The 63,303-nt window shown below is 43.6% G+C and overlaps 1 long non-coding RNA gene across 1 annotated transcript; it reads left to right on the forward strand.

The window, feature by feature from the left end:
* Window positions 1-51,916: 51,916 nt before the first annotated feature.
* Window positions 51,917-59,951, forward strand: LOC117723994 (uncharacterized). The gene is made up of 3 exons (XR_004608749.2): window positions 51,917-52,212; window positions 59,123-59,221; window positions 59,474-59,951. It is a non-coding gene; the product is annotated as an uncharacterized LOC117723994 (long non-coding RNA).
* The last annotated feature ends 3,352 nt before the right edge of the window (window positions 59,952-63,303 follow it).

Here is a 63,303-nt window from a genome sequence, read left to right on the forward strand (position 1 = left end):
AGCTTTGTTTGTGTTGCAGTTCGTCCTGGTCCTCTGTCTTCTGCGTTCCTTGAAAATTAGACCCAGACACTTGGCCAAACTCAGGGTAGATCTCTTCTGTAAGATTGCATGTGGTTGTGTTATCTCTCTTTTAAAAGATCCCCATTGTCTAGCCCAGTGGTTCTCAACCTTCCTAGTGCTGAGACTCTTCAGTACAGTACCTCATGTTGTGGTGACCCCCCAACCATAAAACTACTTTCATTCCTACTTCATAGCTGTAATTTTGCTACTGTTATGAATCGTAATGTAAATATCTGTGTTTTCTGATGGTCTTAGGCAGGGACAAAGGGTCGCGACCCACAGGTTGAGAACCACCAGTCTAGCTGCGTTAATTTGTAGCCAGAAAGGAATGATGTAGTAACGGAATGCTTCTGCCATTTCATTGATTAGTCAGGATGATTTTCTTTCTTTTTTTTTTGTTTTTGTTTTTGTTTTTTTCTGAGACAGGGTTTCTCTGTGTAGCCCTGGCTGTCCTGGAACTCACTCTGTAGACCAGGCTGGCCTCGAACTCAGAAATCCGCCTGCCTCTGCCTCCCAAGTGCTGGGATTAAAGGCGTGCGCCACCAACCGCCCAGCCAGGATGATTTTCAACAGATGCTTCTTTTCATTTGTGGTTGATGAGGCAGTAATATGCAAGAAGGACAAGATGAATGCTTGGCTTTTCCTTAACTTAAAAGTTTTTCCAATGAATTAGCTCCTGGTCATCTTAAAGTAGACAGTTTATTTTTAATATTATAAATAGACAACTGTATAAACATTCAATAGGTCTCAGCCCATTGAAATACTTACCCTCATTGAAGTTCAAACTGCTCTACTCTCAAAGCCTTGTTCGGTTGTTCCCTGGGTCCTTCTAGACACAACGCCGGGGTCCTTTATTAGTGTTCCTCTTGTCTAATATGACAACACACTCCTTTTAAATGGCTTTTGTCCCAGACCTAGACTCAACCATCCCTTCTTCCTAGAAACTCTGCTTTATTTCTGCAGTAAATGATGTTTGAAGACTATGCTTTGCGGAACTGGTCATTGTTTCTGGGCTTTATAGGGAAGCATAAAATATAACAGTATTAAAAATAAATTGTATAGCCGGGCAGTGGTGGCGCACGCCTTTAATCCCAGCACTTGGGAGGCAGAGGCAGGCAGATTTCTGAGTTCGAGGCCAGCCTGGTCTACAGAGTGAGCTCCAGGACAGCAGCCAGGGCTACACAGAGAAACCCTGTCTCGAAAAAAACAAACAAACAAACAAACAAACAAACAAAAAACAAAACCACCTGTATAATAAATAATAAAGTAAAATATATGCTTAAAGGTAAAATACCTCTTGGATTTATGCTCCTATGTTTCATTCAACTTCCTGGCTGTAGGATCTTTATGCAGCCCTTTTATATCTACTCTTGTACTCAGGGACTCATGGGATGAGGGAGTGAGAATATCCTGCAGTAGTTCACTTATTTTATCTGAGCTATGCATGTCATAGACTCAGAGCAACAATTCTAATTTAACCACCAAAAAATTACTACTAGAAGCTGTTGAAAGCATTTTTGCATATTCTCTATTTGCACTTCACTGCCAAAAGGATTTACTTATTTTTATGTGTCTTGGTGTTTGTCTGCATGTGTGTAAGTACACCGTGTGTGTGTGTGTGTGTGTGTGTGTGTGTGTGTAGTGCCTGAGCATGCCACAAGAGGGTTTTGGATTCCCTAGAACTGAAGTCATGAATAGTTCTGATTGCCACATGGATGCTGGGAACCAAACCCAAGTCCTCTCCGTGAGCAGCAGTACTCTTAATGGCAGCGACATCTCTCTAGCCTCCCACACCTCCATTTTTATCCTATAATGTAGCATAGTTTGTAGTTATTACTTTTTAATTTTCATTCTTAGCTCTACATGTAATTCTGTATCTGGTGTGCACAATCAACCTCCTGCAGTTCTGTTTTTGCTAGGTTAACCGTTAAAGAAAAATTCCATTTCTCTATTTGTCTGGGTGTTTATAGGTACACTCTTGCAACAGTGTACATGTGGAGGTCAAAGAGAATCTGTATAAGCTATCTCATGGGCCCTGGGTTATTTTTGTTGTCTTTTTCTATAGTAGATTCCTAAAGAAATACTCATAGGAATGACATTCTCAGAGCTCTCACATATCGCTAATAGTTTACACACACTTTGTAACTGAAGATATGTTTCACTAGCTGCAAATCTTGAACATGTTCTTTGTGTAACATCTTAAATATGTGTTACTTATGTAAATCTTAAATGCCATCCGGTTTCCCTTTGCCATAAAACATTGCTGTCAAAATGTCTGATTGTGATCTAATTTTCTGTCCCTTTTGGGCTAGAGGCCCAGAGAAATTTTTTTTTCTTTCCAATTAGACTGTTAAAAGCTGGGCGTGGCTGTGCATACATATAATACCAGTACTTGGGAATCTGAGGCAAAAGGATTATGAACTGTAGCTTCAGTTACATTGTGAGACCCTGTCTCAAAAGTGAAACTTAAAAAAAAAAAAGGTTTAAGGTAAGGCTTCAAGAGTTTTACTTCAGGAAATTCTCTTAAATTATAGTTTTCAGTGTTTGTTTTGTTGCCCCCTTTGTTTTACTCCAAGGAATGTGTTGTCCAGATTTTGCAACATCTTAATTGTTTTATTAGTTTTTCATATTTCATATTTTATAATGTTTTTCTCCTCCTCCAACTCCTTCCAGATTCTCCCCACTTCTCCTTCCTGTCAAACTCCTCTCTCTCTCTCTCTCTCTCTCTCTCTCTCTTTCTCTCTCTCTCTCTCTCTCTCAAAAACAAAGAAGGAAAAGCCCTCAAACAAAGAATAAAACATGAAGTTCATTTGTGTTGGCCTGGGGCCCACCATGAGTATGGTTGATACATCCTGTGATTCTCCACTGGAGAAAACTGCTTTTTCCTCCCTCAGCAGGTAGCAATTGCATACATAGCTTCTGGGTGACCGGTGGGACTCTGTACCCACTTCCCGTTCTCTGTGCTGGGATCTTGTCTGCTTTGAACCTATGTAGCTCTAGTGTATGTCATCAGTCTGTGAGTTCATATACACATCAGCCTGGTTGGAGTCATTCGTCCCTTGGGCTCTTACAATCTTTCTCTGTCCTCTTCCACACAGATCCACGAGAGGAGGAGAGGTTTGATGAAGACGCCCCGTTAGGACTGAGTGCTCTAAAGCCTCTCACTCTTGGCACGTTGTCCAGCTTCTCTGCTCGTTTTTAGTATTTATCACTCTCAACCTTTTTAAAGCTTAAAAAAATTATATGTGTTTTCTTTCCTTTCCTTTAAAAAAAAAAAGATTTATTTATTTATTTTATTTTATGTATTCACCATTGCTCTCTTTAGACACACCAGAAGAGGGCATCAGACCCCATTGCAGAATGGTTGTGAACCACCATGTGGTTGCTGGGAATTGAACTCAGGACCTCTGGAAGGGCAGTCAGTGCTCTTAACCACTGAGCCATCTCTCCAGACTCTTTCTTTCTTTCTTTCTTTCTTTCTTTCTTTCTTTCTTTCTTTCAAACCAGTGTTGGGCTGGAGAGATGGCTCAGTGGCAAAGTGGCTGCTCTTTTAGTGACCCAAGTTCAATTCCCAGCACCCACAAAAGCCTCACAACTGTCTATAACTCCAGTTCCAAGGGATCTGACGTGCGTGAGTGCACACATGCGTGAACACACACACACACACACACACACACACACACATGCAGGAAAAACATCAATACACATAAAAGAAAATTAAACATTAAAATTTTTTTTTTGCTTGCTTGCTTGTTTTGATATAAATCTCACACTGGTCTCGAACCACATAGGGAAAGTTTGCCTGGAACTCATAAACTTCCTGCCTTAGCCTCGAAAGTTCTAAGTCTGGGCCACAGTGCTCAGCTTCTGGTTTCACTGATAAAAAAAAAAAAAAAAAATTAATAACTTTCTCTTCTCACTTTCTCCTTCTGCTAGTTTATTCTTAGGTTCTTTCTCATTTACTCTTCATTTCTAAAATGACTTTTGATTTTACTTTATTTTCCTTCCTGGGTATCATTATCTAATTTTTCTAATTTTTACTTATGATATTCTCTTATACAGTCTTTTCTTGGTATCTTCTAGATCATTCTGATGTAGTCAGCTATGGCTTGGGCATCTTTCTGGACAGACTGCCATTCACTGTGGGGATGTTCTTCTGCTCCTGTCCAGTTGTTGAGACAGCAGGGAGTTTGACTTCAGGCTTCTCCCATTGCTTACTTTGATGTGAAATCCATTTCCTCTACTCTGAGAAGGCCCACTCCATGTAGCTTCTGACTTTCTGGGTTGCTTTCTGTCCTCGCAGTGCTAATAATATGATATGATACATTTTGAATTTCCTGCTTTTGCCTCCCTCTCTGAGTTCCTGCAGACCCTCTCTGTTGTCTGTATCTTTCTTGTGTTCCGTTCACTTTCAACCATCTTTCTACAGTGTCCAGTGTTGGCCTTTGAGTGCCCTGTGTGGACCATGCTCGTCTGGTCACAGACTCTAAGTCTGTGACTGACCCTGTACACCAGGCACCATCCACTACTGCTATAGATAAAATCCTATGGGCCTCAGTGTCATCACACTCTGCTTACAGTGAATATCCCTGGGCAATTTTGAGATCTGTCACCTATTGTCTTACCTAGGGGACAACTATGGCTTCCCTCAACCTCGCCCTACTCACAGGTACCAAGACTAGACACATCTATGGTCCCTGGTGGTTGCCCACACCACTTGTTTTCTGAAGCGTGTATCACCAGGTTTTGTTGCAAATATAGTTTGTGGCTGTAGGGTTGGGCTTCTGTTTTCTGTTTCCTGGAGGGGATTTGCCTTTGATCAATACTGCCATGCTACTGTGGCATTCTCAAGTAGTCATTTTAGACAGAGCAGCCAAATCTTTCTTTGCATTCACTGCCTGATATTTTGATTGAAATGAAAAACTGTATGGGTCAACACGATCATATTTCAGTTTTACGATAGTGAAACAAACGTTTTTCGTTTCCTGATAGTTCACATTTACATGTCTTTTTCTTGGGCCTCTATTAAAAATGGCACCACAGGGCGAAGTATATTGTCTTTATGGCCTCTAACTCAAGGCTTCTTGGGTAATTAGATCACATAAATGTGTGTGTCAGAGAGCTGATTGAGGCCTTTATAAATCATGGTGCTAAATGCATATGGTTCAGACTCACGAACGCATTAGTGTCGTAGCAAGTTCAGTTTGTAACTTTGTGTTTAAGTATTAATGAGTAGACACATTTACCCACTGGTTACAGAAAAATAGCTTCTCCTGTTTATGATTAAACAGACTAGGGGTTCTGAGAAATAGTATTGAAACCTCTGCTAGGCAGTCTCAACTTCCAACCAGCAGAATCAATGATTGCACTAAAACAATACTCACCCAGACAAGTGTTAAAACTAATTCCAGATCCTCTCGCTAGGAAAGTGGAACTTTACAAAACCCAATCAAACATCTAATATTTCTATGATTAAAAAGAGCATTTACAACTTGACTTTTTTGTTTGAAGTTCCTATATGACATACTTTCTTATTCTACACCAAAGCGTCAAATGACTTCTTAAAAACTGCAGTGCTATCGTCAATAAATAGCAAGATAGACATACAGATACATGATAGGACAAGCTCAGCAAATTGTTAGTGGAAGAATCAGGATAAGGGGTATAGAGGTTTTTCTGTATGTGCTGCTTAACTTTGATGTATGCTTGAACATGCTTGCGATGCAATATCGGAAGAAACACTATTGTAAACTTTAAACATCCGTAAAAGAGACATGGAAGTCATTTCATTCTAGAAGTTTCTTGTTTAAAATCAAAAGGACTTTGTAAGATACGGAAGAATTACATCTTTAAAGTTTCTTTGTGTGAGTCTACGTACATTTTAATCATTCTCACAAAACGAGAGTTCCTCAAAAACAGGTTGTATCTGTTCATTCTTTACGGATGTCCTCCATCCAAAATAGCTCCAGGAAGGAGGTTTCCTTGATACAAGCTTAAAATAAAAACCCAATTTAAAAGACTCTGGCTGACTGAGCCCCGTGCCAGAAGACATTGGAGTAGACGTGCTTCCTCCCCACATGCGCTTGCGCTCCACACAGCTTTGGTTTTCCGCTTGCATGGGAGAGAAGGCTTTGGTTTCTGCAAAGGCTACAAGATTTCGGAGGAGATGACATCATCTTAATTGTCCCTAAAATGGGCGTGGATCTTTTGGGCGTGGGTTAGAGAAAAGGCCAACAGCTAGTGCCGTGCGCCAGGGCTGTTCCGTGGCTTAAGTGACGAGGTGCCCAGGAAGTGAAGAAAAAGACTATGCTTCCAGCTCTTCAGAGATGTCTGGTCATGGTGGCTACTTGGGGGAACTTCCCAGATCAGCTCGTTTGAAAGACCATCGTTGTTTTCAGAGGGAGGGCTTTCTGCAGATATCATAAAGAGGTTCAGTCAACAATACTTATGAGTGATCACCAGGACGGATACCCAGGTAAAGGAGTATACAGAGGAACACTGTGCTGCCATCATGCCATGACTGACTTGTAGTTTGAAAGAAAATGGCTTCCATAAAACCACAGGTAGGGGCATTGCTTCCTTCAAAAGCATCTTTGAGAAAAGCAACACAATACCTCTGTGCTTGGAGGAATGAGGAGAAAGGAGGCGGCGTAAGGCATACAGAGTCATTCAGGCTTGGTAGTGTGGCTACCATCATTTACCAAACAAGGTGAAGGTCCTTTGCAGGTCTCGCTCAAGACTCCTTGCAATTTCATGTTCAGTGTGTACCTCATCAACAGGGTTTTACTTTGCTTCAGCCCAGCCCGTTCATCATCTCATACCCTGAACGGGATAGAGGGTCCAGCACCTCTTTGTTAGATAAACGGGAGGGGCTTCAGATTGAATAGAGGGATGTAGTTGGGCTTAGTACTTACTACAAGAGGGTACTTCTGATAAAGTGGTTGAAGAGTATGTTCTGTGAGTCAGAAATCTAGACATGGCTGAGCCAGGGCCCTGGTTCAGGATCTCATGGGCAACAGAAAAAGTGATGGCCAGGGAAGACTCTCTCATCTGGAGCTGTGGTCTTCTAGGCTCATGGAGACTGTGGCAAACACCTGTGCCTACAATGGTAGGTGTGCTCCTCAGCCCCCAGAAGGGACCTTCTTCATAAACAGTGCATATGTTTTCCAAGAGAGACAGGAGGTGTCCTTCTTGCTTCCATCTCATCTCTTCTCAATAAGACCTGTGTGCGGTGCTGAAAGACCTCTGCATAGGTCAAGCCCGATTGCACATGCCTATCTTTTGATTAGATCAAAGCCAGCTGATTAGGGGCTTTTTATATCTGCTAAATCCCTTCACCTTGACATTATTCTATTGGGTAGCAGCAAAGCACAGGCTCCGTTCACTGTTGAAAGGTGAAGATTTCCCAGAGGCTTAGACACAGGGGGATCGCAGGAGTCTGCACACAAGTCAGTCAGCTCAGGTGTTGTCAGGTGTGAGCGTCAGTGGGAGATGAGAAGTCAAAATCTGACTTCCGGGTTTGACAGCTGGTGATGTGAGAGAGCAGACCTCCCATAAAGGAGAAAACAAAGGACAAAAGATGGTGTTTAGGGGGAAATGATTAATATATATATTTAGTTCTGGGGAGAAAACTCTGGGCTTTTCATATGCTAAGCAGGTACTCTACCATTAAGTTGCACATCCAGCTCTTGGGTTTTTGTTTTGTTTTGTTGCTTTTTGAAATAGTCTTTTTGTTCTGCTAGTCCAGGCTCACTATGATCTGGTCTTCCTCTTTCTTTCTCCTGAGTTCTGGGATCACGAACGCATGCCACCATGCTGGGGAAGATGTTTACTTCTTAGGCAAGAGGGAAGCCTAGAGAAGTTGAGACTGGATGAGGAGAAAACGATGGGGCTGGCCTTGGGAAGGCAGCTCTATAGCCTGGTGATTCACACAAGCAAATGAGGCAGTGACAGCGGATGCTGGGGACAGCTCACTAATTCGATTGTGTGGTGACCTCAGAGAAAGACCTTTGGTGCACTGGTGACATCAGACTAGGGGTTTCAAGGAGTCAACAGGGCAAGGTGCACACAGGCCTCTGGGGGCCTCAGTCAAGGGGCAGAGCAGCCAAGCACACCCCTACTTCCTCAAGACAAGGAGCTTCCCCAGGCTTCTGTCAAACCAGTTCTACAGAACAGCCTTTGGTGATTTGCAGTTCCATAGGTGGGATTGGGATGGAGGTTTTCACTGGGCTGCCTCATCCAGAAAGGCTCAAATGAAACTTTTCCTACAAAAAAAAAAAAAAAAAAAAAAAAAAAAAAAAAAAAAAAAAAAAAAAAAAAAAAAAAAAAACCAAACATATCAGCTCCTAACTCGGGAGGAATCCAGGGTAGAGAGCCCTTCTGCTCTCTGAATAATTAAACATGGCCTCTTTGGTCTAGCTGTGAGATGTATTTTTTAATGATCACTGCAAATCTTTGCTCAGTTTCTCTCTGGCCAGGCCTCATTTCTTTCAAGCGGGGAGCCCAGCTGCCCTGGCTGTTTTTGCAAAGATCAAGGAGAATTTGGAGGAAATGAAACAGAAGGCAGGGTGAAGCAATGGTTGGACCCAAGACAGACAGACATTCTGAGGCTCTTGAAATAACCAGCATTGTAAGGGGGTCACATTAATCAAGTGTGCTATTGCCATAAAAAAAAAAAAGCTAAACTTAATTCTAATATAATAAATCCGTAAAATGAAGAGTGTTCTCTTTACGTTACCTTCTCATCCTTCACAGAAAAAAAAAAATCGTGCTTGTTTTATTGTGGGAACTATGTGGCTAACCCAGAGTCGTTAGGTTCTGTCAGCATGGCAAGAGTCAGCCCTGCCTCCCACCCTCATTATTAGCTGCAAATATCACCTCTGTCAAAAAAGCAAATAGCATATGTAATTTCATCGTTCTATTTTATTTACCTCCATGTAAAAAGTTCCTGGATGTGAATGTTCTGTGTAGAAAACCGAGATTCAGACCTCTGGCTGTAAGAGTTGAATCATCCCTGCAAACGTCCATGGTTTCATCTACCATCTGAAATGGATTTTTCCACCAGTCTAAACCAACAGGGTAAGCGCTTACACACACCTTTGTAAAATAAATTTCACGCCTCACCGGGCATTGCTGTTTGTAACTCTTCTTCGTTATACGCACTTGAAATTGTTGGCTGCTCAGGACAAGAAGGAAGAGATGGAAACTCCTCGTAGCAGAATCTCCAGTTTGCCTGGACCAATAGTTGGAGAGATGAACGGTTTGCTTTGTAGAAAGTTAGAGAAAGGTTCTGTTCCAGTTCCCTGGGGAGGTCTTCTGGTTGTATGACCTAGACACCTAAAGCCACTTCATCTTCAAAGTGTACCACTTTGTAAACACTCACGCCAAGTCTCAAATGACCCCTTTGGATGTTTGTATCATATTCCATACACACACACACACACACACACACACACACACACACACACAGAGTTTCCCCGCCTGAAGGCCGCCACACTACGTGTGCATGCTGCTTCCTCTGACACTGCTTCAATAGACAAAGCTGGGTTTGACTGCTTCAGAGAGAGGAATGTTTCTCAGCCCAACTGACGTGATTGCTGGGCACACACTGCTAACTTCATTTCCCTACAGAAATGTATATTCCCTGGTATAAAATGCACTCGGAATAGAAACGAGGCAGTCCCCAGGAGTGTGGTTATCCAAAGGTAGTCTCAACCCAATCTGATTAGCAGCAAGTGGCTCATGCCTCAAAATGCTCCAGGGTGTGATTATTTTATGATAACCATGCCCTGTATCATGTCTTATTGATTAACTAATAAAGCATCAGCATTGACATTTAGAAGAAAAGCTGAGGAACTAGGTAGGGGTGATAACTGGGTCTCAGAAAAGAGTGATTTTTCAAAAGACCCAAAAGATCCCGTTTGTACCATGTCTTCATAACCATGTCCTAAGCCCGAGAGCCACCCTGTAGCTACTTTTGTATTTCTTTGGTGGTAAGCTAATTGCTTTATTAAATCTGATACAATCAGTTCCATTTGGATGCACCCTAAGTTGTTACCTGTGTTGTGGATCTCGCCTGAGAGCAAGGTGACATTCCTTTTCATCGGCCAGGTGACTCAGCCACATGGGTCCAGAGAACTAAATATAGAATCCAAAGAACACAGGACCACCTTGCCTATGGAGGCTATGGTCGTGTCATCCAGCATTTTGGTGAGAAGAGTAAAGAAACTAGTAGCAGGCAGGTGCTTTGCAGCTGCAACTACCAGGAGGACATCCCTGGAGACTTCTACAGTATCCTCATTTCCAAAGGCTGGGACCAAACATCTATAGAGGAAGGTGTGGGAGAGGGAACTGAAGCAATTAACTTGGGTGATTCCGTTTTACAACCCACTTTGTCATAATTAGTTTGTTTTCATTGTAAATATGAGCTTGCGGCCTGAGTTACCGGCCTGAGTTGCCCGTCATTTCTTCAGCGGCCCACTTCCTCCTACTAGGCAGGCACAGCCAACATATTCACTTTGAAAAATGTCCCACAGGGTGTTACACTTTTGTTCCCTGTGACAAAATACCTGATAAACAACTAAGGTGGGGAAAGATTTATCTTGCTTATGGTTTCAAAAGCATCTATCCATTATGGCGAAGAAGGCGTGGCAAAGTAGACCAGCTCACTTTGTGATGGACAGGAAGCCAGAAAACACAGAAAGGGTATTAGGCAAAATATAGCCCCCAGGACACACCTTCCAGGACACACCCTCAGGGGCCTATTTTCTCCAACTGGACCCTACTCCCTACTTCAGACCATCTCCCAAAATGCCACCATAATATCAATCCATCAAGGAATAAATCCATTGATTAGATCAGAGGCATTAGGATTCCATCACTTTTCCAAAGTCTGTCAGCTTGTAACCAAGCCCCTAATACCTGATGCTGGGGGCTCAGGGGGCCAGCATCTCATATTCAAACCATAACAATAAGTAGTCATGCCATATCTAAGTCGACTCTCAGAGAAGCAACATCTGTCCACTCCTATTACAGCTATTCAAGAGTCTTCAGATGCTGGGGTAGGGTCCTCTTCCACCCCTCCACCCATCCCTTACACTGCACAGTGTTGATGTGTCTGAACAGAATGGTATGTTAAGAAGATATGCACAGGGTTAGCTTAATTTATACATGTCTGCACTAAGGCTCCCACCATTCACAGAGCAAGTGGTATTTTTAACTTCAAAATCCAACCCTGCTAGGATGGAATTTCTGTTAATTTCCCAAATAACATTTCAGCAAAGCCTCCATCTTTAAGATCTAAGTTTAGCGTTTGCCACAGAACCCATCTGAACTGTTTTCAAAAGGACTTTAAAACTGATCTTACTGGTCTCAGGCATAGCCTTCCTGTTAACCCACAGCGGCTTCCCTCTCTTAAAAACAAGTGTTTCGCTTTTCTCCTGAGAAGTTCTGGGGTTTTGTTTTTGGTTTTGATCTTTTTCAGATGTGTTTATGTTGTTTAGAAGTCTCTGCTGGGTAGATACAATCCTTTTCAGTTATCTCTGGTCAGCTCTCTGGGCAGACCCTGCTTTCAGAGGTTCTTTCTGTTAAAGGAGTTAGGAAACCCCAAAGACGAAGGCTAGCATCTGCCCCAAGAAGAGTTATCCAAGAACAATGTAACAATGTTTCCTGATTTTTCCTTGGGAAGAGAAGAGCCGACTGTGACTTTCTTAGATTGCCTGCTTTTCAACTTGGATGAGTGATGATTGGCATTCTTGTGTCTTTTTGTCCATTCAAACCTCTCTCTCTCTCTCTCTCTCTCTCTCTCTCTCTCTCTCTCTCTCTCTCTCTCTCCCTCCCTCCCTCCCTCCCTCCCTCCCTCCCTCCTTCCCTCCCTCATGAAAGAAATAACCAACGTCTATAAAAACATTAAAAATAAATGTCCTTAAATGCTGCTTCTGCCCATAAGGTACTGGTGCCTCTCGGTGGCTCTGAGGCCTGCAGCCTCAAACCCTCCTCCCTCCACACCGAGGGGAGCCCAGAAGCTTCTGAAGCATGTGCAGCACTGGCCTTCTCTCCCTGCACAGCCCAGGCAGTATGATCGTTTTCTCACAGGTCTCCATTCTGCCTCTTCCAAGGCTTACAGCATGAGCGTCTTTGCCACTAAAACACCCTCCCCTTTCCTTTTGCCTTGTGTTCCTGATTAAGCAATTGCAAATTTGTCCACAACAAGCCTTGTTCAAGGGATCTGAAATCTGTTTCAGTAATTCCAAATGATTCCCAGCCTCAGTTTCACTCCAGAGGCAGAGTTGGGACCAGTAAAGCTTAAGTATATGAGAGTCGAATGTGGTGAAAAGTCGGGGAGGCCAAGACAAGGGGCCAAATTGAAGTCCAGTCTTCATCAAGTTCGGATCAACTGCTTTGTGCGATCACAGCCTTGCCCTCCCATGAATGACACAGGACCTGGAAGTATTGCCATTGGCTCTTACAATGGTTGGCTTTTAGTTTTGGAGATGCCTATCAGCACCTCCTTTCCTAGGCTGGCCAGTGAATTCGTGTTATCTAGTGCTGCACTGAGACTGTAGGCCTGTACCATCACAACTGGCTTCTGCTAGTTATGTTTCTTTGTTTGTTTGTTTGTTTGCTGTTTGTTTGTTTGTTTCGAAACAAGGCCTTACTACTTAGCTCTGGCTGTCTGGAATGCATTATGCAGACCATAGCGCCCTCAAATTCTGCCTGCTTCTGCCTCTCTGCCTGCTTCTGCCTCTCTGCCTCTCTGCCTCTCTGCCTCTCTGCCTCTCTGCCTCTCTGCCTCTCTGCCTCTCTGCCTCTCTGCCTCTCTGCCTCTCTGCCTCTCTGCCTCTCTGCCTCTCTGCCTCTCTGCCTCTCTGCCTCTCTGCCTCTCTGCCTCTCTGCCTCTCTGCCTCTCTGCCTCTCTGCCTCTCTGCCTCTCTGCCTCTCTGCCTCTCTCTCTCTGCCTCTCGCCTCTCTCTCTGCCTCTCTGCCTCTCTCTCTCTCTGCCTCTCTGCCTCTCTGCCTCTCTGCCTCTCTGCCTCTCTGCCTCTCTGCCTCTCTGCCTCTCTGCCTCTCTGCCTCTCTGCCTCTCTGCCTCTCTGCCTCTCTGCCTCTCTCTGCCTCTGCCTCTCTGCCTCTCTGCCTCTCTGCCTCTCTGCCTCTCTGCCTCTCTGCCTCTCTGCCTCTCTGCCTCTCTGCCTCTCTGCCTCTCTGCCTCTCTGCCTCTCTGCCTCTCTGCCTCTCTGCCTCTCTGCCTCTCTGCCTCTCTGCCTCTCTGCCTCTCTGCCTCTCTGCCTCTCTGCCTCTCTGCCTCTCTGCCTCTCTGCCTCTCTGCCTCTCTGCCTCTCTGCCTCTCTGCCTCTCTGCCTCTCTGCCTCTCTGCCTCTCTGCCTCTCTGCCTCTCAGCCTCTCTGCCTCTCAGCCTCTCAGCCTCTCTGCCTCTCTGCCTCTATTGCTGGAATTAAAGGTATGGGCACTATGCCAGGCTTAAAATAAAAGTCTTTCTACCTTCTCATTTCTGTGACTCAGTTTGATGTTTTGGGGTGTCGTTCCCACTTACATCAACCATGAGCTCAGTTATGCTTCAGTAACAAACAACCTCACACAACAGGGCATTAAAATATCGGAGAGTTATTCTTACTCACATTAGAAAAGCCATCGTGAATCCCACACCCTTTACCCCAAGAACAAGGCTATGAAGGCCATACTCCAAAGCAGAGGGAAGAGAGACAAGAAGAGTCGAGGGGGGTGGGGCAGAGCCACATACCCCATCCCAGACTGATACCACGTTTCTGCACCCACCCAATCGATGCCCATGATCTCTCCGACTAGAAATACACAAAAGGGACAGACAACATATCAGCAGCCATGTTTCTGGAGAAACTGCAAACAGTTTGCTAGAATGAATGGCTACCAAATGCCCTGGAGCAAAACAACAGACACAACTTTTTTTTTTTTTTTTTCATTTTATAAGGAAGCTAATTAGTATTTAGAACAAACTTGATAGCTTAAAATAACCTGCACTTTTTGTTTGTTTGTTTGGGGTTTTTTTGTTTGTTTTCTTTTTTGTGTGTGTGTTTTTTGTTGTTGTTGTTGTTGTTTCTCTGTGTAGCCCTGGTTATCCTGGAACTCATTCTGTGGACCAGCTGGCCTTGAACTCACAGAACTCATCCTGCCTCTGCCTCGGGAGTGCTGAACCAGGCTACAACATGCTCTTCTTATCCCAGCCCCCTTGCATTAGAAAAAGGGATAAGGATTTTCTGAATCTTCTGTTCAGCATCTCAGTAAGCTGAAGCCAGAGGTCAGGCAGGGCTCTAACACCACCTCAAGCTGAGATTTCTCTTCAAATCTCAGTGGTATTATAAGGAGTCAGCTTGAAGCAGTTGCTGGAGTCAAGTCCCTGGATTCCTAGCGGCTATTGGTTAGCAACTACTCTCAGTTCCCCCAGGCTGCTGGCAGGGTCTTGCCATTTGTCCTCCCGTAAGAGGGTTGAAGCATTGCTGTTTCTGCATTGTCAGCAGGGCAAGCCTCTCTCCCCTTGAATTGCTCTGGTTTCTTCTAAGTGTTCCCCTGGTTAGATCTGGCCTGCTTAAGATAATCTGTCTTTTGATAAACTAGAGGTCGACTAATTAGAGATCTTAATTACATCTGTAAATCTCTTCTGCTGTATAACACCACAATTATAGGACTGGTACCCTTTTATATTAATAAGTCCACAGCACATTAAGGGAAGGGGACCACATAGAGTGCATGTACACTGGGGTTGGGCTCCTAGAGGTCATCTTGGAATTTTTTCAACACATAACGTGCAATTAGAAACCGGTCATGGGAAATGACTGATTTAGTGGTATTTGGGACCATGTTAATAGCTGACTTCACAAAATGTATTGGATTTTTTTTTTTTTTTTTAATGAATCAACATTTAAAAGATGGAAACAGAATGAGAGAGAGGAGAAAGCTGTCGTGAAGTGGCCTGATTGGTAGATGCCTGTAGAAAGCTTCATGATGCAGGTGTGAAATGGTGCAAAGTCCCAGGTTCAAACCTTCCAGTTCCTTGTTTGTCACAGACTTTCCTATCACAGCAACCGATCGCCCAGGGATGCTGGTCCTCATAGCAGCTTCCGCTTGATTTTTTCATAAGACTTAGTTCTAAAGACAAGACGACCACATTGTCCCTTTCTGCTGAGGGCATCCTGCCACTCTGCTTCTTGTTCAACCGCCTAAAATGGCTCTTTTTTCTGTAATACGTGCAGGATGGCCCAGAAGTAATTTTCCTTTTATTTTTGCCCACAAAGTGGAAAATTAAGGATAAAATACAGCTTTATTTTTGCTTTTCCCAGAAGAAGTGACAAGGAAGGTATTTTTTTTCCTGCCTGTTTTTCCACTTGCAGTGAAATATTATGTTGGCTGTAGCTGTTGTTCTCTTCATCCTGTTTTGGCAAAAGTTTTCTTGTTTATGACCAGGGCCCATCCCAGCGTCTTATGGGACAGAAAGGATTCCTGTTTCCTGTGCCTGTCACAACCGTTAGATATCCTTTCACATGTGTGCTTCTATCTTGGATGGGAGACCCTAGTCCCAACCTGTCTGCTCAGAAAACTCTACTTCAGACCACAGAAACAACAGGTGCTCTCAGGGAGACTGGTGCATATATGGTTCTTGTTTCTTTTTGGTCTTCAATGTGAATATATCAGTGAAACTGTTCAGCCGGGGGGATGCTGTGCATGTCAGGAGGGTTCGTTTGTTTGTTTGTTTGGTTGGTTTTGTTTTGTTTTGTTTTTTTAAACTTCATTTCATTATTTTTTTTATCTTCCACTGACTTTTAAAAATTAATTCCAAGGTGATGGAAATTTTCAAGAAATGTAATAACAATGAACCCCCAAGATTAGCTGCTAGGTCTAATTTTATAGACCTTTCCTTCTGTTTACATTTAACTTCGGTTTTGTGACAAACTAGTTTGTAACTGAATGAATTTTTGTTTCTGTTTGTCCAGCTAAGCTTTTTTTTAATCCCAAAATATACTTTCAGTATATTTCAGTATATTTTCAGATTCAAAATGTTGTCCCCAGCATTGGGACATGAGCAAACCTGGGCTTCTGCTCTTGGGAAGAACAGTGGATAAAAAGAATATAAAATTACAATAAGATAGACCAGGGTTAGAACCCATTTTCTTCTATATGCTGCGTATGAACCACAGTATGTGCCACAATTCTGTCTCTGTTTCCATCTGTAAAATGGGCATAATAAACACCATCCCATTTGGACTATGAATACCAAAAGACCCCAGTCACGTGAAAATATTTAGAATATCATGACCAAGATACTATGACCTAAGAAAGGAATAATTTGAGTTTTTTGTTTGTTTTTGTAATTTGTTTTTGTTTGTTTGTTTGTTTTGGGTTTGTTCATTTGTTTGTTTGTTTTGCTTATTTTCAAGATTAGGATTCCCTGTGTAGCCCTGGCTGTCCTAGAACTCACAACAGAGACCAGGCTGGCCTTGAACTCAGAGATCTGCCTCTGCCTCCGGCATGCTGGGATTGAAGGTGTATATCACTATCACCTGGTGAAATGAATCATTTGGTGTTTTAAAATTTCATAAATTTAATCTTGACATTAACCAATTGGGGGGCGGGGCGGGGGAAAGCCATATGTCAATTTATATAGAAAAGGCATTTGAAAAACTTTAGTGTTTCAATCATGAGGAAAACTCTGAGCTGATTCCTATGAATTTCCTTTAATAGAATGCCTACCAAAACTAGAGTTACCATTTAATTTTTTGTGTGTTTTACTTTCTTTTGTTTTGAGAAACAACACAAATATATACACCTGGCTGTCCTGGAACCTGCTACATAGACCAGGCTGGCCTGGATCTTGCTACATAGACCAGGCTGGCCTGGAACTTGCTACATAGACCAGGCTCACCTGCAACAAACAGAGACCCTCTTTCCCTCTGCCTCTGTGACCCCTGCCCCTCTTCCCTCCCTATCCCTTAACCTCCTCCCCTCCCCCACCTCCCACACTCTTGCCCCTCTTCCTCTCTGCCCCCTGTCTGTCTGCCTCTGCCTGTTGGGATTAAAGGTGCATGCATTTTCCAGGCACTTGGGAGGCAGAGGCAGGCGGATTTCTGAGTTCAAGGCCAGCCTGGTCTACAAAGTGAGTTCCAGGACAGCCAGGACTACACAGAGAAACCCAAACAAAACAACAACAACAACAACAACAAAAAACCCAACCAACCAACCAAACAAAAATCAGTTCTTGACTGAGACTAGGGATGATGCAGTGACTAAGAATGTCTGCTATGCAAGCCTGAAGACCTGTGTTCGAGTCCTAGCACATACACAGAAAACAGGCCTAACCGTGGAGGTGCGTGTAACCCCAGGGCTGTGGCAGGTACAGACAGAAAGACTGCAGGGACCTGCTGTTTGTCTGCTAAGCTGAAAAAAGTGAACCTTGGGCTCAGGGAGAGGCTTTATCTTGAGGGAATAAGACATAAAGCATGGGTTTTCAACCTTCCTAATGCTGCGACCCTTTAATACAGTTGTGAATCATAGTGTAAATGTCTAAGATCCAGGATATCTGATATGCCACCTCTGTGAGGGTCAGGACCCACAGGTTGAGACCCACGTGACCTACTGACACAGAATGGTGGAAGAAGACACGCAAAGTCCTCCTCTACACACATGTGCATGTGTGCACATACCCACACTTGTACATATAGCACACATACAATTTTTTAATTGTTGCGTTAGTTTTATGAGTATGGGTGCTTGCTCTGCATGTATGCCTGTTTACCATGGATATGCCAAGGAGGCCAGAGGAGGGTGTCAGATCCCCTGGGACTGAAATTGCAGATGATTTCGAGCCACTGCGCCTGTGCTGGAACTAGATAGAATTCATGTCCTCTAGAATTGCCAGTGCTCTTAGCAATCAAGTCATCCCTATAGCGCCCCCCCCCCCCATTTTAAACTACTTTTAAAAGAATAATATTCGACATTTTCAGCATTATTCTAGAATGACAAGCTAATGTAACAGGACAATGAAAAGAAAAGAACAAAAAAGAAAACAGTGAAGAAAAACATCAGCATTTGGGACAATAAAATAGGTGATCAGGCTAGCTTAATATACAATACATTTATTTTTAATTTCTTTTTTACATGTGTTAATGTTTTGCCTGCATGAATGCATGTGTACCATGTGTGTGCTCTGAACCCACAGAGCTCAGAAGAGGGTATTGGAACCCCTGGAACTGGAATCGTGGTAGTTGTGAACCACCTTGCGGATGCTGGGAATTGAACCTGAGCTCTCTGCAGGAAGATGTTCCCTTAACCAGTGAGCCAACTTTCAAGCCCTTTGATTCATGATACATTTATAAAAATAAATTTTATTGAGTGTTCTGACAAAAAAAATAGCTGGAAGCACATTTTGAACACTTTTCATTTATGAAGAACCTAGGAATTATTTTTAAAAGAAATTTACAAGGCCAGTATGGAAAAATTTATAAAATGTGTTTGAAGTCCTGGCCCAGGCTGTAGGATTATATGCACATCATCAAATCTCTTGCATTTTTCTTGCTTTGCCCCATTGTCTTAACTAACTCCATGTCACGATAATATCCAATATTTATTCCAACCTATACCTGCATCTGTACAAATAAATGTGGCTGGAAAAAAAAATACCATGAAAATGCTGACTGGTTTCATTTTAAACTCAAGACTGCTGATCTCAGTGGAGCCCTACAGATGCTCCGCAAATATATCGATTTCTCTTGCCTGTTCTTGCTAGCTTTCTTTTAAACTCATTTCTTCTGCATAAACATACAAACAGAAAATCACCACTACCATGTAATATGACCCAGCAATTCCACTTCCGGCTACGTACCTAGAGATATTGAAAACAAGGATGTGAATAGATATTTATTTACATGTACTTATGACGGCATTATTCACAATCACATTGGCCCTGGGTAGCATGAGAAAGCAGGCTGAGCAAGCTATGGAGAGCAAGCCAGCAAGGTACAAACGTTCACGTGACTACCCATCATACAAAGAATGGGTGAGCAACCTGTGATGTATGTGTGCACACATATGTTTACATCCACAATGGAATGTGCTTCTGCTTATAAAATGTAAAATTCTTTATATATATATATATATATATATATATATATATATATATATATAAATATATATCTTAAAATTATGTGTGCCCATGCATATCTATGTGAGGATGTGTGCATGTGAGTTCAGTTGCCTATAGAGGCCAGAAGAGAATGTCAGTTGAAACTGGAGTGATGGACAGTTTTAAGGCATTGGTGATGGGTGTTGAAAAATGAGCTTAGGTCCTCTGCAAGACACACTCTGAACCATGGAGTCATCTCTCCAGATATGAAACATTCATATGCATGCTACAGCATGAGTACATGTGGATGATGGTGTGCTAACTGAAATAAGCCAGTCACAAGGACATATACTGTAATTCAATTCATATGAAATACCTAGAATGGTCAGATCCATAGAAGATTCTGAAGGTGGTGGCTAAGTTAGGGAAAGCAGGATGGAGAGTTACTGTCCAGGAGCCACAGGATTTCAGTTTGGGACATGTGCTAGCTGGGTGTGTTTGTTTTTGTCAACTTGACACAAGCTAGAGTCATCTAGGAAGAGGGAGTCGCAATTGGGAAAATATCCCCATCAAATGGACCTGTAGACAAGCCTGTGGGGCTTTTTCTTGATTAACAATTTATGTAGGAGGGCCCAGGCCACTATAAGTAGTACTGCCCATGGGCAGATGGCCCTGGGTAGCATGAGAAAGCAGGTTGAGCAAGCTATGGAGAGCAAGCCAGCAAACAGCCTTTCTCCGTGGTCTCTGCTTCTGTCCTTGCTCCAGATTCCTGCCATGACTTCTCTCAAGGATGGACTGATGATCTGAAGATATAAAACAAAAGAAACCCTTTCTCCTCAACTTGTTTTGGCGAGTGTTTTATCACAGCAACACAAACGTAGCCAGGAGAGGAGGAAGAAAAGTTCCAGAGATGTAGGATGATGTGGATGCACGCAGTGCCTTGGAATCGTACGGTTAGCTATCAAAATGTTCACTTTTATGTGTCACTAATTATTAACAATTTATTGCATGAGTACATGCAGGCATGGGCAACCCTTGGGAGTCAGTTCTCTCCTGTCACCTGGTGGGATGCAGAGATCAGACTCAGGACACTAAACCTTTGCACAAAGGCCTCTAGCCACTGAGCCATCTTGCCAGCGTTTTATCTGCTTGTTTCTACAGTTTTTGTGGGTTGAGTTCCAACCAGAGGCCTCACACACACTAGGCTTTTGGCTTATAGTTTCTAAGAATAAATGAATTTGTGAAGACTTCCTCGAGAGAAACATTAAGTAAGGATCCTTAGATAAAGAAACTTCATGAATATATCTGCCACCCAATTTATTTTATTTTTTGTATTTATTTATGTATTGGCACAAGCCTGACACAACATGTATGTGGAGGTCAGGGAACAACTTTCACGAGCTGTTATCTTTCTCTTTCTATCATGTGAGTCCTAGGGATCAAACTCAGATCATCTGGTTTGGCAGCAAGCTACATTACCCAATAAACCATCTCCCCAGCCTGAATCACTAAATACACCCACACACACACACACACACACACATTTTTATATATAGTTAAAATTATCGGGCTGGCACAGTGGCTCGGTGGTTAAGAGCTCTTCTGGAGGCTATGAGTTCAAATCCCAGCAACCATATGGTAGCTCACAACCATTCCTAATGAGAGCTGATGCCCTTTTATGGGTGTCTGAAGAAAGCTACAGTGTACTTACATATGATAAATGAATGAAAGGCCTTTGGGCCGGAGCGAGTGGGCGGGGCCAGGCCGGAGCAAGAGGGAGAAGGGAATGGGGTTGGGGTGGAGGGGTGCGGGAGAGAAAGAGCTTTAAAAAAACAAAACTATCATGTCATCTATTACAAATCATAGTACATTACATGTCCCCAATGCCTAAGACACCAGATAAAGAAACAACCAGAAACATTGTTGTTATGTGTTGAGAAAGTAAGTAGCTCACTTGGGAGCTTCCAATTCTTTTAGTTAAGCTGAACCAGGAATAAGTACATTGTTGTTAATATATCATTAAAATTATTTTGATAATTGCTTAAAAATTAGTATTTGTTAAGATACCTTTTGGGGGCTGGGGAGGTCTCTCTATGTAGCCCTGGCTGTCCTAGGACTCACTCAATAGATGAGGCTGGCCTTGAACTCAAAGATCCACCTGCCTCTGCCTCCTGAGTGATGAGATTAAAGGCGTGCGCCACCACCTCGCAGAAAGACCGCTTTTTATAATCTTGTGGTTGTTAATAAACAACTCTGAAGAGTTTAAAAACAAAACTATTGACTTTAGCAAAATTTCTCTATCTGGTTATGTAAGTGAAAGACATCTTTTACAGTGAATGGTTTTAACTTATGCTGAACTGTTTCAGGCATCAGTCTTAAAATATATAAGGATTAGCACTTCTTAAAGCTATTTTAGGAGGCATACAACCAAAGAAGTCGGGGGATGGCTGAGCTAGTCAAGTGGCTCGTGTTTTTCCTTCACTTTCCCAAACACCAACCTTTCCAGATTCTGTTAGCTCATGGCCTTGCTTTCTGACAATGAGAAAATCCAAGAAATGAAGAAAGAACCCTTCCAAACCACCCACCTCTCCTGCACACCCACCAGCATCTGTGCCTTCCCTCTGCCAGGCTGGGCCAGGCTGCTGCACTCATGCCTCCTTCTTAAGTTACCAGATCCCTCGGCTTTTGCTTGTCCTACAAGTGAACAGCCCAGAAATTCACTTCTCCCCGGAGTTATTCATCGTCTCCCTTTTTTGCTGGGTTATTCCTATCAGCATACAAATGTGCTGTTACTTCCTTCATCTTATACAACAGCAAAAGCAACCTGTCTTGACCTAACGTTCCTTCTGGAACGTCCCTACTTCCCTCCGTCCTTCTAAATGTCCATAACTTATAGAGGACTTCAGCTTACCTCTTCTCAACCTTTAATTCCTCTCTCAACTCTGCTTCAGTGCTAGGCCCTGCCCCCTACCATTGCTCTCAGTAATGTCAACAGTGGGCTGGACTTGCTGTGTCCACTGGTCAGTGTTTGTGTCTCAGCCTACTGAACCCACTGAACTCATCCACAGCAGGTGGAACAGATAACCAAGTGATGGCCGTTTTTAGGATTGGTTTTTCCCTTGGCTCCTCAGACTCCATGGTATGTTGATGTTCCTTTCTGGTTGCTTCTCTATCTCCTTTGCTGACTCTGGGAACTTGAGGAACGATCCAGAGTTCAGTCTTAGACCTCACCAAGATCTCTGTCTACATGCATTCCCTACTCATCCCCTGAAGTCCTGGTTCGAGACGCCATTTGATGTGCTGGCTCCCATGATCTCTCTTGTCCTTCAGACTATTCTGAAGCTAGGTGTCTACCCAGAAGGTTAATGTATACGTACTCTACCTCAGGCCTTATGGGTTCTGGGTGGTTGTGGCCAAAGTTAAGTGGTGACAGGATAATGGGCGAAAACAGAGAGTAACAGGATGACACTGGGCTGTTATTACCTCAGCTCTTTAGGAGGAAGCTTTAGTTAGTGGCAATTCCTCTTGAGTCTTCCACGTTCACCCAGCTCTCCACTTTCACTTTACTGCAGCATTTCTCCTGTGATAATCTGGTCCTTACAGTGCAAGTGTATTCTCTCTCTCTCTCTCTCTCTCTCTCTCTCTCTCTCTCTCTCTCCTTCATTTTGTTTGTTTGGTTTTTTTTTTTTTTTTTTTTTTTTTTTTTTTTGACAGAAACTTGTACCTTGCTATGTATTCCAGGTGAGCCTAGAACTCAGAACTCACAATGGCAGCTCGAATTCATAACTGCACCACCACACCCCGCTTAACAACATAGTGTGCTACCATCTCATGCGTTCACACTTCTAAAGATGGCCCCATTATAAACAGTCTCTAAGTGGTCCTAGTTAAGTGTTTGGTGGCCTTCTGTTGAGATCCTGAAAGATCCAGTGCAGATGATTTCTGAATACCCGGCTCTGCTGTCTTCCTTCTAAATTCCAGCCTTCGGTATCTAGCAGGCTATAGAACAACACCTGGACTGGGCAGACTTTCCCTCATGCTGAGTTTGTGAGCAGATCCTGTTGGTGCTTCTTTCCACAGGCTACTTCCCATGATTCTACTGCCATTGCTGTTATAAGCCTCTCGGTCTCATCTGGATTAGAGAGCACCACCAATTCTTTGCATACCCTCTACATGGGTTCTTCACATAACAGGTAAGGCAGCATGTCTGTATCGCCAGGACCCTGTACTCCTCAGAAGGGCTTTCCTCTGAGCTATGTGAAAGGGTCCCATCTCCTTCATGCCAGTATCTGCAGTTTTTGGCTTTGTTGTCTCCACTCCAACCCGCTAGTCTCTTTACAGTTATTCCAACAAGCAGTAACTATGACTAACTCCCCACAGCCTTGGTGTCTCTACGACCAGCACGCTCTTCCACAAACAGGGTATACATGATTTCATCTCTGCCTTTACACACACACCACACACGTTCTATTTATCTTATATATAATATACATCCTATTTATTGAATTTATTGTACATTTATTGTAGGATTTTTTGTATTTACTTCTTATAGGATTTATATCATATATACATATGATTTTAATAAATACATATGATTTCATAGTTGCATATTATCTATCATACAATAAATAAATATGTAAACATGTATATATGTATGTATATATGATGTATATCATGTTTATCGTATTGATTGTTTTCTCCTCATCATGTTACCATGATGTATGTTCTGTGAGCACTAAGGGAGGGCAGTGGGTGGACTTAGTGTGGTGAATTTTGAATGAATAGTAAGAAAACCTAAGTAAATGTAGTCTTTTAACGGATAGAAAAACTCAATATTATAAAGGATACTAATTCTCTTCAAATTCATTGTTTCACTACAATGTCAATGAAAATCCCAGAAAGATTTTCCCAAGAATTTGGCAAACTAAATTTTGACATATGTTGATGAGCTCAAACACAGAGTAGCCATGCCCTTGTAAAGAGGAACAAGGTATTACACTTTTTCATAAAGTTATTGTAATTAAGATAAGGTGATATTGTTTCAGGATTAAACAAACTGACAGGAGAACAAAATAGAAAACCTAGAAATTGACCTATAAATGTGAAAACTTCCCTGACCCTTAACAGCTTGGGCACTCAGGAGAGCCACCCTCCCTTCAGCTGGGCATATGGGAAAGCTGGCCCTGGTGTGTCTGTGAGGAAGCTGTCTCTTCCCCTCAACAGTGTGATGCAGGAGAGCTGGCCTGCCCCTCCATGGGCAATACAGGAGAGGTAGCCCTGGTAATGTGGGTGCCAGATAGCTGGCCCCAGTGGCACTGTCACAGGAGAGCTGGCTTGCTGACTAACTCACCCACCACCCAGGCTCAGATCTAGGGCTCTAAGTTGGCCCACCTGACTTCTACCCCATCTATGAACTGCTAGAGCACCTAAAGCAGCCAGTCCTGCAGAACCAAAGCTGCAGGATCTCCATGACTCAGGGAAACAGAAAGAGAGGAGTCCTAGTAAGGATCCAGTATTGACAGTGTATCAGAAGCCAGAGGCCTCAAACCAGACCAATGCCTCACTGCGCTGAACATTTATAACTAAAGCTATGGCCCGGCGGTGGTGGCACATGCCTTTAATCCCAGCACTTGGGAGGCAGAGGCAGGTGGATTTCTGAGTTCCAGGCCAGCCTGGTCTACAGAGTGAGTTCCAGGATAGCCAGGGCTACACAGAGAAACCCAGTCTCGAACTCCCCCAACCAAAAAAACAAAACAAACAAACAAACAAAAAAAAAACAAGTAAAGCTATTTGACCAAAAGGGTGTACTGTCTGACACACAGCATCTTTCATTGTAATGGTTTTTTGGGGGGAGGTGGGTTACAAGGATAAAGGGCAGATATGGAAGGACTGGGAAATGAATGAGATTGGGGTGCTTGATGTAAACTTCACAAAGAATTAATAAAAAATTTAAATATTGAAATTTAATAAAAGAGACCAGTATCTTTGCAGTCACTTAAGTCAGTCAGTCATGTTGAGAACATTGGCTTTTTATGAGGAAACCAAGTTAGAGCTGTAGCTCACACCATGTACACAACTAATTCCAGGGTAATCACGATGCATGGAGCAGGAAGTACAGACTGCAGCTTTCTGACTTTGAGATAAGGACTTACTATACAGCAAATCAGAAACTGCTGACCCTAGAAAAATACTGATAATGGAGCTGGAGAGATGGCTCAGCAGTAAGTCTTCTTACAGAGGACTGGGATTCAGTTCTGAGCTCTCACATTGGTGCCTTACAACTGCCAGTACTAACTCCAGTTCCAGGGCATCTTCTGCCCTCTTCTGGCCTATGATGGCACTGCATGCACATGGTACATAAACACATATGCAAGCAAACATTCAAACACATAAAATAAAAGTAAGTACTGGTAAGGATGGTGGAAATATCTCGGTCAATGAAGCGCTTGCCTAACAAGCTTAAAGTTCTAAGTTCAATCCCCAGAACTCACATTAAAAATAAAAGACAGGTGTGGTGATAGGTGCTTGTAATCCTATCAAAAGTGGAACAAGGGGAGGGAGAAACTTTGCATCTCTGGGAATCAGTGACTAGCCAGCCCGGGCTACTTGGCAAGTCTCAGAGCACCGAGAGCCCTTGTCTGACAAAACAAGGTGGTCAGCATTCCATGGAATGGCATCCAAAATTGACCTCTGCCTTCCATATGCACACTCACATATGTGCACACATATCCTCATGCACACACACACACACACACACACACACACACACACACACACATTTTAAAAAAATTACTGACAGTCTACATGAAAAAAATTCATTGGTGTGTTTAGATAAACTACTTAAATAGTGACAATGTCACAAGTGGAAGATGTTTGAAACAAACATAATTGACAAGTGACTGTCAAAAAACAATAAATAACAAACCACCAAAAGTCAGTAAGAGAGGTGTGATTATCTTCAAATGAGAATGGCTTGAACGGACATAGAAATACAGCTGACTAATAACTATTTTAATATGCTTAACTTTGTTAATAATTGGGAGATTTCCAATTTAAATTTGTGATCTAAGTCACTGGACTATTTTAAATTTAGAAATATCATGAAATGGGGCTGGAGAGATGGCTCAGCTGTTAAGAGCGCTGGCTGCTCTTCCAGAGGTCCTGAATTCAATTCCCAGCAACCACATGGTGACTCAAACCATCTGTAATGGGATCCAGTATCTTCTTCTGGTATGTCTGAGGACAGCAACAGTGTACTCTTATATACATAAAATAAATAAATAAATAAATAAATAAATAAATAAATCTTTGAAAAAAAGAAATATTATGAAACTACTTACTATATGGGGTTATTAAGTAAGAGCTGGTACTTGGAATTGCATTGGGACCACAGTATGATGGTATCCACTATAATCGAACATTCACATAATTATGTGATACATTCACTGTTGTTGACATAATGAATGCACATAGGATATTCCTATAGTATATTTTGTAACCATGGAAAGGAAGAAACTACCATGCACAGTGAGGTGGGACAAGAGGGTCTTGGAGTAAGCACATAACAGTTGACTTTTGAAGGAACATTCTTAAAAATCTAAATAAATGTAGACTCACTGTTTTAGACAGAAAACCTCAGTATTATACAGAGCAAGTCTCCTCAAATTGATTCATAGTTCCCCCGGATACTTCAATGAAAATTCCAAACTGCTCTCTGTTCACTGCTATTGAACTAAGTGCACAGCATGCCACTTGGTCCCAGCTGGAGACGGCCAGTCAGTTACAGTGTGACTTCTACTCTCTTCAAACTCAGCCGCTGTCTATTCTGCTTCTGGCTCCATCAGTGAAATAGTGTCTGAACATCACCTCCAAAACAAGCTCTGTGTGCGTGTGTGCATTCGCAGGAGAATTCTGGAACATAATATCCTGTTGGGAAGAAGATTTAGAGAATAGTTGCTGGGGTGCAGCCACTGAACAGCCCCTCTGCTCCCTCTGGCTGCCTCTCCTAGCGTATTGTAATGTCCTTGAGAGAGACAGAGTTATAATCATCTCTGCATCTCCCAGCAAGATACCTGGCACATTTCAAGCACCCACAAAGGATTAATGTACAAAAGACCTAACTGGTCAGACCATCCCAAGCAGAAATCAGATCAAGAGCCTCTCTTCAAGTCCAACATGCTCACAAAAAAAGCCTGGGTGGACAGATAAGTGGGGCGGTAAGTTAGGAAGCCAAGGTGACTTACTGGACAGACACACTGAGCTTCACTGGGGAGTGAGCTGAGGTGGCAGGGTGCAGGTGACTCCTTGGCTTTTGATGAGAGGGTCCTTCAATCCTCAGAAGCACCACCGTGATGCTGTAGTATTTACCCAATCTTAAACGGCCCAGAGCAGACATCTGGACTCTGGTATTCAGGGTGTGCCTCGTGGCTTGCCATCCAACTGGAACAGGGCTTCTGGCAACAGCACCTGTCAGTAGCATTACCCAACTTGCTCCTCGATCCAGACAGCTACTTACTGGACTAACTGGGGTGACATCACAATGCTCTTGCACCAGGCCTATGGGGGTCACATACTGTCTAATGGGCTAATCCAATGCTAATGTGCCATACCTCATCAGTGATGATGGATGAATTTCCAGCCCCAAAGAGTAAAGAACTTAGGAAAATCCAACCGTCTCTTTACCTAAAAGTAAACATAAGCCAGTGTGTTCAAGTGTTTCAGGACTACAACCAACCCCAACTCTTACCTTCACTTCGGTTACTCTGAGCATTAAACTCAGGATCCTTGGATTAGCAAGGACCTCCTGGATACAGGCTCCACTCTGCACTCTAAGCAGCTGTATCTGCTGGGAAGCAGAGTTCCCTTTTCATCTCAAAGGGCCACTTCCTGTTTGACAAGCCAGACTGTCTCAGCCTAGAAGGGATGCCTCCTCTAACTGGCACAGAAGTCCAGTATTATCTTCTCATCCGGTCCCTAGGATGGATCCAGAAGCCTTGACATTGTTCTTGCCCCAACAGGAAACATACTGGAGACTTTCTCACTGTCAGTGGGGCTCCCAAGATGCTTATCCACGTTGGCCCAGAGGGACACCTGATTCCCATGTGGCCCATCTTCCCAGCTTCTCTGCTGTGTTCTTGTTGTGGTCTGTCTGCCGCACATCCTCTAACCCCCTGGCCACTCTGCTTGCTATGTGCAGGCCTGAGCTGCTCAGCCTACCCTCTGCCTGCCCTTTGGCTCCATGCCTGATGGTTTCCCGGATCATACTTGCCCTGACCTTCCATTTGCTTGTGCCTAGGCTTCTGTATTGATGCCAACGGCATCCCTAAGTGCTGCTGCTTCCAGTATTCCTCAAGACTCCAAGGATCAGAGCTTTTGATCTGGACCAAAAGGAAGGATTCTGTCTAGCCATCCTTGACCAAGGCTTCCTGACCCGTTGGTTACACATCCCTTATTTCTCTTCATAGAAAGACTCTGGACCCTCCCAGATTCCACTCAGGTCCTGCCTAATCTGCTTGGTGACCACGATTTTGAACCACTGTTGTCTTGCAGCCAGTGCATCGGTTTACATGGCAGGTCACCATTTTTGGCTTTGTTCTCAGCAAACAGAGGGTCGTAGACTCTGAAAAAACTCTTTCACAGTTTGACCCAGTTCCTAAGTTGCCCCCATTATTTTCTTCCATTACTTGCTTACCCTTTCCTCTCATACATTCCCTGATTTGGGGTTGGAGTCTACAGATTATGTGGCTTCCAAGGCTACAGCATGACGAAGCAATCGTGCAGTCTGGGAGGTAGGTGCCGGTGCTGAAAGTCCTCATTGTGACTGGGTTCCCTGGCTTTGGTCATGTCCTGAGTGATATGGTATATCAGACCTGGGAAGCTCAGGCCAGAAGGACTGAACAGAAAGCCAGGCTGGAGAGACACGAGAGGCCAGGAGCTACAGATTGAACATTTGTGTCTCTCTCATCGAATTCATGCACCAATTCCCACAGTGCACTAGCATTTGGAGGTAGGATCTTTGGGAGAGAATTAGCTTCAGCATTCGAGGAGGTCATGAGTGTTGGACTTCCTGTGGGGTTAGGGCTCTTCTAAGAAGAGGAAAGGAAGAATCTGTCTCTCTATTTCTTTGTGCAATCACCAAGAAAAGGCCATATGAAGGCACAGCAAGGAATTGGCCATCCACAAGCCAAATACAATCCTTCCATAGATATCCTTTTGGCCGACCTTGACCTTAGACTTCCCAACCTCAAGAACTGTGAGAAAATAAGCTGTCTTTTGTGATGGCACTCAAGCTGACTGAGACACTGAAGGAGGGCCAGAGAGGGCTTAACAGGTAAATGTTCTTGCCACGCAAGTCTGGTGACCTAGCTCAGTCTCTGGGACCCATACAAGGGCTGGAAGGAATGCATTCACGGCACGAAGTTGTCTTCTGACTCCCACATGCATGCTAAGACTATTGTCCACAAACATACATGCACAGATACAAACATATGCACTCAAGTAATGAACCCTAAAGGAGATGATCCTTTTAAAAGCATGAGAGGAAAAAGAAAGATTATACAAGCAAGCAAGCAAGCAGGACAAGTGCTTGAGACTCATCACGCCTCCCACCCCTTCCTTACTCCCAACACTACTGCTACAGCCTGAAGAGCATGTTGTCCCCGTGTTTCACTTTGACCACACCCCCACCAGAGCACATCATTGGCTCTGATGGCTATTTCTCCTCATCAAAATGCTTGCCTCAGCTGCCTGCGCTGACAACCTCCTCTGGTTCTGCCCCTCTGTTGGCGTTCCAGCAGGACCCCGAGCACATGACAGCCCCATCAGTGTTGGCTGGCTGACTAGAAGCACACTCGGTAGAGTGGAATTTTTCAAAGCTTGCTATCAGGACCCCCTGCACCCGTTGGTATTTTCTCAAGTTCAGGTCCTTAATTCTGCTACATACTTAATAAATTGGAATCTCTGGGAACCCCATCATTTACATTGAGATAGTAAAAGGGTAGCCAGAAATGATTTGGCATTTTAACATTTCTTCCATAGGGGGAGATTCAGGCCAGTTTCTCCCTCTTGAAACTGGATCAGGGCTTCCCTGATCAATGGAGTGGTGAATGCCAATTCCAGTCCATACTTAAGCCTGGAAGTTCTGATTCACGAGAACATTGTAGAGAGACCACGAATGCAGGCAACAGATGCTGAGCCAGCTCCACAGTTATCTTCCCAAACTACCAGGTATGGGGTGCAGCCATTTTGAATACTCAAGACAGGATCAACCGGCCATTGAATATTAATGGGTAATCCCAGCCAATCATATGAAGTAGAAGAATCACTCAACAGACCTGTGCCAGAATTCCCAACCCACAAAATTAAGAACTACAACTAAAATGTTTTTTTTTTTTTATTTTCTATACTTGGAAGTCATTTGTTAAATAGTAACAATAATATGAAGATACCACATTTTAAAAAATGAATGTTTTCTCATTTTCATTTTATATGTATAGCTGTTTTACCTGCATGTACGTGTGTATATGCACCATATGAATGACTAGTACCTGCAGAGGCCAGAATAGTATGTTGCAGCCTTTGGAACTGGAGTTACAGATGGTTGTCAGCCTCCATGTGGGTGCTGGGAATTGAACCTGGGTCCTCTAGAAGAGCAGACAGTACTTGTAACCACCGAATCATCCCTCCGGTCCCTCAGCAGATTTCTTCAGATTGTACTTGTATTGCTATAATAAGAGTCAGTACAGAAAAGGATCTGACATTTAATGAGTCAACTTTTATATTAAAGGACAGGAAATGTAATTTATGTTGTACAGTGTTGTCTACACATCCCAGAGGAAGGGAAATATGGTAAAACAAAATCTCATCATTTACGTTGTTGGTTCTGATTTTATTGGACAGCCGTCTGGTTCTGTTCATAACACAAACAAGAGAGGGCCTCCAGCTTCCCTGAACTCTGCTAGACAATCCAATTGCCACAGACAGTGTTAATAAACACTGTCACCCTAGTGGAATAAAATTCAGCTTTGGATTTAAAATGAGCGAGTCCTGACAGCATTTGGTTTGGACCTGTTTCCACAGTCTATGCTTCCAGAGCCAAAACTAAGAGGATTTTTTTTTTCCTGGTTCATCTCTTGGGAGTATATTTTAAGACTAAGCTGTGGGTTTCTTTCAGGTTTCCTAATGAAACCTTTCGGCTTGTCAGTCACATGCCTGGCCCTCGCTTTTGCCATCACTTTGGATTAAAACCTCAGGACCCTACAAACACCCCCGCTGGGGTTAGGGATTTTTGTTTTGTTTTGCTTTGGTTTGGTTTCTCAACAAAGAAGTTTGGACAAATCTGTAAAGATTTTTACAGACTCAGCAGATATCTGTGTGAAACGCAGCAGCGTCTTCTTTGGCTGTGTCGGCTCGGCTTTGGTGGGTTTGGATGAGCCCAGTGTTTAAAAATGGAACTCAAAGCATGAGACCACACGAGCCAAAAGGATTTTCCAAAATGAGTTTAACTAAACAGAAATTGCTGGGATTTGAAGCCTCTGTACAGACAAGTAAATGCAGCCCTTCCAGCCCAACCTCCAACTTGCGGTCCAACGGAGCCATCTGTCGCACCCTGAGCTGAGGAGAGCTGCCCTTTAGAACAGAGCTCCAGCCTCCCCGATGCTCATCCGGGCACACGTGTATTCTCAAAAACGCTGTAATCCTAATCTGGCAAGGAATCCATCCCACTCAGTTTAATTTTGTTCAGCACGTTAACAGTGTTGGTGGTATTCTCTGATGGATAACTCAGAGACAAACATCCTCTTCCTGTAAGCCAGAAGGTCCCTGATGATGGGCCAGTCCATGGCAGGTTGAAGTCAGCATCTCTTAAGACTGAGCACAGAGACGGGTTCCCAGGCACCCCTTGAGCATCAGGAGTTCTGGGTGGAAGCCCAGGAATCTTTATTTTTAATGAGTTTCTCAGATGATAGTATACATCCAAGTTTAGGAAACACTTTGATGTTTAAAAATATGACACTTCTACTTCTGGGGGAGCTGGAGAATGGGGACTGACTGGGTCTTTTCTCCCATCTGGAGTCTCTGAAACGAAAGGCAGGATGATCCGCAGGCAGACCGCAGAGGTCAGGCAGCTCAGGGTGGTGACCATGAGAAAGGATCAAATGAGCAGCAGAACCCACAGAGGCCCTCCGTGCAGGCTGGAGGCTGCCCAGGGGAGAGACCTTTGGTGATCTCTGTGGTCCAGGAGATAAAAGGGCAGAATGTGCAGTGGATGAAAACCACAGGGCAGGTGCCAAATAGCGACAGCGACATCGGGCCAAAACCCATGTGTGGCAAAGTTAGTTTATAAAGACAGATCACAAGAAAGTGTTTTACAATTTTAAGTATCATAGGTGCAAAAAAAAAAAAAAAAAAAAAAAAAAAAAAGTCCTGACTGGAGAACTCATAACTTACATTCCTTCCGGGGAGATGTCAGGCAACACTGCAGAAGGCAAGGAATGATGTAGGTGTTGCCTGGGACTAAGCAAAGTGAAGAGTGGGATTTCTACACATGGCCCTTTGTTTTGAAAAACAGGCACCTGCATCTTACAATATGCAGGATGTTCTGTAAGGACCACGGTGCATTTCTGTGGCGTTTTACTCTCTCTAAGAACTGGAAATGGGCCTGACAACCTAAGATTAGATGTAAGGAGACATTTTCTCCCCACATTTATTGCTTGTTTGTGGTTACTGGGGATTGAGTTCAAGCCTTGAACTTGAAGCCTCCCACGTATCAGGAATTACAGTTACAATTGCTGTATGCATTTTTACACTTAAAAGTCTTATAATGTTCATGCATTTTCTTTTTTAATAAAAAAGCTAGTTAAAATATAATATTAAAATAAATGAATCACCTTAAGGGTCGCTTTAAATATTTAATCAAATTTTATTTGATTTTCACAAACTTACAGCACTTTAGGGAAAAGTCTACAATGGGAAGCAATTGTTATAATATACACTTGTGCAATAGCTTATTCTGTATGTCATTCACAATTTAGTTTTATCTTTTATCCATCCGGTGTAGAACACTACACAAAACAGCAGCAAATTGCATTGTTATTGTGTTTCAACTTGCTTAAAACACAGGGTATTCTCTTGTTCATCTCCAAAATATGAGTTTACATGTCTTTCATTTTGGGGAGAATCTGGCCTGGTCTCACACAATACCTTCATCAATTATCAGCTTGCACACACATCCCTGAAGTCACTGAAAGTTATTTAAATTATACTGTTGGAGACTTCCAATGGTCAAAGTGTAAGACACAGTTGTTCACCTCATAATGATGTCTCCTTCAACAGTGGCCCACATCCGTGCACAGCAGTGGTCCCATAAGATTATAATGAAGCCAACAGGGACCTATCACTTAAGTGACACCACCTTAGTGATGCCAGCTGTAATTTTTCATGCACAAAGCATGACTCATTGAACAATTCATTAGGACAGGGCCTTTGCAGGAATGGTGACCTAAGCAAACCTACCTGCTGGTTGTTCTACTGTTACATAACACAGGAAACTGCCTACAACGCACAATACTAGTAACAACCAACAACTGTCACTGCCTGAGTATTTGCTGTACTGTTACTGTTTTCTAGAGTGTGTTCCTTCTCCCTAGAAAGAGTTCATCGTTAAAGCACCCTGCTGTGTTCCACGGTGGCAGCCCCGTACATCTTGTGTGTCACCACAGCGCCTGATAACACCATTTTCCTTTGTGCTTGTTTTAATGTCACGTTGGTTGCTCACCAGCACATCTCTTAAGAGTAATAGGCTGCAGTGCACACCCCAGCACACATCTCCACGCAGAGATCACTCAGCCTGGGTGTGTACAGGGTATTCCACCTAGACTTGTCTTCGTACGCAATGTTTGCAGAAGAACAGAATTATCTAGCGATGCGTTTCTATGAAAACCCCACGCATTCGGTGATGCGTAACTCTGTTTTTGAAGGTGCTTGTTTTCTCTATCTATTAGGTACGACACTAAGAAAAGCTAGGGAGAGGCTTATGGCATGGGACACATGTTCTTTATCCAGGCCATCATCAGCACCCCTACCGAAAAAAGCAATGAGATAATGGTCAGATCTGAAGAGAACTGGGACCACCCTTGTTGCTGGGCTGTTTGTTGTTGGGGTCGGGGAGCGAGTTCTCTGAATCATCTAGAATGTTGCTGGTGCCGACCACAGCTTTAAAGGAGGAAGTGATGGCAGAGAATAGATGTAACCAAGGAATTAAAGCCAATGAGGATGTGCCAGGTACCTCAGTAACCAAGAAGCCATTTCAACACTTCCATGCTGCTACAAGCCACTATGCTTGCTCTGCGGGGTCATTTCCATTTGCACAGATTTGTCAACTCAACACAAACCAGAGTCAACTGAGAAGATAGACTAGAACTTCAGTTGAAGAATTACATCTATTAGATCAGCCCATAGGCCTGTCTGTGGGGCTCTTTCTTGATTGAATGATTATTGTGGAGGACCCATCACACTCCTGGGCAGACGATCCTGGCTTGTACAATAAAGCAAGGTGAGTGAACTAGTAGACAGTGTTTGCCTGTCCTCCTACCTCCATCTCTGCCTCAGTTCCTGCCTCCATGTTCCTGCCTTGTCCCTCAACGATGGATTGTAAGCTGTAAGCCAAATAAACCTCTTCCTTCTCAAGAGTTGTGTTTGGTTATGGTCTTTATCACAGAAACAACTTAATTAGAACACTACTCCTAGACAAAATGGCCAATTCCTTGTCTCCTAAGTTCTTTCTTAGAAAAGAGAGGAGAAAAATATAGGCATGTGTGTATTCTATATATACACACATATATAGTTTGCATCATGTGTGTATTCTATATATACACATATATATAGTTTGCATCAGTACACAAGAAACTAACCATGCTCATACCCACAACCATAAATAGGTAGATAAGGACCAACGTTTTGACACATAGACTTTCCTATCATTCTAATATTACGCCATGTAAATGCAACCACCCATCCTTAGAGTGCTATTTAAAATAGTTCCCAGGGTTTGTCTCATTCAACTCAGATCTTTACATAACAAGTCCAGGCCAAACTGAGTTAAAACTGGAAGAAGCCAGACTCCAATCCAGACCTGGCTCCTTCAGTCATCAACTGAGACAAAAGGAAATCTCTAGAAATGGCCTAAATGGAGTTTCTTCTCACCTCCATTTTCTATGGCTCTTGTCAGATAAACCTATATCTTCTTAGAATATTTCAACAGATAAGGCACAGTTAGACCTCTTGCAGATTTTTCCTTTGGAAAATATTTGGACACCTCCTTAGAGAATCACCTGTGTGCTAAGAAACCAGAAGTAGAAGCCAGCCGCAGTGATGGATCAGTCGCTCTTGCAGGGACCCTTCTGAACTCTTGAATCCTGAGTTCAGTTCTCAGCACTCACGTGGTTGTTCAGAACCATTGGTACCTGCAGTTCCAAGGGATCTCATGCCCTCTTCTGACCTCTACAGGCACCAGGCACAAGTAGCGAAATGCAGGGAACCGCTTATACGCATAAAATACATCTTTAAACTGCTTTTTAAAAGAAAGAAAACAGAGTGAATCTGGGGATCCAGGAAAACTGTGCATGTCTGTGTGTGTGTGTGTAAGGACAGAGGAGGCTAGGGGACAAGGTACAGAAGGACTGGGTTTTTTTAGTGTTAACATTACAGGTGTCATTTTTAAAAGTATCTTTTCTAGTGAAATATTGCTGACTGTATTTAGAAGTATAATTCAGACTCCTCTGGGCATTGTGGGTAAAGTATGATTTTCTTGGTTGCAATGCCTCCTTCCTACCCTGGAATAGTAGAAAGACTGAATAATTTAATATTGGACACTTTCCCTTTGGGGGAATAATTTAAGCACTACCACATGTCTTCTTATTTTGTCCTTGTCTCTCAGGAATGGCTGGGCATTGACAATGCAGAAACAAAACAAACACAGAGAGACACACTTGAGGGGTGTGTGTGTGTGTGTGTGTGTGTGTGTGTGTGTGTGTTTAAAATCACTCTGGTGATTCCCCAGTCACTGGGCCATGGTAATTATCCAGGAAGGTGTTTGAAGATATGCTTCATTGAAAGAGTGATAACAACCTTCAGAAACTGCTTAATCCCCAGGAATGAAAACCAGTCTGATGGCGGCTGCACACGCTGGAAACAAATAATCACTGAAATTAGAGCCACGGAAGAGCGCCCGAGGGGGGTGCCTGCCAGCAGCTGGCAGTGTCAGGAGACCTGGGGTCCAGGCAGCGGCCCCGCCCCAAGGCACTCACGGAGAGTTGATGTCTTTCTCTGGGTTGCATGGCACACAGCCCCACGTCACGAGGGCCCATGGCTCCTGGGAGCCTGGAAATCGGAGTCGCTTGTTTTTATTTATTTATTTTTCCAGTTCTTTTACCTTTTCCCTGAGCTGAGGAGAGATGCAATTTATTTACATCAAACAGCTGTGGAGGTTAAAGTTAACTCCAGTGTCGAGCCTTATAATTTACTTGAAAAGTGCAATGATTCTTTAAGCACACTTGCTTCCTAAGAATGAAGCAAGGCACATTATTCAGGGAGGCTCTTGTCGCAGAAAGCTGATTAAATTATATACATTATCAAGACATTTAGCTCGGAGATACTAAGAAAAAACATGGCCCACACACATTCTCTGATATCCTCTCCAGTTAAGATGGGCTGCTGAGGACTAAGGTGTGGCGCCCGTGACACCCGGTGACCTGGAGGCTGGTTCAGAGAAGGTCATGCTGCTTCCTCTGAGTTCTCTTGGAGATGCTTGCTCTGGAGGAGCTTGGTCAGCACATAAGAAGCCTGACCAGAGGGAGAAGTTTAGGAGGGTCTTCTGGTCCATACCTAGCTACCCTTCCAGCCACCGCAACTCCACCGGCCCCCTTCAGAGCCCAACTTGGATGGTCCGAAGGCCCATTTGAACCTTCTGATGGTGGCGATCTTCCTCCACAACTACCAGCACCCATGTGAAGACCCGTATGACTATGCAGCAGCCAAGTCCTTCCTGAATTCTTGCCCACGAAAGCATTTTAAAATATCAAAATATTTGTTTTGGTTTCCTTCATTACATTTTGGGATAATCTGCTACATAATAGCATCAGCAGGCAAGAGCTTTTCTCTCCTCTGACCTCCCGGTCATTCCAGAGATTTACTTTCACTTTGGGGCCTTCAGGCCGCTGTAGTTTTTAACCCATCTTTCCTTGACTTTGTCTTTTCAGAGTCCGTCTGTGAGCCACAGACATACACACTCATACACAATTATACCTTTCAGGCCATCACATGTCTGCTTTACTTTCTAGATCACTTGAGCTGAGAAAACTTTGCCTTAGAGGGAGATTGGGACTGGCCCAAGGTCACATGACTAAACTGAAGTAAACCCAGGTCTTCCCATGCCAGGTTTCCTCGTCCCTTCTCCAACCTAATTACTTTAATTTCCCACTGACCTCATAAAAGCAAAATAGACCCAGCCTTTTCTACTCCAAAAGCTGTAAACTTAGGACTTGACAAACAAGCAGAAGCCCCTGGCTTGCAGCGCCTCTCTCGTGCCTCTAGGGGTGCCCAGAATACGCCTAGTGGCTGGCTGTGTCTCTGAAGGGGTGATGAGGGAGGACAGCAAAACAGGGAGGTGCCAGAGGACCTAGCCTACTCCCTGTCTTCTTCCCCCAAGGCTTGCATTCTGAAGGCAGCACGCTAATTATGGTCAGAATACAGGCTGGGATTCCTGAACACGCTGGGAAAATGCCAAGTTCTCCTCTCACGCTTCTGTGGTGGACACCTCTTACCAAAAAAAAAAAAAAAAAAAAAAACCACTAAAGTATTTTTAAATGACATATTGCATATTTTGGAACGGGGCTCAGAAAAGATGAGTGATTGAAACAAAAGATTTAGAATCTCTGTTAGGACCGGGGCTGGCTAAATGTTGGGAGAGTCTATCTGCATCCTTCATCTGCCACTCAACGGCCTAGGCAGGCTGTCATTAATACATTCTCCACCGCCCACTGCCCCAGAGTTGCCCCATTTTTTTTCTAAGCCCTACAGCACTGTCATTTCATGAGTCTGGCAAGGGAATTAGAGCCAATGAATAAGAAGACCACCTCCCCCACCTCCTGGTGACGCTTCCATTTCGTTCAGCTCTCTTGCCAACAATCAGGCAGTCTCCCTCCTCCATCCCCACCTCCTCCCACTCTCCTACACCGGAGAGGAAAGGATAATTGTGAGTCTTTCACATGAGGTGTGGTTTGGTTCAATATGTACTGTTGGTTCTGCAGCGAGGCTGGTGGGAGGTTGACTATTCATGTTATGCCATATGCCACTCTGCTGGCTGGCACGAGGGAGGAAGCCTGAAAAGCAAAGAAGAGAAATGGATATGCCTCCTGCTTTTGAAGCACAGACTTCGATAATAATAATCATAAGGCAAGAATTTTAGAGGAAAAAAAATCACATAATTGCAGCTGTGTTAATCCTTCACCGGTTTCCTTGTGCTGTGTCCAATTTACCTCTCCAAAAGACCCAGCAGCAGATTAAATGGATGTCCCCAGACTCATAAAGCTATGCTCAACTGGATATACCCCTATATGTATTGTATATATTATGGAAAAGTCTGTTGTAAATTGATTTTTCCAAATCTAGTTATATCTCAAATATTGTCAGGGTGCTCTTCATTTAAATTGGTACCATTTTGTAAAGCAAATAATAATCTTGTAATGTAACTAGTTGCTCCCTTGTTTGTTTTGCATGTTTGGGATTTTTGTGTCTATATTTTTTCTAATAACAAGATATCCCTATACTTAAGAGTAAGAAAAATAATAGTGATAATTATGATGATGATATAAAGTTATTAAAATATAAGCTAAAAATGTAGGAATTTAGATTCTTTTTAAAAGGAACCCTTCTCTGAAGTGGGTGGGACTTTGTGTCACAGTTAAACTGTATGACACCGTAGGTTAAGTATACAGGCAATTTTCTCTGAGCTAGTCCACCATCGTGTTACTGTTACATCAGAATACTGAATTTGATTGTGTAAAGAAAAATATGTGTGCATGTATACATATATACATGCAAACATATATATGCATATGTAGCACTGTTTAGCAAAAACTAGAAAAGGGACATAAGACCCTGTGAATAGAGAAGCCATTCAGATACAGATGATTTATTGTCATGAAATATTAGGCTGCTGGGAGGAAGGGCGGAGCAGTAACTGGCGAGTTACAGTGAGGGGCAGTGTCTGTCTGTCCCATAGGCAGTGAGGGGCAGTGTCTGTCTGTCCCATAGGCAGCACTTGGAAGTTCTTTGTGAGTGTGGTAGGTTCACCAGTAGTGTGAATGGAGGCGACAAAATACTGTCCCTGTGAGATTCTGCTGGGAGGCTTGGGTGCCACGGGCTAACCTTCATATTCACGGCAGACTACATAGCTTTACTCAGCATGATATGAACTTGAGTTGCTTACTTACAAAAGACTCCAGTTGTTTTTATGTTCTTAAACTCAGAAACAGGGTTTTAAAATATATCTTTTTTAGCAATCAGATACTAAAGTTTCCTTTTTCTCAGATTTTTTTTTTACTTGAAACGTCACTCACTGGGTTGTATTGCTACTACACTGCTGCTGCTGCTGCCACTGCCACCACCACTGCCGCTGCAGCCGCCACCGCAGCCGCTTGGTACCAAATCCTAGTGTCTCATCCCTGATGCATGATGGACAGGAGCTTTACTACTGAGCTGTAGTCTCTGCCCCACTCTGCATTGTTTGTTAAAGGGGAAGCATGTCTCCATCTTTTCCAGAAGAAGTTCCAAGTAAGACCACAGTCTCTCTTTTAAGCTTGAATGGTGGGTTTCCTATATTTAAGAATATAAAGTGTTGACCACATTACTGGGCTGCCTTGAGGATATGGTTCCTTCTTCTCAACATTTATTTTATTAAAGTAAGAATGACTTGTCAACTCAAACGGAAACAAACTGTTGTTTAAGCGGGGGAATGAGAAGAGAGGGAGTGAGAACCAGTGTGGATGCCCAAGGGTAAGTAGAGGCTTCTTGAGTCACCGTGAACTACTATTTAAGAAGCAATAAGAAAGACTCGTGTGGTTACTGTGGTGGTTTGAATATGCTTTGTCCAGGAGTGACATTGTTTGGAGGTGTGGTCTTGTTGGAGTAGGTGTGGCCTTGTTGGAGTAGATGTGCCACTGTGGGCATGGGTTTTAAGACCCTTGTCCTAGCTGCCTAGAAGCGAGTCTTCTCCTAGGGGCCTTCAAAAGATGCTGAACTCTCAGCTCTTCCAGCCCCATGTCTGCCTGGATGCTGCCTTGATGATAATGGACTGAACCTCTGAACCTGTAAGCCCCCAATTAAATGTTATCCTTGTAAGAGTTGCCTTGGTCATGGTGTCTGTTCACAGCAGTGAAAACCTAAGACAGTTACCAACTTGGAAGTTTTTCTATTTAAAGCACAGAGAGGTGGGGATAGGAATACTTAGCATAATCTCACCTTCCCAGTCTAACGATGTTGTAGTTGGGGGGGTCTGTGGCCTTCCAGGTTTCTTTGTTTTCAAGTTAGTATCCTTTTAAATATGAAATACAGCAAACATACAAAACAATACAAAAAGTGATAGGCTGGGACTCCTGTTTGCTTCAGTATAATCAATCACACACTCTGACCACCCTCCAATGCAAACAACTGAAAACTGAATACAATACCAAAAGTTGGTTTTAACCGTGTCATCGAGTTGATAGGAATGGATAAAGGGTCAGAAGCAAAAGTATGAACCCAGGATCTTGAAAGGGAAAGGGGTTCTGAATGCTGTTTTCTTCGTGAAGGCATAGGGAGACCCCTGGCCTTTTCTTCATGACCCTGGCTGACTCTGATCTCACCTTCAGGTGGGCACACTAGTAAAAGAGACAGGAGACCACGCCCAAATCCCAACCAAGGTTAAGTAAAGAGGAACATGTAAGGCTAGGACGCCAAAGGACAGTAATATCGGGGTACAGATGACCTCGCTACACCCCCACTCACAGATAGAGATAGTGTGCAAACTCACGTATTTTGACTACAGCACTGAGTAGAAGCTGGGAGCTTTTTCTCTTGAACGTGTATAACCACAGAGAAACCCACACAGGAGATTTTGGACCCAAAATTTATAACTCTCTGTGAGGACTAAAAACCCTCAAGCTAAAAGAAAAAAAAAAAAAGTGAGTTGGTTTCAAATTATAGTTGCTACAACAAATGTGGTCCTCTCTTGAGAAAACCACCTCAGTCATGACTAAAACTTTCCCCAAATCAGCAGGGTGTGGTGGCCCCTGCCATTAATCCCAGCACTTGAGAGGCAGAGGTGGGTGGGTCTCTGTTGTGAGTTTGAGGCAGCCTGGTCATAACAGTGAATTCCAGGACAGCTGGGATTATGTAGAGACCCTGCCCTAAACAAATCAAAACAAAAACCAACCAAACTTAAAAAAAAAAAAATCCCATAAAATCATCGAAAAACTATGGCCTGATCCTAAGGCCTTACAGAGCAGCAAGGACACCAATGGGGAATATCCAGGAGATAAGACAGAAGAATCAAGCCCCCAGATGACATAAACCACTCTCAGTCAAACACAAGTATATCTATTAAAGTATTAATAGAGAAGATTACAATTATATAAAGGTAAAGGACTAAAAATAATGATCTTTCAAATTTGCAAGATAAGAAGAATACCTAAAATTTTTAATAATGTTATCATTAAAATAAGAACCAAAATGGGTTGATTGGGCACAGAAATTAAAAAAAAAAAACAAAACAAACAACAAAAAAAAAACCCAACAACCAAACCAAAAGAAAAACAAAACAAAGCAAACAAAGTGGAAGAAATTTATTCCTGAGATTTGTAAGGAAAGAAAGCCAAGATTCTTAGAGATTATAAATCTTTTATAGAATTAAAAACTTTTAGAGAAAAGACTCAGCTTTCAAAATAATTAGGAAATATTTCCTTTTTAAGGTGAGGAACGGGCTGGGGAGATGGTTCAGAGGACAAAGTATGTACTTCGTATGCAAGCAGGGGGACTTGGATTCGCCTTGCTGGCGTTGCATAAGAGCCAGGCATGGTGACACCCATCTGAAGCTCCAGGGCTGAAAGAGTGGAATGAGGGTTGGAGAGGGACAGAGCTCTATACTCACTGGCCAGTCAGCCTAGCCCAGCCAGTGAGCTCCAGGTTCAGTGAGACATCCTCTCTCAAAAATAAGATGGAAGATACCTGACACTTACAGTGGCTTCTACATGTGAATGTATACACTCAAATATGTGTACATGCAGGCGACACATAGGCAACAACAACAACAAATACAAAAGTGACTGAATGAGTTAAGCAAAAAAAAAAAATACCCTGGGCATTATTTTTAAACCTGTCTGCCCAGAATGGTTGTTTATCCTTTGCTGTAGGATTATAACACTAATGTCCTTTCAACTTTCACACATGCTTGGACACGCAGAATACATGCATGTAGCTGAGGCCTAGAAAGAGGAATGTCAAAGGACCCATTCCTAAGATTGCTAAGGGTCTTCTTTACGGTTCTATAGAATCAACTGCATCTAGCAAAAGGGAATGGCAGTTTCTTCTGGGTCTGTGCATCCATACATTTTAAAACATGCAAGTAAAGCCCATTCAGAACATTTTTGAGAAGCTTAGTTTCTAGTATCAATCTCATTTTTAACGAAGGCATAATTTCTTCTCTCTCTCTCTCTCTCTCTCTCTCTCTCTCTCTCTCTCTCTCTCTCAGATCTCCATGAAAGGATTAAGCCAGGTCCTATTGTGTCTGGTCGGCCTGGGATGTTTCAGAGATTTAGGAATGACAAGCTAGAAGCAAAGGAGGGTTGTTGAATGGTCACCCTAATTAAAACCTGTGTGCGCCTTTCCCCAGGCACCTAGGTGGAGCAAATCGGGCATAGGAGGCAGCCCCATCTCTGCTCCCGCCTTCTCTTTCCAGAATCTCACTTCATGAAAATTCAGGGCTACGGTGCAGTCTCATGTCATCCTCTGGTACATGATCTATACTCAAAGCTTTCCTCTTTTTAACCTTGTCTCTGAAGAGGGAGCAGGAAGAGACAGTATGGGCTCAGCTTAAGGATCGGAACAAGACTGGAGGCCACCACAAGTTCACCAGCCTGAGAGACCGCCTTGAGCCTCGCCCGGAGGCCCTCAGAAAAGCAAGGTCATGGGCCTTGTCCACCCAAGTTCTCAATAATAAGCAGAAAAATATGCAAACCAGTGAGTTCACACAGCAGTTCAGACATTCTTGGGGCATTACTGAGAATTATTTTGAAAGCATACAATCAGATTATTGAGGGGCTGGTTTGTTGGCGGGCCATAGCAAAGGCTCTGGGAAAATGGGAGTCTTTCCTAAACCCTGTGGTGGCCAGGGTCATGGGGAGATGCAAACAGGGCATCTGTGGCTCCTCTGTCCACTGCCTGGGTAGCTCAGGCTGTCTTGCTTGCTTGCTTAATGGCTGCCACTGAGACTGCAATCAGCACATCCCCTAATGTCACACACCCTGGATCCTGAAAACCTAGGGCTGCCTTCAGGGCCGGAGTGTTAAAATCCAGCAAAGAAAGAACAGCTGTTCTAAAAGGTGTGGGAGAAACAGGGGCTGAGACAGACACTAAATGGCACCAGGAGAGAATATGAGTTAGAAGGTTTTTGAAGGAAAAAAAAAAAAAAACCCAACACCTACATAAATAAAAGTTAATACTATTTCTATATAATAGCATGGCTTAGCGGCTCCACACACTGCAAGCACTGAGCCGTGGCTAAGCTGTTCCTTAAAAATAGAACCAATCCTACCATCTTTTCTCAGTGCTCCTAATCCATAATTCAGCCTTGTGGAAAGGCAAACTAGACTGCCATGTGGCAGGCAAATAGAGTCAGGCGTTTCTTCCTTGACCTTGGTTGCTTTCAGATAAGAAGTGAGAGACAAATCAAATATCATCCAATTAATATGCACTACCCTCCCGTTCTCGAGACAAGGTTGCTTTGTAGCCTCCAGACAGAATTAAATAGGTAGTGGTGTCCTGTTTTCCGGAAAGGAAATGGCAGTTCAGAGAGGTGGCCACTGGGCTGCTGATGGGTCCCCCCATGCCTCTGTTAGCTAGTGGCCTCCAGGAGTCTCCGCAGAAAGTTGTACCTAGGATTTTATTTTGAACTCAGAAACTTAACTAGTTACTGCAACAGTCTGCATGCTACTGTTCTTTCCCTGGCCCCCGCTGCGGGGCTGCTGCTTTGAGAATGCCTGGCCATAGGGTGTTTGGCTTCCCTCTCACCTGCTGTGCCTTCTCTTTCAAAGCCAGACAAAGGAGCCCTTGCCCCAGGACCAGGGTGATTGCAACCTGGCACAGGGGAGCACACCTCTGCACGTTCCATGTAGATGTTATCTTGTAAACCTTCCTCTGTCCCTGCAGGCATGTGGTCTGGCCTCTGTCCATCTAGAAGAAAAAGGAGTTGTCCTGTGTACCCTATGACTTGGGTCTTAGCCACTTTAACTGTTTTGCCAGGGTTGAAAAGGTCCTTTACATCCTTTAAAGGAAATAACTGGAGTTCAGGGGACAAAGGCTAGCTGTTGCTGCATGGATACAATCATTGCATGTTCCCGATTGTTATAAGAAGAGATGTTCTATCTGTCTGTCTGTCTGTCTATCTATCTATCTATCTATCTATCTATCTATCTATCTACACACACACACACACAGGGTAGATTATGTTCTGAAATGTCTGTCACTGATGGTGTTAACCCTCATTTTATTGGAAACCAAGACTCATAGCTGTGAAATCCCTCGATTCAGATACAGCAGTATCCAATGGAAGAGTATATTTTGTTCCCAGTCCTCACAGGCTGAAGGGACAATAAGAGGGCCCAAACAACAAGGTCTAATTGCAGCTTGCAGAATTCCCTCAGCTGCTGGAGGCACCGGCCTGAGGCAGAGGAGTGGCAAAGGGAAGGCAGCAGGGTCCCAGGCAGCACGTCTGACGTTAGGGAGGTCAGTCCAAACTCAGAGACATTTTCAGGACCCCGGTGCGGTGCAGAGGGAGTTGCAAACTGAAGATGAAAACAGCATGGTGGGCACCCATGTATTCCTAGCAAAGAAGACGGGGGTCAGAAGTTCAAGGTCACCCTCTGCTTTATAGGGAGTTTGAGAACAGTCTCAAGAAATAGAAGGGGAAAGAAAGAGAGGGGTGGGAAGGTACATGCTAGGTCATCAGGGAAGCAGGGGGCTGGGACAGAGCCCCAGCTGCCAAAACTGGCTGTTAACTGAGACTGTTCTGTTAAAAACCTGAGGCTAGGAACAGGCTTGTTGATCTGTGATGGTATGCTACTTTTCAATACAGTATTCAATACAGCATCTACATTTTAAGATTTGCCCTGTAAGTTTTGGACGAAAAAGAAATCCCTGGTGACCATCTCAGTAAAACAAAGCAGTTCAGGCACAGCCAAACCAATCCTTTAAAAAGCTGTTAATATGCTTTTATCAGATTTACATTCACTTCTGGGGTAATGCAAAGGCTGGGTAATAATAGGATTTCTATAAATTGGTTGTAATGGGTGGGGGGATAGCTATTGTTTCAGGTCAATTATGATCCAGCTCCATAATTTCAGCTAGTAAATCAACTGGCAAAGTCATTATTTGAGTTATCTGAATACTTGCCTTGTAGACCTAGGAGCCTGTGGCCCCAAGCAGAGCTGCTCTGTGGTAGCCATGGGCAGAAGAACTGACTAAATCCCAACTACTTCTGTGTCCTAACAGGGAAAAGTGGGTTGGAACGAGTATCAGCTTTGCTAATAAGCACCCAGGAAATAATCAGCCACCGTCCCTGAGGCTACATTTCTCATGCAATGCCCTTGTTCTGGGCATGTGACTAATTGCCAAGCTCTGATAAAGCAGTGTGTGTTCAACGTAAATTATACACTGGATGCCAGGCTGCCGCTGCAGCCTGATAGTGCTGAACAGGTATTTCCAGCTTTGCAAGGTCAAGCCTAGAGCTTAATGGTGCTTGTACAGGTCTAGAGCTGAGCCTCTGCTTCAACTTCGGGAACCTCTGTCCTCCAGCAAACCATAAAACTACAAACTGCCAGTGACTGTCTACTTACACGCATTCCTTTTAGGTAAGTGAATCAATAAATGTTTCAGAGACTCGCCCTGGTCCCGTCTTGTCTTTTTCCAAAGGACAGAAGCGTCCCCGGCAGCTCATCTTATCAGTCTTATGAGCAAGTTCCCCTTTAACTGTAGCCCGTTTGTACTGTTTCCTTTCCATGTCCTTCTCTCTTAGAACTTCAGAAGTCATGGAAATACCTTCATGATATCCTAGTAGTAAAACCTCCCATAAACTTGAAAACCAAGTTCATGCCTGGCAAGATGGCTCAGCTGACAAAGGTGCCAACTGCCAAGCCTTGTGACCTTTGTTCAATCCCTGGAACCTACAAACTGGAAGGAAAGAATCGAGAATCTCACAGGTTGTTCCCTGACCTCCACCCATACACCCATACAATGTGGCAAGTATGCCTACACACACACACACACACACACGCAAGGGGGGACACATGCACACACCCACAAAGTAATACAACATAATAAGTTAAACCCCAAATTCATACATAAAGTTTTCTCTACCATAAGATAAATTCTTTGGTTCCTTCTAACATGTATTTCCACTTAACTTTATCTGATAGAAGATGCTTGGCTCTCCTCTGCTTCCTCCTCGTTATTAATGAATTAATTGATAATTTTATATTTATTTTATGTGTATGAGTGTTTTACCTGTTTATATGTATGCACACCATGTGTGTGCCTAGTGCCACAGAGGTCAGGAGAAGTTACTGGGTCCCCTGGACCAGAGGGTTGTGAACCCCCATGCGGAGGAGTGCTTCGAATTGAACCCAAGTTCCCTGCAAGAGCAAATGATATTAACCACCGAGCCAACTCTATAGTCTCCCTTCCTGTCCTTATTAAGAGTGATGACTGTAGTATTATATGCAATCAGGAATTGTCTCTCATTCCAAAAGTCTGTGGGCAGGGTGGCTTCTGTCCCAGTGTGCCATCAAGATTCCTCAGAAGCCTTTAGTAGAGCCAGCCTCTTTTTACTGCAAGATGACTGCAATAGCTCCAAATACCCCATGCAATATCCTAATAACAAGTTTCCTCTTGTGAGTCGCGATATAGTACAAGAAAGCACTTTTGCCAAAGCTCTAGTAACTTACTGGCTGGGAATGGGCCCCAATCCAGGAAAGTAGCTGCCAAGGTTGGCTAGACCTATCACCCATTAGCTTCCTATGCCAGAATGTTAAGGGAAGTAATCCTAAGCACATACTCTAAACGAAAGGAGGACTCCATACCAAGGGAGGAGGGATGGTGATGGCTGGGAGGTAGGCAATCAGCCCTGTTTGCCATAAGTAAGCCAATAGAACACCAGATCAGTCTTAGTGTAGTCAAAAGTATAAACAATAAAATCGGTCAGAACTGACTGCCCACAAGGAGGCAGCTGTGAGGATTAATACATACATAGAGATGAATGACGTCCCTTGACCTATGGTGCTAGCTCTTATGTTGGGGAGAGGCCCACACAGGGTCCAAGTTTCAGGATGAAAGCTAACAGCAGGCCCGGCAGCATGCTCTGCAAACACAAAGGTGGAATTGCTAGCTCAACAGAAAGACCCTGATTCAGAAAAGACCCCAGGAGAGGCCAACTGGACTGCCCACGAATCCTAGGAAGGGGTGAGGTTAAGAGAACAAGGAACCATGTAGCACGTTCCTTGTGATTTTCAGATCGTTGTATGGGACCCTATGCTTCATCATCATGGCCCATCCGAAGTTAGTGAACTAGAAAGTTCTTTCAAGCCTTTAGGGTAGTGTGAATTTCAAGGGTCACTTTCCATGAGTTCATCTGTGCATGTTTTGTGTCTGGATAAAATCCATTTTATGATCAGCGAATTCCATATTTAAACAAGGAGGCCACTCATCTAGTAGGAAAATGTCTGCAGGAGAAAATGAATGCGGTCTGATTGTCATGATGTCATCGGCTCTGTAATGGGCTTGTTTTTTAAGTATTATGAGAAAACAGCAGTGATTTAGACAGAGGAAGAATCGGTGGGGGTTGAGAGATGCCATTTTTATTAGTTTGACTTTCGTGTGCCCAAGGCAGGATATCAAGAGTCGCATATGGGCATTGGCTGTCTAAATGAGAAGGAATCTTTTGTTTTGTTTTCAGTGTATTTGCTGTTTCTCTAAAAGTGTTCCTCACAGGAGATCCATAAAACGAGCTGTCTGGTCTCCTACATCTTTCTGATTTCACTTTTTTCACCCAATGTATAGGTATCCTTCCTTTTCCATGAGGGAACCTGGGGGGGGGGGGTACCTGAAACTCCGTATCTACTCTGCTTTTCTGTGCTATGATAACATTTAGTTTATAAATTGGGCACAGGAAGAAATGAGTAATAGTTTACTGTAGCTCTTGGCAACCTCAGCACATGAGTTCTTCCTTATTGAGAACATTCACCTCTTAACTTAAAGGACCACTTCACAGCTTCTCCATGGCGTAGCCATACCATCAGCATCCCTAACTACACTTCGGAGGCAATCACTGAATAAAACAAGGGTTACTTCAACAAAAGCCTTCACTATGGCAACAGTAACTCTGATAACAAAGAAAACCACTATCTTAAAGAGCTCCCAAAGGCTGTGCCTGGGGCTTGGTCTCAATCCTGCAGTGTTCAGAGGTGAAGCCAGCTGGGAAGTGGTTGGATAATGAGGACTCTGACCTTTATTTACAGGCGAATAGCTTGGTGAGCTACTAAGAGCTGTTGGGAACTGCAAGATGGAACTTAGTTGAAGAATAAGTAACGGGGTGTGCTGGTCAACAGAGTTGCTAGACCTCTCATTTCCCTTCCCCTCCTGAGTCTTTAAAATCTCAAGACGAAGGACACAAAGCTAAGGGCAGGGCAGAGCAAATGCTACCTGTGCGTACACATATAGAGATACACGTAAGTAATCGTGCCTTCTAGAAAACCCCCAGAAGCCATTGCAGTAGTTAATGATGCTTACCTTTGAAACAAAGGATCAAGGATCAAGTATAGAAGACTTGCATTGTATACTTAACAACTCTTTGGAGTTTGATTCTATGTAAGACATGCTTATTTTAAAACACGGCTTTTAAAAGCCTACGTTACTTCTTTGTGGTTTGGTGTGGAAAACTATTACCTGCATTATCAGAAGAGAAGGAGCTGGCACAGAGTACAGAGAATGTGATAACAGTCATTACGCTAATGACTTGGAGAAGTGGGGAGCGGGCTCAGTGCAGAAAAGTGTCTGTCACCAAGGCTGAGGGTCCGAGTTCTACACTTTAGAGGTACACTGGGCCATGCACCACACACACACACACGCAAATTAATATAATATACTATAATTTTTTTAAGGCCTCAAAAGGAACTTAGCTGACCTAACAATGCGGCCATTCTCTAGACAGATGTGAAATGTTAAAATGGTGGAAACTTTCACTTTCTCTGTATTGCTGGGAAAACAAAAACAACAAAAAAACAACATTTTTTTTTCAAACTGGAAAGAAAAGTGGGAGGAAAGAAAAAAAAAAAAAAAAAAAAAAAAAAAAAAAAAAAAAAAAAAAAAAACCCCGTCCAGTCTTCCTAGTCCCTCGTGCACGAATCCCTCTGTCTAGTCTATGCAAAAACAAGAGTTTGGCTTCAGTCGATCACCTGGTTCTTCTAAACTCCCCTTCTTCTTTCCCTTTTACATCCCACCTGCACTGAAGCCTTTGTAATCACACAAAGGGTGAGGAAGCTCACCTCAGATCCAACTTATCTATCCTACTCTTACCCAACTAGAAAAACTGGAAATAAAAATCCAAAACAGAATGTTCAAACAAGACTTTCAAAACTAGCCTAACCTGTAAATGAAATCACATTTTACTACACCTGGCGTTTGTGCTAAGAGCTGGCAGCCAGCTAACCTAGAAGGAGACCTGGCCGGATGGATGCCCGGCTTCCCAGAGACCACTTGTGGGGTTTCCCTGCTCTTTGATCCTCCTTGTTTTTCTCATCTGCTCATCCTGTCTGTTGCCCTCACCGGGGAGTCTACAAGCTGTGGGACTGGCCTGCTATGGAAATGGGTGATGATTAACCAATCTGGAAGCCCTGGAGGGGAAGGCTTGGATCATGAATATCGCCTAGAAAATGAGAACCCCAGATGTTCATTAACCCTCATATGCTCTGATAGTATTTGGAAAATGCTATGACAACCCAACCTAACAACTGTTCTTTTTAACTCAGGATTTTCAAAAACACTTAAATATCACTTTAAGTCTTACATGTGACTATACAATAATGGGTGTGAATGACTCTTGGGCAAGCAATGTTATCTATGTTGACATGTTTTCCACTACCTCCCCCAACTTCCATCAGTATATAAGGGAAAGGGGCTGTACCCCAATGCGTACAGTGTTTGCCCAGCACACATAAGGCCCACTCCCTAGGTCCAACCCCTAACACCACAACAAGGGAGGTGGGGTAAAGTTTTGTTTCAGGTGAGAGACAGTATTACATAAGAAAGCAAAAGGCAGCTTGGATGTGTCCCAGTGCCAAATGAGGCTGTTGGTAAGGAAAAACAAACAAACAAACAAACAAACAAACACCACCTCAGTTTAAAGTACAAATCGCATTTCTGCTTGGTTCAGAGAAACAGAAAGAGATTTGAGCCTGGATGTGGAAATGAAGTACAAAAGCAGAAGTTTTGAAAGGCCAGCTACTCTGTCCGACTGAGTGGTTCTCCTTCACCATTTGTTTGAATGTCAGCACCCGTGTGGTTACAGAGCAGCCTACACACCTGCAGAGTCACAAAACAGGGAGGAGAAGATGTCTTCTTTCTCCGTACACTGAAAAAATTTTAAGGTAGGCTGCTGTTTCTAGCTGAACTGTGTCTCCCAGAACGATACAGTAAAATTTAAGTCCCATACCTCAAACAGAATTTTATTTGACAATTAGGCCTTTACAGATGATATAAAGAAGTTGAAAAGAAGGTATTTAGGGTGGTTCTTGATTCAGCCTGCCTGGTGAATTTAGGATAGGGGAGCCCTGGACCTCCAGACAGGGAAGTCATTGGGAGGAGGCCCTGTAGACGTGAAAACTGGATCCCTGCATCTCTAAGGCAAGCAGGAGCTGGGGAGGTTAAAAACAGGTCTTCCTGCAGCCTTTGGCTGGGGGGGGGGGGCACAGCCTGAAGCACCTCCCCTGTGGAACAACGCTCTTGTTTTATTAAATAAGCATGCACCCAGTCTGTGATACTTTGTTATGGACACTCTAGGACATCAATGCCCTGAAGTCTAGCAATGGTCAGGAAATATAATCAGACTAAATTTGTTTATTGTAGTGTGTAACCTTTACATGACAAAATAATAGGAACACGTGGCTTTTTAGTTGTGACAGATTTTGTTCCTTTGGTTTTTTCCTTTCCTCTTTTCCTCCTTCTCTCCCTCCTTCCCTCCCTCCCTCTTTCTTTCCTTTTCTTTTTCTGAGAACACAGGACCTGTTAGGAGCTGCCTTCCTATAGAAAGTGGAGAGTCAGTTAAATACTTCAGTCTTGGCAAGGCACAAGCCATGCTGGACCCCTTTAAAATTAGACACTAGGTTGTGCCAGAGATAAACACAGTGCCCTGTACCCACAGCGCTCCAGTTCTAACCAGCTGGTGACAAAGTCAGTGACTCAACAGGGCTGGGGAGTCCTGAGCCAGGGAGCCAGGACTGAGTTAGGACTCAAAGGCCTCAACAACAAACAGAACTGGTAAAACCCAAGCTGGGCCATCTAGCCATGGTTTTTTTTGTTGTTGCTTTTTTTTTGGGGGGGGGGGCAGGGCAGGAAATAGAAACCTAATCTGCAGATGTTGTGAAGGAGGACCAAGAAGTACCCCCACCCTCATAATAATGATCCTAGCTGAGAGGCTAGAAGCTGGCCTGGAAGTCCCTGTGCCCGGAAGAACTTCCTACTGCCAGGTGGGGAGGGGAACTGGGGTAGGGGCGGGGCTGGAGGGAGGGCTGGGGGAGCGGAGGGAGGGGACAGGGGAGGTTGAGGGGGTTGCGGGGGAGGCTGGTGCGGGTGCACCGCTCTGGCAGCCCCGACCTTGATTTGTGCTGAAAGAGACAAAGGCCTGGGGCCTGGGCTTTTGTTGTCATTCTTTTAGTCCTGAGACCCAGCTCTGCCCCCTTTTGTCTAAGGAGTAGCCCAGGCCAGGCAGAAGGGAGGGGAACTGACATCATGGAGGGCGCTCGAAAACTGTTGCAAACTTGGGGTGATTCCGCCCCTCCCCCCTTTTTTGGTTTGTGTTTGTTTCTTTAATCTCATCCCTCAGAGTCTTCTTTTGTCAAAATACGCGCATGCGAAGAAGACCTCCTATTTATTATTGTTTTGAAGAGTTTGAACAGCTAAGGTGTTTTCCCTGAGACTCGGTTTCAAAATCAACAAACGGCCACCTGGCCTGAGAAAAAAGGGAGAAATGGGGTCAGCTCTGTCATCAGTCTTGGGCAGTAACGTGCCAAGTGGCAGGGAGAGCTCCCCAGTTCCCTGCTGCCCCCCAGTACTGTTTCAGAAGCTGTCCAACCCGTAATCCTCACCCCCCCCCGCCCTCCCCCAGGTGTGGGGAGGGACAGGCAGAAAGGTCACAGTGTTCGGTGTCTCACTGTGACTGAGAAGGTTTGTTCACTGGCTTTTAAAAATTTAGAATGGTGCCTCCCCCTACTCCCAAGGGTGAGAGGGAAGCCAAGTGTCTACATTGTTAACTGTCACAGAGTTTTCCCTCTCGGGTACAATCGGAGTGGCAGAGAGGTGGGTCTAAAAAGCCCGGGGTATTTATAAACATCTCTGGAAAGTCGTTTTCAAACCAACACTGCCAAGGGCGAGGCCTAGGTGAGAGCCAAGCCATAGGGAGTGGGAAGTTTATTGAGAGGTGCCCCGCACCCTTCCACCCTGAATAGTAGTGGGGTGATGCAGGGTTAAGCAGGGGTGCGGGCTGCGAGGGGGGTAGAGGGGAGAAGCAGCAGGCCACACTTCCCTCCAGGCTGAGAGTCAAGCTGGAGGAAGCTGACCTAGAGGCTCCATGCTTTAATACTGCCTGTTTTTAAAAGATTTGTCTGACAAGTGCTGACTGGGTGACTTTTAAAGAACAGCCTTTATTTCCTCCTTCATCCTTCCTTGCTGGGATGGGAGGGTTAGCGGCTGCAGGCCGAGGGCATGGAGAAGTCACTGGCATAAGGGAGCACCCCTTCAGGCCCACATTGTCACTTCCATCCTTCCAGCCTGTTCTCTCTATTGCAGTCTTCCCCGAGTGTTTCTTCAGCAGGCTTGGGGATAGGATGTTTGGTCAAAGGGCATCGAGATGGGAACAGGAGGAGAGGAAATAAGGGGCCAGCGATAAAGACATACGAGAGCCAAGGAGGAGGGCATAAATAGAAACCGGGATGATGAATAACACCAGGTATGTAGCAGACAGGGAGAGACACGAAAAAGGAGCGAGACAGAGAGGTTGTCTTACAGAAAGAAACAATTCAAAAATAGGAAAATGTGAGAAACCCCAAAACAAACAAACCCGAGCCTGAACAGGAAAGCAAAGAACCAACTGGAAGTAAGAAACAGAACGCTAAACAGGAAGGAGTCTGAATGAGAAATGCCTGCGAGGAAAAGAGGAACAGAGGGCCCTTTGTGGCCAGTTTGTAGATTAGAGAAAAAAAAGGACAGAACAGAAGAGAGAAGCCAAGAGTGTTTATTCCTTGCACTTGGACAACAACAACGAAAAAAAATATCATTTTTTAATCGTGGAAGAAGCACCTCAGAGAGCTCCAAGCCTTTCATACTTTCAGCCTGTCTGTCCCTCCTTTTCCATCCCTTAGGACTTTCTAAAAGCATAAGGAAACTCACAACCAGGAAAACCAGATCTCCGTCTCCATTGCTTTTATACAAGGTTTATTTTGTGGAAGTCCTTCCATCCTTAGGGTTCAGCCTGGGTGGTTACCTGTCCCTGACAGCCGATAATGTCAGGCTTCATATTCCCTAGAAACCCCAGAGATACCCCTTTGAGCTGTGTATTGCTCCTTTAAAAATATGGATGAGAAAAGAAAATAATTATGTGACTCATACTTCAGAAGCTTGCCTTACCATTAATAAGTTAGAGGTCGCCTTGTAAGTTTAAATAATTTAACGAATAAGTAATAAAAAAATGTAAGTAAAGCATAAATGGGTAAATACCACACACACACCCAGGAGAAGCTGAGATTAGTTATCTTATTACTGCAAATTGCTGTAACTGAACATTATGATAAATTACCAAAAAGAGATGCCTCTCTTCCCCTTTCTGTAATTTTAAGTTATCAATATTATTCACACATGGGTATGTCTCTCTTATATGCCTCTCTTGCCCTGTCTCTCTAATGAGGAAATAAACAGAGAAACGCAGCAGATAAATTCACCAACCATGGCTGAAGCAAATGAAAAAAGATATCAGAAACAAATAACATTATCAGCTTTTAGCTCCATAATAAGCTCTTATTTATTTAGACCCTATTAATTTGGAATTTATAATAACTTGATTGGGATCTGGGCAGAAATTTTCCTTCATTTAGCAAACGCTGTCTGGCTAAAGAAGACGGGAGAGTAAAGTAAATGAGATTATAACGGGAATGCTTGAAATACATCTTGGAGCACTTCAGGCAACCCCTTATATATGAATAATTAATATAAAAATACATATTATTCTTATCCAGTAATTATCTGGTAATTCAGCAGGAATTTGTTAGGTCACCCTGCAGAGTAAGGAAGTGTGGGCTTGCCATGAAATAGCTCCATGGCCGTCAGCGAGGCACTTACCTTTTATCAGCCCTTATTTTTCTTACCTGTAGAAGTAGATTGATAATATCAGGTCTGCTAAAGCAGAATTGTAACAAGGGTTTGTAACAAGCAGAAAATGAAAGAGTGGGTGGAAAGCCATTTTGAAATCTACATATAAGGTAGAAAAAAATATCTATGAACCTAAATTCCATACTTTCAAGGCAGTTATGGTGGTAGGGCTACTAACTCTAGCACTTGGGAGACTAGAGCAAGGTGATGCAGGCCAAAATCAATGTCTTATTTCAACAATAATGACACAGAAATGAAATTTCATACTTTTCTACTAATTAACATTACCTTTCTTCTAATAGTCTGTGATTTACACAACTTCAGTGAAAGAAAATACCCTCACAAATGTGTGTGCCTGTGTGTGTGTGTGTGTGTATGTGTGTATGTCCCAACAGACTCTTGAAGTCATTATTCGTGTTCTAAGATCATGAAATATGTTTAAGATGGTACAACTGAGAAAAGTTATTGTGTATAAATGAAAGAGACTCCAATGCTGGTGCCCAAGACATGAGCCTCCACACAGATGGTTAATTATCAATGAGACCATTTCATTATTCTTTTAAGAAAAGGAAAATTGTGACTTTCAAAAGATTTTTTAAATATAAAGACTAAAAGAGAAAATGCACATGGTATAGTGCCTAGCACAGGATGGGTATTACAGAAGAGATGCCAGCACACAGAGTGGTACCGTTGGAGTGATGGTTATCAACAAGGAAGGATCATTTGTTTTGAAATGATGAATGCATTAGAGAAATAGCAAGGCTTCTCACTTCAAGTCCATGCCCCCTATTACAGCTTGGCTCTCAAAATGTAAAGCCAAAGGGAGAGCATTTATGCCACACACACACCAACCTATGCTCCTGTGGATGAAATGTATGTTGCAAAGTGTTACAATAGCATTCATCTATTCAAAGACACCTGCTTTTCGTGTTCGAATGCTCTGGAAATCAGAAGGAGCTTAATTGTTATAAATGTGCTGATCAGGCAGAGCAGGGCTTAGGAGGAACTGGCATTTGCTACAGTGGGTGAATTAAGCCAAAGTTTTCAGAATAAAGGATCTTCAAGGGCCAGGGAGAGAGTCCCGAATGAATTCTGCCACCTAAGCATGAGGACTGTAGTTCAGATTCCCAGCACGCACATTAAAGGTGGGCTCAACAGCACAGCTCTATAATCCCAGCACTGGGGAGACAGAGACAGGGGGACAGCAACTGAGAAACAGGTTGAACCTATAGCAGCTACATTCATGATTGTTCTCTCTCTCTCTCTCTCTCTCTCTCTCTCTCTCTCTCTCTCTCTCTCTCTCTCTCTTTCTCTAACACACACACACCCCACTCCTCAAAATCTTGGTGTTTGTGCTTCACTGGGATGCAAAACATTTGTCAAACTCTTTCTGGAAGAAAGGAAGGAAGGGAGGGAGGAGGGAGGAAAAGAGGGAGAGAGATAGGGAAAAGAGAGGAGGGGAGGAAAAGAGAGGGAGAGAGAGGGAGGGAGAGGGGAGAGTTTTAGGCCAATGAGATAGTTCTGTGAGCCAAGGCATTTGCTGTCCAGGCCTAATGACTGGAGTTTGTTCCCTAGAAGGTAATGGTAAAAAGACAGAACTAACTGCTCAAAGCTGTCCTCTGACCTCCATGCATGCATGTGCCCCTCACACACTGTACACATGTTCTCACGCATGTATACACACACATACACAGTACACACACACATTATACACATACTGTGTATACTCATTATGCACATACTGTTGAGTCTCCAAGCACACACTGTGTATACTCATTGCACACAATGTGTATACAAGTATTGTATGCACATACTGTCACATGTATGCTGTCATATGCATGTTGGACACACACATTGTGCACATATATTGTGTACACATGAGCATACTCATTTTACACACACTGCGTACATGCACACTGTACCCACACACACACACACAAAGGGATAATAAAACTTTACAATAGGTAATTGATTGGGGGGGAGGGGTTAAGATTTTAAATGAGGAGTGCTGGAGATGCCAACCACACAGAGGCTGTTACAGAAGTGCCATTCTGCTTGGGAACACTGCAGTGCCTAGTGAGGCCCAGGACTCCTCTGAGTGTGCCCAGATAGTGAATAACAGCACAAGTGATTTGCATACTGTTTGTTGGCAAAAGCTGTGTACCCTTAGTGTGCCTTTTTATTCTGTGAGTAAAGCCATCTTTTAATTAGATAAATGAGCCTCCTTCGCTTTGAGTGACAGGCTCATCAAAGTGTCTTGCTCTTCAAATTACTTAGAAGCAGAGTTAAATATAATTAAATGTATACTTCAGATGTCTGTACTTGATGATAATATGTTCCATTTTAACAAAGCCCTTAAAAATTAGAAATTTGTTTTATCTGGGAATTGAGCTTAAAGAACTGAAGATTTGTCAACACATAACCACTTATAGATTTCACACCACTGACTGTAAACAGTGACAGAAAGACCTTTTTGACATATCCTGGGCACTGTACACGTGGTGTTTTATGATAATAAGAGCAATTTTTAAGCACTCATGTATGCTACTTATCTGCTAGGGATACTCCAAGCAGCTCCTTTAATTTTAAAAGACTAAATCTGGCATCATTATCCCCTGACCCTACAATGTTCTCTTATTATTATTTACAAGTGTGGAAGCACAGATATGACACATATAAATGAGTTACTAGCAGGAAATCATACATCTGAGAAGGCACCGGGGGAAAACTGGAGTCCAGGCAGTTTAACCCCTTGCACAGCGCATCCTCACGGACCTCTTGGAAAGCATGCACTTGGGTTGCATTTTCCTTACTTCAGAGGTGAACACTGAGACTCAGAAGGACCAAGTAATCTGATCGTGTCACTCAGTTTGTAAGTGGCAGAGCCAGGACTCCTAATGGAGCCTCTCTCCAAAAAAAGCCAAATGCCTTTTTCCCTTAAGGCATGACTTCAGTAGGACCACATAGCAACAAAACTTGAAGTACAAGGAACACAAATAGGGACAACTGGGAGAGCACCGGGGAACTGTGGGACAAGGCAAGCGCTAGAGGACTGCCAAGTCAGTGACTTTTGACCCATGCCACCGTGAAATGGGAATTTTCTACAAAAAATCCTGGAGTCACTTTTTTTTGTTTGTTTGTTTGTGGCTATAATTGTGAGTGCAGCTCCCAGAGAAGTTTAATGTACATCAGCTGAGACGTTATGATATAAATTCTCTGTAACTCAGATGTTCATTCTGTTTTCTTCTCCTTTCATTTCTGACTGGCCACAACACACACCTCCCCTCCCTGAAGAATGGAACACACAACAGCAACAGCAGCAGCAGCAACTACTGCTGCTGCTACTATTACTACTGCTAACACACACACACACACACACACACACACACACACACACACACACACACACACACACACACTTACAGGAAGCATATGCCTCAACACAAAATATTACACGCCATCACTCTTGGGTGGTGGGTGATAGAGTTGTACATCTCATCCATGCTTGAATGGCTAGGTCTATTTTTTCCTCTGTGTCTTGTTATTTAAAAATTAGTATGATTCATTCTTCCTGGATTCCAACTACGCAAATCGTATACATAATGTATATATACACATAGGCTACTTTCAACAGTCACTAACTTGAGGCCATTTCAATTGGCTATTTTTCTTTATTAGGAGGTAAAAATTATGTCTGGGGTCAGTTCTGCTGTTTGTGAAAGAGGCTCTTATGTTCCACTGCCTCCTGACACAGCTGCCATATTGACTGCTGACATAGGAACTGGAGGGTGGAGCACATTGGGTCAAGACCACGTGGTACCCTCTCCTGTGCATGTGCACTTCTCCTAGAACACTCTCATCCACTCGTTTAGCTAGCCTTAGCTATGGTGTCCACACCTGAGTCCAGACTTCCTAGCTAATTAACCATGTACCAACCATCTATTTTATGTGTACCTCAACCTCAGCATGCTCCAACCCTGTCAACCCCGCCTCGAGCCATGTTCTCTCTTTCAGCAGATGGCTCCATCATCCACCAAGATCACCAAAACAGACCTGGGAGTCATCCTCTTATTCTCTCCAGCCTTGTGTGCTCCCAGCTGACCTTCTGCTCGACATGTGAGTCTATTCCCCTGGCTTCTTTCCTAGCTCCAGCCACCAATTTCTCTATTCCTTTTCTAACTTTACGCCATTGCCCTGTGCTTCCAGGCTTTCTCCTTGATCTGTTCTATACATGCCTCCTTTGATCAAGTTGTCAGGATAAATCCCAAATATCTTAATGTGGTTATGAAATCTTGCATTTGCTGTATTCCAAGATTCAGGCTCAACCCTTTGCATTTTTAACACCTTATGTTCTTTCACTGTCTGCAGCGTTTCTTCTCATCTGCATGACTTCTACCCATCCTTCAAGTCACAGCCTAAACTTGCGTTCTCCAGCACCCCTGGTGAGATCCATACCTTCCCTCACACGCGCCACCTGCAACTGGATGTTCTTCTCACAGCCTAGAGAACCTGTACTTTATCCCAACAGTCATTGTCCTGTAATGGGCTGCTTCTTCAGTTCTGACTCCTCCCCAAGTCTGAAATTTCAGACAAAGCTTACACCCTCCTAGAATAGTACATGCCTCCACCATGGTCCCGGGCACGTGGTAAACACCAAGAAATCACTGCATGGTTGGTGCACTGCCAACTCCGACTTTCCCATCAGTGCCTTTGTGGGATCATTTGGGGAAAGCTTCTGCCAAGGCGACTTCTGCTTTTGTCAAAGGATTGCAGCCCTAAGATAACTTGTTAGAGTTCCCCTTGTGTGTTTGATACATTTTAAAATGAAAAGAATGTTGCAATGGTTCATACCTTTATCTTTTCATTGTTATTTATTTATCTTCTTTTAGGGACAGGCTGGCCTTGAACTCCTGTACCCAAGTGATACTCCTACCAGAGCCTCCAAGTAGCTAATATTGTAGTTACTATCCAGCTAATGGTGTCTAGGGGTTTTGTGCTAGAGGTAAAACTCTAGGTCTTACCCATGCTAAGAACTGAGTTAAACTCCCATCCTTGTCTCTCTTTCTCTAAGACGGTGTGTGTCTTTATTCATGATAGTGTGTCAGGGAATAGTTCTACCAAATTGGACTTTGAGACCCCCGTAGTTTGAATTGGTAATGTGGTTTTTTTTTTCATTCATTCTTTCTTTTAATTAATTAATTAATTAGTTAATTGATTAATGTCTGTTCGTGTAAAGGTGTTTCATATGCATGTATGTGTGTGCACCATGTACATGCCTGGTGAGGTGAGGGGAAGAAGTTGAATCCCCTGGAACTGGAGTTAAAGACAGTTGTGAGTGTGGTTGCTAGGAATTGAACCCAGGTCCTCTGGAAGAGCAGCTAGTGTTCTTAACCGCTGAGCCATCTCCAGCCCTTGTTCTTTTCTTTATTTTTTTCTTTTATTGTTTGTATTTTTGACATGTAGCATTTATTTCCATGGTCCTGTGGGTATGTACACATTCTTGGGCAGATGCTTGTGCGTGGATGCATATGGAGTCCCGAAGTCAAAGGAGTCAGGTGTGGTCCTCCCCAGGTGTGGTCCTCCCCAGGTGTGCTCCTCCCCAGGTGTGCTCCACATTATTATTATCATCATCATTATTATAAATAAAAAAATCTTACAGATTCAGTGAGACTGGCTGGCCAGTGAGCTCCAGGAATCCATTTGCCTCTACCTCTCCAGCAATGGGGATTTACAGACATACACTACTGGATCTGTTTGTCTGTCTGTCTGTTTGTTTGTTGTGAATTCAGGAGATCCAAACTCAGGTCCCCATGCTAAAGTCAGCAACTACTTCACCAGCTGAGCATTTACTCATTGACTCCACCCCAGATTGTTCTCTAGCATGTTTTCCAAGCATTTATTTTACTCTTTTTTTTTTTTTTTTTAAGATTTATTTATTATATGAGTACACTGTCACTGTTTTCAGATACACCAGAAGAGGGCATCAGATCCCATTACAGATGGTTGTGAACCACCATGTGGTTGCTGGGAATTGAACTCAGGACCTCTGGAAGAACAGTCAGTGTGCTTAACCTCTGAGCCATCTCTCCATCCCCCAAGCATTTATTTTAAAACAAATATATATATTAAAGATACAAAGCAGGGTTTTTCTGCGTAGCCCTGACTATCCCGGAATGAGATCTGTGGACCAGGCTGGCCTCAAACTCAGGGATCTACCTGCCTCTGCCTCCTGAGTGTTCGGGTTAAAAGTATGCACCACCAGGTTTGGCCAAAACTGAGTATTTAAAAAACTCATTTCAACAGCAGCTAGAGACAAGTCCATTCTTTATTGTATAAGACGTTTTAGCATGTAGACACCTAAAATGTACTGTTGAAATAAAGTGATATATACATTCCCAGGATCATTGTAACCAGGATCAGAATTAAAAATGTCAGAAGACAGAGTGTTTGGGAATCCAAAAATATGGCTGTCTGCTCAGGTTAGCTTTGAGAGAGCACTAGGACAGTCAATGTGCATACAGTTTAAGTGGTCTTCAGCCAGAAATGTCTAGGAATGCACTCAGAATGCAAGTGAATCTCTAGAAACCGGAAGAATTAAACACCAAGTTGAACAAATAAATAAAGCAGGCAGAGAAATGCCTAGGTTTGGTTTTTAAGGCAAGAGAACGGTGCCCAGTGCCTCTCATAGAATTTCCAATAAAAGAAAGCAAGGGAACCTGAAGGGAGGGTCAGAGCTGTGGAGACAGACCGCGCCATACATCCCACCTCACAGTGGGCCCCAGGCTCCCTCATACTAACCACCACAGAATCCCAGAACTGTCCTCAAAACTCTACCCAGGGGCCCCAGCCTTGTCTGTTCTCCCTGTTTGATAGCTTCCAGATCTGTGGAGGTCGCTACCTTACTGCCAGCCCCACGGGCACGCTCCTGGTTTGTGGGGAAGAAAGATCCTATGGGATGGTAAGGAACTATACTCCAATGTTAGGGGGTCCAGCCTGATTCCAGTACACGGGAGTCCACCAGCGCTGGCTTTCCTGTTCAGTGTCTCGGTCTCTTCAGTAGAAAGACCAGGACCACAGTATGCGACCCACAGGGCTGTCTGAGGAGAAGAGCAGCGGATAATCGGTGAAAAGCTCACAAAGTAACAACATCCGCTAGCAGCTCTGTGAACATTAGCTATTGTGGCCATGAGGGCTCATTCTCTCTCTGCTCCCTCTTCCTGCCTCGTTTCTCCGTTTCCCTCCCTCTTTCTCTCCCTCCCTCCCTCCCTCCCTCCCTCCCTCTGTCCCTCCCTTCCTCCTTCTCTTCTTCCTTCCTGTCTCACTACTGGACCAGGAACCCAGAGCCCAGAGTACTTGCTATTCAAGTCTTTGTAGTTGACTTGCAGCCTCAGCCCCTCTTTTTTCCTTCCTCTTCGACATCCACTTTCCTAAGGCAGTCATTTTAAAATCAGTTCTGCTTCTAACTCTTTCCCTCTGAAAATGCAAAATGCTTGCAGGTGGCTTTTAGGAGCAGCCCAAGTCCCTTAAAAGGCCTCCAAGGATCAGCATCCTCCTCGGTCCAGCCTCTTTCCGTAGCCCTGTCTTGTGCCATCTCTAGCACTTCGACTCCAGACTCTGACCTTTCAATTCTTCAGACTTAGGAGCTTCCCTCCAGCGCAGGGCTTTACACAAGCTGCTTCCTCTGCCCGGAACACGCCAACTCATCCTTCCTGTCTGGACTGGAGCCGTACCACTTCCTCAGGGAGACTGCCCAGCTGCCGTAACTAGGCCAAACCTCTCTGGGGCAACAAGTACACCAGGGCAGGACTCTGGGTTAAGATCTGACCTAGACTCGTGAGTGATTAGGTTACTGTGTCTCACTGCTAGGGTGAATGAATGTCCATGAAGGTAGGGACTTGTCTTTTTTGGTCCCCTGCCACTCCCCAGCCTTCACAGCTCAGCACAGTACCTAGTACATAACACAGTAGGTATTCAGTTAATATTCAGCTTCCCAATAAGGGATTGACTATGCAATTGTCCTTGGTATTCTAAGGATACACTCCTGTGAAGCTTGCCGACAGGCACAAGGAACCCTGTCAGTGCATGAGTCCTGTATGCCTGTCCCATTTTCTATTGCCTTTTGTTTATTAAGGTATTTTGTTCCTGGGCTGATATTTGTTTTTCAGAAAATCAGTCAATACGTCAGTGTCATGTAGCGT

The sequence above is a fragment of the Arvicanthis niloticus genome, chromosome 19 (assembly GCF_011762505.2).
Source record: "Arvicanthis niloticus isolate mArvNil1 chromosome 19, mArvNil1.pat.X, whole genome shotgun sequence".
In the NCBI taxonomy this organism is placed as follows: Eukaryota; Metazoa; Chordata; class Mammalia; order Rodentia; family Muridae; genus Arvicanthis; species Arvicanthis niloticus.